The sequence below is a fragment of the Gossypium raimondii genome, chromosome 7, assembly GCF_025698545.1.
Source record: "Gossypium raimondii isolate GPD5lz chromosome 7, ASM2569854v1, whole genome shotgun sequence".
Taxonomy (NCBI): Eukaryota; Viridiplantae; Streptophyta; class Magnoliopsida; order Malvales; family Malvaceae; genus Gossypium; species Gossypium raimondii.
This window is the reverse complement of record NC_068571.1, coordinates 41,628,866-41,700,581: the sequence shown is the minus strand read 5'-3', so window position 1 is coordinate 41,700,581 and position 71,716 is coordinate 41,628,866. Positions and strand designations below refer to the sequence as shown.

At 31.9% G+C, this 71,716-nt stretch overlaps 5 protein-coding genes and 1 long non-coding RNA gene across 12 annotated transcripts; 4 read left to right on the top strand and 2 right to left on the bottom strand.

Annotated features, from left to right (window-relative positions):
• Positions 1-6,073: 6,073 nt before the first annotated feature.
• On the bottom strand, positions 6,074-7,852 carry LOC105761746 (uncharacterized). Its single transcript, XM_012579648.1, has 5 exons — positions 7,685-7,852; positions 7,099-7,641; positions 6,704-6,990; positions 6,394-6,619; positions 6,074-6,214 (listed from the first exon to the last, which is right to left on the bottom strand). The coding sequence occupies exons 1-5, from the start codon at positions 7,850-7,852 to the stop codon at positions 6,074-6,076; spliced, it is 1,365 nt and encodes a 454-aa protein (XP_012435102.1).
• A 20,661-nt stretch (positions 7,853-28,513) lies between these two features.
• On the top strand, positions 28,514-29,886 carry LOC128042388 (uncharacterized). The gene is made up of 2 exons (XR_008197713.1): positions 28,514-29,231; positions 29,314-29,886. It is a non-coding gene; the product is annotated as an uncharacterized LOC128042388 (long non-coding RNA).
• Positions 29,887-35,580: 5,694 nt separating this feature from the next.
• LOC105790785 (ethylene-responsive transcription factor-like protein At4g13040) lies at positions 35,581-39,623 on the top strand. Of its 3 annotated transcripts, none has more exons than XM_012618545.2 (7): positions 35,581-35,931; positions 36,783-36,899; positions 37,059-37,189; positions 37,781-37,859; positions 38,662-38,842; positions 39,028-39,149; positions 39,252-39,623. In XM_012618545.2, exons 2-7 carry the CDS (start codon positions 36,857-36,859, stop codon positions 39,377-39,379), a joined length of 684 nt encoding a protein of 227 aa, XP_012473999.1. In that variant the 5' UTR covers positions 35,581-35,931; positions 36,783-36,856; the 3' UTR covers positions 39,380-39,623. The 3 variants fall into 3 exon arrangements, with proteins under 3 accessions (XP_012473999.1, XP_012473993.1, XP_012474006.1); XM_012618539.2 differs by having other exon boundaries at positions 35,581-35,966; XM_012618552.2 differs by lacking the exon at positions 35,581-35,931 and adding an exon at positions 36,068-36,422.
• A 1,497-nt stretch (positions 39,624-41,120) lies between these two features.
• LOC105790798 (uncharacterized) lies at positions 41,121-43,057 on the top strand. The gene is made up of 4 exons (XM_012618564.2): positions 41,121-41,305; positions 41,409-41,522; positions 42,396-42,500; positions 42,606-43,057. The coding sequence occupies exons 1-4, from the start codon at positions 41,209-41,211 to the stop codon at positions 42,854-42,856; spliced, it is 567 nt and encodes a 188-aa protein (XP_012474018.1). The 5' UTR covers positions 41,121-41,208; the 3' UTR covers positions 42,857-43,057.
• An 8,192-nt stretch (positions 43,058-51,249) lies between these two features.
• On the top strand, positions 51,250-58,429 carry LOC105790805 (uncharacterized). Of its 4 annotated transcripts, none has more exons than XM_012618601.2 (13): positions 51,250-51,451; positions 52,013-52,111; positions 52,277-52,404; positions 52,497-52,650; positions 52,732-52,841; positions 53,045-53,128; positions 53,225-53,273; positions 54,068-54,159; positions 54,634-54,766; positions 55,031-55,113; positions 55,190-56,715; positions 57,101-57,211; positions 57,288-58,429. In XM_012618601.2, exons 2-13 carry the CDS (start codon positions 52,019-52,021, stop codon positions 57,857-57,859), a joined length of 3,135 nt encoding a protein of 1,044 aa, XP_012474055.1. In that variant the 5' UTR covers positions 51,250-51,451; positions 52,013-52,018; the 3' UTR covers positions 57,860-58,429. The 4 variants fall into 4 exon arrangements, with proteins under 4 accessions (XP_012474055.1, XP_012474032.1, XP_012474046.1 ...); XM_012618578.2 differs by having other exon boundaries at positions 57,098-57,211; XM_012618592.2 differs by having other exon boundaries at positions 52,006-52,111; positions 57,098-57,211.
• A 2,939-nt stretch (positions 58,430-61,368) lies between these two features.
• LOC105790826 (DNA repair protein RAD51 homolog 2) lies at positions 61,369-65,461 on the bottom strand. 2 transcript variants are annotated; one of them, XM_012618617.2, is made up of 13 exons: positions 65,307-65,461; positions 64,389-64,990; positions 64,189-64,302; positions 63,952-64,104; positions 63,684-63,787; positions 63,500-63,563; positions 63,349-63,404; positions 63,146-63,226; positions 62,961-63,020; positions 62,769-62,860; positions 62,579-62,698; positions 62,104-62,247; positions 61,369-61,854 (listed from the first exon to the last, which is right to left on the bottom strand). In XM_012618617.2, the coding sequence occupies exons 2-13, from the start codon at positions 64,470-64,472 to the stop codon at positions 61,811-61,813; spliced, it is 1,116 nt and encodes a 371-aa protein (XP_012474071.1). In that variant the 5' UTR covers positions 64,473-64,990; positions 65,307-65,461; the 3' UTR covers positions 61,369-61,810. The 2 variants fall into 2 exon arrangements, 1 of the variants encoding a protein (XP_012474071.1); XR_008197782.1 differs by lacking the exon at positions 61,369-61,854 and having other exon boundaries at positions 62,229-62,247; positions 62,579-62,693.
• Between the last annotated feature and the right edge of the window lie 6,255 nt (positions 65,462-71,716).

Below are 71,716 nucleotides of genomic sequence, written 5' to 3'. Positions count from 1 at the left end.
ACCTGATTAAGCAACAAGTAACAAAAATAGTGGAATAAATTTAAAAATTGAACACACAAATTTAACGTGGAAAAACCCCTCCAAAGAGGATAAAAAACCCACGGGCAAAGATAATTTTACTATAATGGCAAAAGAATGAAGAGTACAAAAGATGGAGATAAAAACTAAACCCCGAAAACCCGAAAACAAAAAACCCTCAAAACGTAAACACAAAATTCTCTGAATGTGTTATGAGTTCTAATTTCTAATGGATGTATTTTCTAAGGTTGTAAAAGAGCCTATTTATAGGTTAAATTCATATGTCAAATAATAATAAAATAATCTAAGCTAATCAGTGTTTGACTGAAATAAATAAACAGAGTTTAACTAAAAGATTATTTTTTAAATTTGACTAAAAATAGGAGTCATACTTAACAGTTGTTAATAACAACAATATGTGGTCAAAATAAGAAATTTTAAACTATTTTGTTGGAACATTTCAAGGAGATGTTCTACAATTTCTAAGAAGATGGGAAGAATCTGAAAAAGGTAAAAAAAAAAAACAAAAAGGGCAGCTAATCAACCAGATTGGAACTCCCAAAGATCTTTTAAAAGGATTAACTTTTATTCTAAAAACAAAATTTTGTGGCTATACTGATAAAGAATATCAGGATTGTCGGTCTAATTATATATTGCCAAAAATTAAATTATGTGACATTAAATATTTAGAAGAATTTTCTAAAAATTTCTTCATGAATATCAAAAACTAAAAATAAAAATATAGAAGTTTGAAAAAACCAATATTTTCATAAATTACCACCACCATGGGATGAGATTTGTATAAAAAGTACAATTCTTATTTATTGAAGCATAGTAAATTAGCTAGTGTGGAACCGAAAGTATATATTCTATAGGAAATAGATTTAATTTTGCAAAAGAAAGAATAACTTTATGTTGTTTACAAAGTAAGGCTTCTAAACAAGTTAAGCATAAATTAAGTAATAAGCATTGTACAAAAATTTTAGAAAATGAATGAGAATTTGGATGTAAACCGGTACATCCTAATACTTATAAAAATATAAAAAGAAAAATAGAAGATATAAGCTAGTTAGATGGAAACCAAGAAATAGAAAAATGTCTGGTTATAATAAAAGAAAAGATTTGTTAGAAGAAAACTTCTAAAAACCTAAAAAACAAATATGTAAGTGTCTTATATGTGATGAAGAAGGACATATAGCACCAAATTGTCATAATAAAGGAAAAATTGCAAGAAAATGATTAAATCACTTGAAGAACAAGATTTAGAAATATGTTCGAAGAGGAAATAAATCACGAGGAAATATTATACTAATTAATATCATAAATGATTACGATACAGATGAAGAAGAATATATATTTATGTTTAATATAGGAAGCGATTCTAATAATCAATTAGAAGAAATTCCTAAAATGAACAACAAGATATAAAATTAGGAAATATAATCGGAGAAGAAAAGACTTTTCGATGAAATGATAGAAAAATAAATAAAAATCATATTTCTAAAGAAGAAATTTATAAAATATCTAAATATAAAATATGGTGTCAAAGACATTTAGAAAGAAAAAGTGGTAATACAATAGCTAAAGGTACTAGAGGAGAATTAATGAAATCCCATTATTTACTAAAGATAAAATTAAGAGGATTAAAAGAAATATCTTCAAGTTAGATATATACATTTAGGAATAATAATGATAACTTGAGGTAACAAAAGGTCATATCCTGTAAGTTAGGATACGACATCTCGAGTCCTAAAAAATAAGCTTGCTTTTTATCTTAATTAAAATCTTATGTGTTTTAATTTTAAAAGGAATATTCAATTATCTTGATTCAAAGAGAAAGTCGAACCCCGTAAATTAGGGCACGGCTTTTCGAATCTCCGGATACGGAACATAGCCTTAATTTTAAAAATTTCTTTCTTTCGAGTAATAAAAAATGTGACACTTAAAACAATGTGTATTTATCTTTTTTGGGTATGGTACGATAATGGATAAATATCTAAACATGGTTCGGGACGTGATTGTAATGAAATGAAATGGTAATGTATAAAATAGATCGATGATATCTGAAAAATAAAAAATGTTGTGCTAGTGAATGACGATAATGTAACCCGACAATGATAAAATACCAATTTGTAATGAAAATTGCAATAATTGTATTATAATTATTATTCTAATAATAATGGAAATAATCGAAGAAGGGTAAGTAATAATAATAATAATAATAATAATAAGAACAATAAATGTATAAGTAAAAAAACATAAATAATCTAATTTTGAAAGTATAAAAGGGTAATAAATAAATAGATAAATAGATAATAATAAAATAGTAATAATAATAATGAAGGAAAAATAAAATAAATAATCGATGAACGAAAATAAAAATAATAAAATAATAAATGAAGGAATAATAAATAAATGAATGCAAGGATTAAAATAAAATAAATGAATAAAATAAAATGAATAATGAATAAATAAACAAGTAAATAAACAAATAAAGGAAATAAAATAAAATAAAAGCTTAATTGTAACTTAAATGAAATTAAAAGGACAAATTGAATAAAGTAAATAACAAAGGGGCCAAAATGTAATGCGCGAAAAAAAGAAGGGGTCGAACAGAAAATATTCCCAACCCCATTAGACGCGCCGTTTAAAGAGGGATCAAAATGAAAAAACAAAATTAAAGGGAAAAATTTTAAAAATAAAAAAAAGGAAATAGGACTAGATTGGAAACCACCTAAAAAGCGGAACGACCAAAGGCGCAATTAGACCTCCTATCAAAAACACGCAGATCCTATTAAAGGGTCAGGTCGGATTGGCATTTCAAGATGCCTTGAAACGTAGTCGTTTAGCGCCAACTATATAAGTAAAAAAAATAACCAAAAAAATCATTTTAAAACCTTTAAAAAAAACACTTAGCCTTTTTTTATTTTCTCTCCAGCCCTTTTGGTCCGGCCATCAGGTTCGGCTAGGCCCACGGTGGCCGTCGGTTTTTTACGACGGGCTCCGCCGTTCCTAGCGGCCGAAAAACGTAAAAAAATGGCCCTTTTTTAGCCTTTCGACCCTTCCAAACTAAAGGTGATCATGGGTTGGGCTACTCGGCCCAGCCCGACGGTCCACCCGAAAAATGGGAGAGTTCAGGTAAAAAATATAAGCCCGAAATATGGGTTTGGGCAAAAAAACAAGGCCTGTTTAGAAAACAGGCCGGGCCTCGGGTAAAACTTTTTTGGCCCGGGCCCGAATTATATATTAAATATATTTTTTTTATTTTTAATCAAATATACTTTTTAACTTTCATGTTTAACTTTTTTTTATGCTATTTTGGTGTTGTAAAATTTAATATGGGCCGGGCCAGGCTCGAGCTTAGAAATTTTCTTTTGGGCCGGGCTTGGACAAATTTTTCGGCCCATATTTCAAGCCAGGACAGGCCAGGGCCTAGAAAACGGGCCTAAAATTTTATCCGGGCCCGACTCGAACCCGGCCCGGGCCGACCCATGATCACCTTTACTCCAAACCCAGATTTAAGATTGCTTTTTTTAAAAAACCGTCAAAATAGCATAAATCTCTTGAGAACCTTTCGGTTTTCTGAGTTTTCGAAAACCCCTATGCCCGAAAGATGTCATCTTTCATCAGAGATGACTGTCTTCGGCCACTTACGGCGGCAAAACGCGAAGAGCCCGGTAGGTTTTCAACCCTTTTTTCATTTTTATTTTATGTTTTGTTTTTTTATGAAATAAATTCGTAAAAAATAAAAGAAAAAAATCACCTTTTGGATTTTTGAATTCTGTTTTGATTACTCTCTTGTCTGTAAAAATACATGTAGTTGTTATGGCTTTTATAGTCGAATTACAACACTGTATGTTACTATTTTTTTGTATATTCTTTACTTTTTCCACTGCTTTGCGTGTTTGTGCTTGCATCTGTCCTTGTTCTTCCCTTTTTTGCAGGTGTCCCTGGAGAGTCAATGGAGGTGGTGGCAGAAGGAGTGTCAGACGGCACACCTGCCGACGTGGCGAGGCTGCGGCGCGAAGAGGGACTAGGGTTTCTAATTTTTTTAAGTTTTTGGGCTTTTAGGGTTTTAATTCGGGCTTGTAATTTGGGTTGGTGTTTTCTTTGTAAATGGACTTTGGACTTTTTATTTATTATATTTGTGGTTTAATCCTTTTTGTTTTATTTGTAATTTGGGCCCTAGTTAAATTGGCCTATTAAAGTTGCCCCTCTTTGCTCATTGTCGTGTAACGAGAATAGAGCAAAGACTTTAAAAAAGCCAATTTTGCCTGATCTTACCGAATCTCGACTTCTTTGGTGCTCCTCTTTTTCAAGTAGCTTCATTTTAACCCACTTCAACTTCAAAGGTATAGGCTTTGTCACTTCAATCTGCTCCACTACAACTTCAGGGAGATAAGATTAGTAGCTTCAAACAGTTCCATTACAACTTCAGAGAGATTAGATTCATTATCTTCAATATTCTCCATTGCAACTTCAGGGAGATAAGATTCACTATCTTCAATCTGCTCCACTGCAACTTCAGGGAGATAAGACTCGCTATGGTAGATTTAATCTAACCTACTGCAACTTCAGAGGTATAGGATTTGTCACTTCAATCTACTCCACTGCTACTTAAGGGAGATAAGACTTGTAACTTCGATCTGCTCCACTGCAACTCCAGGGAGATAAGATTTGTAACTTGTAGCTTTAATCTATTCCACTACAACTTCAGGGAAATAAGATTTGCTATCTTCAATTTGCTCTACTGCAACTTCAGGAAGATAAGATTTGTTGTTTTAATCTGCTCCTCTACAACTTCAGGGAGATAAGATTTGTGGCTTTAATCTGCCCCACTGCATCTTCAGTGAGATAAGATTCACCACAATGACTTTAATCCGTCCCACTGCAACTTTAGGGGTATAAGATTTGTGGTTTCACTAATCTATTACACCGTTTTCTGAGAACACGACCTATAGAATCCATTTCGTGGGCAGATATTTATGCCAAGCGATTAGGATGTCATGACCAGAATGAATCAAATGCTCCTAACTGGATGTGTATGAATGATGTTTGCATGAATGCAGAATGTTATCTTTTTTAGAATGATCCCCTTTTAATGCTTAGGTTGACATTGCTCGTTGTTCATCAAGGTTTTATCACTGACACATTACCTTGTCTTCTTATTCAGCTGGTATCTTTGACAAAAAAAACCCAAGGAAATAATCACAATTTAAACTATTCGTTCTCAAACCTTTCCAACTCTTAGATTTGGTTAGTTTTGACTAGTGGTCCTATTCCAGGTCCTTGTACTATTTAGAAAACTTTCAGAGCAATATGCAAGAAATCCTTTTACTTAAATATTATTAGTCAATTAATCGTTATTTCAATGAAAAATGCTTTAAAAAGATTGTAACAATGGGCAAGGTTAAAATTTATTGGGAGCAAAGCCCGAAATGAATGGAATAATCAAAATAGAAAACATTGCTAAAATACCAAATGAATAAGATGAAACTAAGTGCCCTAGATATCATAGCATTAACTTCTCCGCACTAACTTCTCAAGGACCTTTTTGAGCCTGATATGTGTTTAGGAGATCCAGAGTACTTCGTTGATGCCCTAAGATGTAACGTTCTTCCTTTTGAGAAGACCTGACCGTCACATATTCAATCTAAATTTGAGCTGCCCTTTCTTGGGTTTTCAACTCAAAACCCTTTTAATCTCAAGGTTTCCTTTGCGAGTTTTCGCATTGGCCTCTCTTTTTTCCTTTTTTTCAGGTGAAGTATTTCTTGATTGAGTCTAACTTCACAGTATTAGGCAGATTTTAACCATCCATCTTAGTCAAAATCAACACTCCTCTAGAAAAAGCCTTATTTACCACATTAGGTCATTCCCAATTCGGCATCCATTTCCCTCTGAAATCTTTTTGTATGGGCATAATCTTTTTCAATACTAGGTACCCTTCATGGAATTCTCTAGGGTGAACATTTTTTTCATAAGCTCGCATCATTCACTTTTGGTACATTTGACCATGACGGATAGCTTTTACCCTCTTCTCATCAATCAAATTAAGCTAATCATATCGGGATTGAATCCATTCTGCTTCATCTAACTTCAACTCTACTGAAACTAGGAGAGAAGAAATCTCTACTTCAATGGGCAAAACTGTTTCCATTCCATAAACCAATGAGAAAAGCGTTGCCCCAGTGGGAGTCTTGATAGACGTTCAATAAGCGTAGAGGGCAAATGGTAATTTTTCATTGTAATCTTTATAAGTCTTAGTTATTTTCCCACAATCTTCTTAGTGTTCTTATTGGCTGCCTCCACTGCACCATTCATTTTTGGGCGATATGGTTACGAGTTGTGGTGTTTGATATTGAATCGACTACAGACCTCCACTATAGTGCTGTTGTTCAAGTTCAATGCATTATCAGATATAATTTTTTCTGGCATCCCATACCGACATATGATCTCTTTCTTCAAGAATTTGTTGACTACTGACTTCCTAACATTGGCGTAAGAAATGGCTTCTACCCACTTGGTGAAGTAACCAATGACTACGAAAACGAATCGATGCCCATTGGAAGCTTTTGGCGAGACCGGCCCAATGACATCCATGCTTCACATAGAGAAAGGTCATGGAGAAGTCATAACATGAAGAGGTGAATGAGGTACATGAATTTTGTCTTCATAAATTTCTCACTTATGGCATCTCTTGGCATAATTGATACAATCCCCTTCCATGGTGGACCAATAATACTGGAATCTCATGATTTTCCTGGCTATTGTAAAACCATTAGCATGCATTCCGCAAACGCCCTCATGGACTTCTTCTAAAATTCTTTTAACCTCAACAGCTTCCACACATCTTAGAAGAACCTGGTCATTTCTTCTTTTGTAAAGGATCTCCTCATATAAGACATAGTCACTACCCAGTCTTCTCATCGTCCTTTTATCATTCTCAGTTGTTTGGTCAAGGTATTCACGATTCTTCACATATCGTAGTATATCGTGGCACCAAGGATCATCATTTTATTCTTCTTCGATATTGTAACAATGAGCCCGATTCTCATAAATACTCATCTAGATAGGTTTTACATCTTTTTGTTTGTTCACTTTGACCATGGAAGCTAATGTAGCCAGGGCATCAGCCATTTGATTTTTATCTCGTGGGAGGTAGCAGAAGGTGATGTCATCAAACTCTTCAATTAGCTCAAGAACTAGCCTTCGATAATTGATTAATTTGGGGTCTCTCGTCTCCCATTCACCTTTGAGTTGGTAGATCACTAGTGCAGAATCCCCATATACCTCTAATACTTTGATCTTACGTTCTATGGCTACACGGATACCCATGAGGCATGCTTCGTATTCCGCCATATTGTTTGTACAGTCAAAATCCAATTTACTAGTAAAGGGATAATGATCTCTGTTTGGGGATACCAAGACTACCCTGATTCCATTACCTATAGCATTAGACATTCCTTTAAAATTTAGTTTCCAATGATGTCTTTCTTGAGCATATTCTTCAGTGGTCGCAACATACATCAGATCTTCGTCTGGAAAATCAAAGTTCAAAGGCTCGTAATCTTCTAGAGCTCTACTGGCTAGAAAATCTGCTATTGCACTCCGTTTTATTGTCTTCTAGTTTACATAAATTATATCAAATTCAGAAAGCAGAATTTACCATCAGGCCATTCTTCCATTCAGAGCCGTCGACTCCATCATGTACTTCAGAGGGTCCATTTTTTATATTAGCCAAGTTGTATGGTACAACATGTATTGTCTTAGTCTTCGGGTTGTCCAGATTAAAGCACAACACAACTTTTCGATCGGCGAATATCTTGTTACACATTCAGTGAACTTCTTGCTAATGTAGTATATCACTCTTTTTTCCTTCTTGACTCATCGTGTCGGCCAAGCACGCATCCCATCGAATTCCCAAATACTACTAAGTATGTAGTATATCACTCTTTTTTCCTTCCTGACTCATCGTGTTGGCCGAGCACGTATCCCATCAAATTCCCAAATACTGCCAAGTACAGTACCACTGGCTTATCTGGACTAGGTGGCATCAATATTGGGGCATTAGACAGGTAATGTTTGACCTTGTCAAAAATTTTCTGGCACTCTTCATCCCATACACCTGGATTATGTTTCTTAAGGAGACAGAATATGGGGTCGCATTTCTCAGTTATTTGTGAAATGAATCGAGCGATGTAATTTAGTCTTCCTAAGAAACATCGAACTTTTTTTTTAGTGCGTGGCAGAGGTAACTCCTGTATAGCCTTAAATTTATCTGGGTCGATTTTGATCCTTTTTACACTGACTACAAATCCTAGCAATTTTCCTAACCTAGCCCCAAAGGTACATTTTGCTAGATTGAGTTTTAGCTAAAATTTTCTAAATCTCAAGAACAATTTTCTCAAGACTTGTACATGCTTCTTTTCTATTCAAGACTTTGCAATCATATCATCGACATAAACCTCGATTGCTTTGTGCATCATACCATGGATCTTTAATATGCCGCTCCCGCATTTTTTCGTTCAAATGGCATAACTTCATAGCAAAATGTTCCCCACATGGTTACGATTGTGGTCTTTTCCATATCTTCAAGATGCATCTTGATCTGGTTGTACCCGGAGAAGTCGTCCATAAAAGAGAAAAGTGAATAACCTGTCATGTTGTCCACTAAGGTGTCGATGTGAGGTAGTGGGAAATTATCTTTTGGGCTAGCTTTGTTTAAATCCTTGTGGTCTACACATATTCGTACTTTCCCATCTTTTTTAGGGATGAAGACAATATTGGCTACCCATTCTGAGTAGTTAACTACTTGTAAGAAACTAGCGTCGAATTGCTTCTTGACATCTTCTTTTATTTTCAGCAAGACATTAAGCCTCATCCTTCGGAGCTTCTGTTGAACTGGCTTGCACTTTTCCTTTATGGGGAGACGGTGTACCACGATATCAGTACTTAGCCCAGACATATCTTAGTACGACCATGCGAAGATATCTTTAAATTTTTGGAGTAACTCAATGAGGTCTTGCTTTGACTCTACGGTGATGCAAGCTCCGATCTTCACCTTTTTCTCTTCTCCTAAGCTTATAATTTCTACTAACTCTTTGTAAGGTGGGATTTGTTTCTCATCTTGTTCTACCATCCTTAACAAATCAAGAGATAGGTTACAATTTTGATAATCTTCAAAGTCTTGAGGTTCCTCTAGACACATATCTTGCTCAAAAGGAGACTCTTAGTCAGTGACAGCGTCGCTCATATCATTGATATCTGGAGACTTGTTATAGGAACGAAGGAAGACCCAAAGAAAAAATGAATCTAAGAATAATTATTTGTGTGGTATGAGTATGAATGAAAACACAAAGATCTATTTTTTATTGAAATAAAAATATTAAACATATGCCTTTTTCACAAAAGAATTCTTATTGCTCCCAGGCTTAGAGTAATAAGTGTGTTTTGAACATTACTCTGAATTATCTCTAAAAATTACAGGAATCTCTTCCACAGTATTATTGTTAAGAACACTTCCAGGTATGTAAGGGCAAATGTCTGATAAATTCTCTTCCCCAATTCATTCTTCGGATATGGCGCTGATGCTCAAATTTCCCAGCATTTATTCAGTAGTTTCTTTTCTCGACATCTTCTATTCAGGGTAAATGGTTCCTCTTGACAAAATTTTTTGGATATATAGGGAAAGGTCATCAGTTCCCACTTGACCTCTCCCCCACTCAGTCGCGCTCTTCTCCTTTCTTGTTTCTTCTCCAGCTCTTTCTTCTTCAGCTCTTTCTTCTTTTGAATCGTATTTGGCTTGTATCCTAAGTAAAAGCGATCTTGTTTATCCATCAGAATTGGTGCCTTAACCCTTCCTTGTCAGTATTTTCTAAGTCCTTTCCCGAGTAAGTCTCATTCCTCAACTGTCAGCTGCAGGTCAATCATCGTAGTTTTGGATATTTTGGGCACTGGATCTTGTTCCCTTCAACAATAAAGGTTTCATTCACAAATTCAAATAATCGAAAGGAACTTTATATTGGCTCATCATCCACTCCTATGTATGGTGCGTCACTTGTTACGGATGCAATGATATCTTCTTTAGCGTTTATCGTCACCAGTCGACCCTCTGTTACCAACTTCAGCTTTTGGTGTAGTGATGACAACACTGCCCCAGCTAAGTGAATCCAAGGTCTACCCAACAAGAAATTATAAGAAGGTTTGATATCCATCACTAAGAAGACTACCTCATATGTGTTCGGGCTAATTAGGAGAGGTATTTCAATCCTTCCCCATCACCTTTCTTTCTGTACCATCAAATGCTCTCACTATATTTTGGCATGTCTTCGTGTGAGAGCTATCCACTGGTAATCTATTCAGTGTGGATAGAGGCAAGACGTTCAGCGCAGATCTCCTGGCAATGTATATCTTTTGCAGCGGGTAGTGATATGTAGGACCTTTATGGATCCCATGCCCCCTGGCGGTATTTCATCTTCATTGAAAAAGATAAAATTTTCGGCACTTATATTATTAATCAAACGGTCTAGCTTGTTCACAGAGATATCATCAGTGACATAAGTTTCATTTAACACTTTCATCAATGCGCTACGATGTATCTCTGAGCTGAAGAGCAAAGCTAGTACTGATATGCGAGCTGGTTGTTTGTGTAGTTGTTTTACAACACTATACTCACTATGCTTTTAGAACTTCAAGAATTCCTTAGCCTCTTTCTCAGTTACCGACTCATTAACCAATGACCCGAGTCTAACAGTCTTTTCTTTCTTATGTTTGACCGCCAAGGCTTTTCCCTTAATAGGCTTGGTTCTTGTATTTGCAAGATCATAATGCCTCCCACTGTGTATGCAGAAACCCATATATTGGTCTTTCTCTGAAGTGCTAACCGGGTTCTCATCTCCCAAGATCATCACATTGCAGTCATAATTACATGGAACCCTTTTCCTATCCTTGTGGGGAAAAGTCAAGGGTTTCTAAATTATGACCATCGGTGCAATTTGTGCTTTCACTTCATTGCTTCTTGGTCATGAAATAATCACCACTGAGTGGTTGATCTTATGGATCTTATCCGTGGATCTTTCCTCTAAGGTGCAGACATCTTCTCCTTCCGAGCTTTTGGCATATTCAAAGAATTTTAGCTCCTTGTTATCCATCAGACTTTGCACCAAAGCTCTGAATTCAGTGCATTCATGGATCGCATGACCTTCTTCAGCATAGAACTCACAATAGCTCCTCATCCCTTTGGATTTCTCCTCTGAATTTTGCATGATTAATCGTTCATCTATCTTCTTTTCCAAACCTATTTTAGTGGGGTTTTTACTTCCGCCACATCAATTTTGGTCCTCTTTCCTCCACTCTCAATTATCGCGTTTACCCCTTACTCTGAATGACTAGGTAACATATTTTCTACCACATTTGGTCTCAATGGATTATCAAACCTTACGATCCCTATCTTAATAAACATTTCAATCAGCTTCTTAAATACGGTGCAGTTCTCAATTGAGTGTCTCGTTATTCATGTATGGTACTCGCATTGAGCGTTCGCATCGTACCATTTTTGGAACGGAGGTTGCATGAGTTTTAAGTAAAATAGGGATACCACATGCACATCGAACAAGTTCTGATATAACTCCCTATATGTCATTGGGATGGGCGTGAACTGGAGTTTTTCAGTGTTTGCTCTTGAGTTAGATTCTTGCCTCGAATGGCCTTGGTGGCTGGTTGTCACGGTTCTTGGTTGGCCCACAGTGACCGGTTTTGAATAGCCTTTATTATACATGCTCGCAGTATTCACTTTATTTTTTTCTTCCTCGAGACTGATCTTTTGGCGATTTCCCCCGCGTCTATTTTCTCACTCCTTACTGCGTTTTCAATCATCTCGCCGGACATTACTATATTTGAGAAGCTCTTGGTAGTGTTTCCTAACATATGGTTAATGAACGGGGCTTTCAGAGTATTTATGAAAAGCATCGTCATTTCTTTCTCCAGAAGAGGTGGTTAAACTTGCGTTGCCACCTCCCTCCATCTCTGAACGTACTGCCTGAAGCTTTCACTCTATTTCTTTTTCATGTTTTACAGTGTAATCCTGTCAGGCGTCATATCGGTCACATGGCTGTATTGTTTCATAAAATCCTATGTCAAGTCTTTCCATAAGTTGATTTTGGCATGGCTTAACTGGTTGTACCACTTAGCAACTGACCAGACCAAACTATCCTGGAAGCAGTAAATTAACAATTGGTCGTTATTAATGTATCCCGTCATTCTTTTGAAGAACATTGTGATATGAGCTTCAGGACAACTAGTCTCATTGTATTTTTCAAATTTTAGAGTTTTAAATTTTGGTGGGAATACTAGATCTGGGACTAAGCTCAAATTCTTAGCATCGACCCCGCAAAGATAATCATCATTCTTCATAGCTCTGAATTTTTCTTCCAACTACTTACATCAATCTTCCAACTGTTTCGGCAACTCAACTCTTGCTCTATCCAAATCGGGCACAACTGGATTAGTCAGATTATCCTCAAGATTGAAACCTGAACCCATCGGGTAATTAATCGGTGCTGAGGTACTGGCTTGATATGGTTGAGGTCTTATGGTGACAGATACCCATCGTGGATATATATTTGGTTGGGCTTGGACATTTATCGGGGTAAAGCCTGGGAGGTACGTAGGGTTTTCATTATCATCCCCTGAGTTAACCACAGTGTTTTTTCCTTTTTCGATCTCTCCGGCCAGCAACTGTGTCAACTGGCTTATCATACTTCGTTGCGATTGCAATTGATCTTGCATGTCCTTTTGAATCTATTCTAATCTCTCTAATCTTTGATCCATTACTTTTATTTTTTCGATGGTACCGTAACGATATTCAGTTGGTAGATTATTGTTGGTTTCTAGGGTAACTGTCATAATTTTGATTAATTAGGGTCTTTTTGGGAAATTTAATGCAGATGATGAAATGTAATGCTGATGAATGAAATGAATGCAATAAGAGGCATTGATTCTGATTCAATTCTATTAGAACAACTTTATTAGAAAACAAATATCTTTACATAAAACGTATATTTTACATATATGACATTTCCTTAATACTCAAAGCTTTGACTTTCCTAAGAAGCCAAGCTAATTCTCGGCCCCAATTTGATTTGTATTTTAAGCTTACCATGTTAGCTTGAACCGCTAGGATTTGCAAATGATCATCCACTTCCCGTACTTGAGTCACAGCTTTGCCCATAATGTGATCTCTATCCCTAATCTAGCCTTGAGAGCGTTGGAGTTGCTCTTTCCAGTGTTCATTGTTCGTTTCAAAAAGTTCAACTCGAAGTTCACAATTTTGCAGTGCGGCTTTGAGCTCTTCTATCTTTCGCTTTAGCACTTCAATCTTGTTTAGACTTGCTTTTAACTCAATTGCTGAGTTGCGACTATGATACTGATGAAGTGACCTTTCTAATTCTACTACCCGAGCTTTTAATCCAACCTTTTAATTTCGGCTTTCTGACAAACTCCTTTCTAAAGCATCTTCTCGAACTTGAGCATCTTGAAATTTCTTTTCCTACTGATCAGCTCTAATATTTTCTTCTTTGATCTCTTGCCTCCATTACTCCAATGTTTTCCCCAACCTGGCAGTCCTTATCGACAAGCGCAGCTTCTTGTAATCTATTTTTAGACTGTCTAAGTCTTCTCCAGCCTTGTTCTTTCTTTTTCTCAATTTCTCGACTCTAGCTTCTAGACGTCGACGTTTAATCCTAGCTGCATCTCTTCTTCTTCTAATTGTTCTATCTTTTTTCCCAACTCCAAACTCTTCTTTCCAAAGTCTTGCTTTATGATTACCAACTCAGACGGGATCACTTGAAAGTGCTCTTCTATCGGTCGATTACTTTTTTTCTTGACACAAAGACATTGTTATTAACTCTTTTGCCCCCCACCAATCATATTCGGGAGTTATCATGGGATTTGCAGCAAATCTTTTCATTCTACGGGTTTGGTTCCAAGCGTTCGATATTTCACGAACCTTTTTCTTGTAGTTATCACCCTTGTATGCAAACTCGCACTAAGCTAACCCTTGCATTACCAGTATGAACTATCTTGATCTATACTGTCTCAAGACAATGAGAGGGGCATATCCAATAGCTCCCTGTATCCCGAGTAGAGGGACCTAATCGAAGTCTCCATATCGGTACAGAATCTCATCGGGGATCATCCAATAGGATCTCCATTCAACATCTTTATCTTGGAGACTTTGGAGAATTACAATCCATTTCTCCTCCGAAATATTGTTTCGTCTTGGCATAACCACGAATTCCTTCAACGGAGAGTAGTTCTCGGAGAATACTCGATAAAAAATCTTTTATACTTTCTAAAAATGGCTATGAAACCATGCTAATAGGAGTTAAACACCTGATAAACCTTCCTTCACCCGTTCTTCGACATGCATTCAAATATCTGAATGTTTTAGCCAAAACTACCGGGACGGCCATGACCCTTTTGTTAAGTCAGTCAAATAGGTCTGAAACTGCCTCATCTACATGTCCTAGTGCTTTGGGAAAGATGACCAACCCGTAAATGCACAAGGCAAAAACGTCGACTCTTTTCTTCGTATCCGGATGTACCAAGATCAAATCCCGAAAACTTTTCTAAGGTATGCATTTACTATCTCCCTTTTGCTTAATCTGGGCCATGACTCATTACTCAATTATCCCCGTGATGCTCATTAACTTCTTTAAGAAAGTTGGGACATTGGCAGCTCTAGAATAAGCTTTGTCGGCTTGAATCCTCGGGAAACGAAGCAAAGTTGTGTATTCCTCCACGGTGGGCACCAAATCTACCTTCCCAAAAGTGAAGCAGCTATATGCAAGATTCCAATATTGGGTCAGAGCTCAAAACAAGTGCTTATCCACTTTGACATCGAGTAGATAAGGTAAATCACCATAGTTGCAGTAGAATAACTGTTTGGTTTCGTCTTTCCATTGGTCTCATATTTCATTCAACTCTTAGAGATTGTTCTGAGTCACACTAATGCGAGCGAAATCTTACAATTCTGACACGTACCCCTCCATTAGACTATCACCCTTCTCTAGTTGTGTTTTCTCGGACCATATTCGAACAGCCACATTATCTTCCACTTTATCAAGAAATCCCTTTTCCATGACAAGCTCTCTGTTTAGCAATTGAACGTGAATCAACACCTTTTTTATGATGAAAATACCATGCAATCACAGTCAAAACAAAACAAAATAAGTCAGTACATTTCATACCAAGCTAGAATCTAAAGCAAACAATAAATAATAAATAAAGCACCTATTCGGGTGACCACTAGGGTTTGATATGGTCCAACCTAAGGTGGGCTTTTAGGGCTCATTATGTGCGATTCAGTTCTAAAGTAAGGGTACCTGAACCGACAGATTCCTCAATCCTCGCCCATTATAGACTCATACAAACCGAGTTCAGTTTAGGGGAATACATTTCCCTATGGCTATACAGATGAAGACATAGGTACGGATGTATCCCGAAAGCGATTCACTATCCTATATGAAGGTGAAGACCTCACGAAGGAACAGTTTCTCACTCCCACTTAAAAAGGGTAAAATCGAATAGTTATGCAATGTAATATGCGAAAACATATTAAGAGACTTGAACTAAAAAGAAAACATATTATTATGTACCAAAATGATGAAGACCACAAAAATGACGGAATAAAATGCAATGAAAGGATCGTAAATTTAAACCAAATTATCAATTTTTGACAAAAAGACCAAAAGTAATCAACTCACGGCTTGACTCTCTTATTGAATCCTCAGCGGAGTTGCCAAGCTGTCGAAACCATTTTTTTTGAAATTGACTCTTTATTTAAAAAAACGGGTATGATCGGGTCACCTCGTAATTTGATCGTTTTAATAAGAAGTTTGATTTACTAAAACAATATTTTTTTTGTCTACAAAAATCAGAAAATGGGTTTTGGAGTTGGTTACGCACGAGGAAAGATTAGCACCCTCGTTACGCTTAAAATCGGTACCTAATTGATTACTTGATGTCTTAGTATAGAAAATTAAAAATTTGAAGAGAATTTAAAATGAGAACCCACTTTACATAATGTTATTTTTAATTAAAATCACTTGAATAAATCAAAACATATGTTAAAGGCCCTTTTATCTCGAGGTAACAAAAGGTCATATCCCGTAAGTTAGGATACAACATCTCGAATCCTCGAAAATAAGCTTGCTCTTTACCTTAATTAAAATCTTATGTGTTTTGATTTTAAAAGGAATATTCAATTATCTTGATTCAAAGAGAAAATCGAACCCCGTAAGCTAGGGCACGACTTTTCGAATCTCTGAATACGGAACATAGCCTTAATTTTAAAATTTTCTTTCTTTCGAGTAATAACAAATGTGACACTTAAAACAATGTGTATTTATCTTTTTTGGGTATGGTACGGCAATGGATAAATATCTAAACATGGTTCAGGACGTGATTGTAATGAAATGAAATGGTAATGTATAAAAATGGATCGATGATATACAAAAAGTGAAAAAAAAATGTCGTGCTAGTGAATGACGATAATGTAACTTCGACAGTGATAAAATACCAATTTGTAATGAAAATTGCAATAATCGTATTATAATTATTATTCTAATAATAATGGAAATAATCAAGAAAGGTAAGTAAGAAGAAGAAGAAGAAGAAGAAGAACAATAAATTTATAAGTAAAAAAACATAAATAATCTAATTTTGAAATTATGAAAAGGGTAATAAATAAATAGATAAATAGATAATAATAAAATAGTAATAATAATAATAATAATGAAGGCATAAATAAAATAAATAATCGATGAAAGAAAATAAAATAATAATAAATGAAGGGATAATAAATAAATGAATACAAGGATTAAAATAAAAATAAAAAAATAAATCAATAATATATGAATAAATAAGTAAATGAACAAATAAATTAATAAAATCAAAGGAATAATGAATAAATAAACAAGTAAATAAGTAAATAAATAAATAAAAGAATTAAAATAAAAAAGGGATTAATTGTAACTTAAATGAAATTAAAAGGACAAATTGAATAAAGTAAATAAAAAAAGGGCCAAAATGTAATGCGCAGAAAAAAGAAGGGGCCGAATGGAAAATATTCCCAACCCCATTAGACGCACCGTTTAAAGAGGGACCAAAATGAAGAAAACAAAATTAAAGGAAAAATTTTTTAAAAAGAAAAAAAAGGAAATATGACCGAATTGGAAACCGCCTAAAAAGCAAATGGACCAAAGGCGCAATTAGACCCCCCATCAAAAACACGCGGATCCTATTAAAGGGTCAAGTCAGATTTCGGGTTTGGCCCCAAAATGACATCGTTTTGAGGCATTTCAGGACGCCTTGAAACGGTGTCATTTAGCGCCAGCTAGAGGTGATCATGACCCCGCCCGACGGACCGCACGAAAAATGAGAGGGTTCAGGTAAAAATATAGGCCCGAAATATAGGTTTCGATAAAAAAACGAGGTCCATTTAGAAAAAGGGCTAGGCTTCAGGTAAAACTTTTTTGGCCTGGGCATATATTAAATATATATTTTTTTATTTTTAATCAAATATATATATTTTTTATATATTTAATATGGGTCGGGCCGGGCTGGGTTTGGACAAATTTTGAGGCCTATATTTAAGGCCGGGCCTAGAAAACGGGCCTAAAAATTTGTCCAAGCCCGGCCCGAACCCAGCCCGGCCCGACCTATGATCACCTCTAACGCCAGCTATATAAGTAAAAAAATAACCAAAAAAATCATTTTAAAACCTTTTTTAAAAAAAACACTAGCCTTTTTTTTGTTTTCTCTCCAACCCATTTGGTACAGCCATCAGGTCCGGCGAGGCCTACGGTGGCCGCCTTTCTCTGACAATGGGCTCCACCATTCCCGACAGCCAAAAAACGTAAAAGAAAATAGCCGTTTTTTAGCCTTTCGACCCTCCCAACCCAGATCTGAGATTGCTTTTTAAAAAAAACCGTCAAAATAACATAAATCTCTAGAGAACCTTTCAGTTTTCTGAGTTTCGAAAACCCTTATGCCCAAAAGATGTCATCTTTCATCGAAGATGACTGTCTTCGGCCACTTAAGGCGACAAAACGCGAAGAGCCCGGTAGGTTTTCAACCCCTTGTTCATTTTTATTTTATTTTATGTTTTGTTTTTTTATGAATTAAATTTGTAAAAAATAAAAGAAAAAAATCACCTTTTGGATTTTTGAATTCTGTTTTGATTACTCTCTTGTCTGTAAAAATACATGTAGCTGTTATGGCTTTTATAGCCGAATTACAACACTGTATGTTACTATTTTTTTGTATTTTCTTTACTTTTTCCACTGCTTTGCGTGTTTGTGCTTGCATCTGTCCTTGTTCTTCCCTTTTTTGCAGGTGTCCCTGGAGAGTCAACGGAGGTAGTGGCAGAGGGAGTGTCAGATGGCATGTCTGCTGACGTGGCAAGGGTGTGGTGTGAAAAGGGGTTAGGGTTTCTAATTTTTTTAAGTTTTTGGGCTTTTAGGGTTTTTAATTCGAGCTTGTAATTTGAGTTGTTGTTTTCTTTGTAAATGGACTTTGGACTTTTTATTTATTATATTTTTGGTTTAATCCTTTTTGGTTTAATCCTTTTTGTTCTATTTGTAATTTGGGCCCGGGCAGAATTGACCTATTACATTGTCTGGGGATAAATTATATTTTAAAAATACTATTATAACAAATACAAATGACAATTTAGTTTTACCCTCAAATACTCAAATAGAGGAAGATGAGGAATGTAACACCCCCAACCCGGCCTGGACGTTATGGCCGAATCTAGCGGTATCACATGGTAGTGTTTTTCAAAAAAATGAGTTGTCGTCAAAAACCTCTTATCTTTACCACCTATTTACACTCTCTTATGCTTAATTCCAATATGTGTCGATCAATTTCAACGTGATTCGTATTCAAAAGTTATTCTCTTTCAAAATGTTATTAATTTTCAAAACGTCACTTATGCGGAAGCTTTTCAAAATAGTTTGCATGTTTGTGCGAATTTTGTTAAAATGTTTGGTCCGTTTTGAAAACTCGATTATCCTTACTACTAGCAGTTGTAAATCAAAACAATAAAAACCCCAAATTAAAAATAAAAATCCAAAGAGGCCATTATTACAGTAAAATACCCCAAAATAAAATCAAAATTATAATTAAATACTAAGTCGAACTAAATAGGTCGTGTGGCCATCGCTGAGTCCTCTGTCGCACCAATCCGCCTATGTTTGGGGATTACCTGTACAGTCAAATCAGAAGGGTGAGTTTACGAAAACTCAGTGTGTAATCCCATATAAAGCAAACAGTAAGAAGGCAATCGCAATCTGGGCCTAAGCCTATTTCAGTACAGTTTCAGTTTTAATTAGGGCCTTAGCCCATTACAATACAGAAGCAGTCATCCACTTGGGCCTTGGCCCATTATAGTATCAATATTCAGTACAGTAACAGATATACAGTATCAAATTCTACCCAGCCAGCCTCTACACTCCAACTCTGTCCAACCCTACACTCCATGTGGGGATATAATCAACCCACCCATCCCTACACTTCAAAAAGTACCGAATGCGACACTAAATAGTAGTTCGCAGCAGAGCAGCCAGTAACTTAGGCTCGAGGCCTTTTAGTTCACTTCCTTCGAACATTATAATTCTCCAACTAAATGAAATGCAATATACAGATATAACATGTTGTAACATAATATCATGCATGTAAATAGAGCATACAGTATCAAATCATTGGGACATCATCAGGCTGAATCATATCAGTCATACAGTCATTTCAGTCAATTAGGGGTCTAGGTAAACTTATTGTCCCTATAGTAGGTTCACAGTCGACTTGGGCGACCCGTGCAACCTTATCAGTCAAACAGTGAAAATGGGCCTACAAGCCCATGAAGTTCACTCGTGTGGCCCACATGGCCCAAATTGGCCTTGGCCTCGTGATCCATTTTAGTGTAACCCATGCTAGATAACTATTCATATGTGTTTCCACTTTTTACTTATATAATCCTTCAAAGTTGTCTACTTGAGTCATTGTTACTAAATTATTTGTATCTTAAGCTACAGAATTCTGAATTAAGATCTACAAATTTTCCCTGAAACTAGACTCACATATCTTCTTACCATAAAATTTTTAGAATTTTTGGTTTAGCCAGTAAGTACAATTTATTCTTTAAAGTTTCCTCTACTCTGTTGTCTGGCAGTTTCGACCTTTCTGCACTAAAAATTAATTTTCTTCTTGTACAGATTTTGACAATGTTCCTGTTTGCATATCTTGAAAATAGACTCATTCAGGATTTTAAAAATATAAAATATAACCCATAATTGTTTTTATACAATTTTTAATAATTTTTAGAAGTCGGGACAGGGGATTCCGAAATCATTTTAACCCAGTCTCACTAAAATTTCATTATCTCACAATATGAAATTCTTTTGCTTACTTCGTTTCTTCTATGAGAAACTAGACTCAAATATCATTAATCCCGTATTTTTTCACCCTCTAACTCGATTCCCACAATTTATGGTGATTTTTTTAAAATTAGCCTACTGCTACTGTCCAAACAACAAGCAATATCAGCTTTTCGCTGAATCCCTTATTTTTATATTTCGGGTACACACCTGGTATCGATTGATGCTACAACGATCCCCAAGAACTCCAGAACCTATAATTGACCAATTCCACTCAATTTATCACCTAATCGATCGAACTAAAACTAAATCCGAAACAAGAAACGCATCCCTTAAGCAATGAAAAGCTTACCCCAGCACCTCGAAACAGTTGGTTACATAATAGCACGATGAGACCCTTAATCCACGTGAGATGCTGTTGCCAAATGTCACAAACCCCCGAATCAAAGTTGGAAAAAAAATTGTAAGTTAAAGAGAGCAAAAACTCTACTTACCAGAACGTGCAACGAAGAATAATGGGAAGAAAAAATTTGGGTTTGACAACAGAAAAAACAAAAGGTGAAAAAGAAAAGGAGAAGAGATGGCGTCAGAAAGGTGGGGAGTTTTAGGAAAATCAAAATTTTACAAAAAGGAAATGATAATGCTCAGAAAATTTGATAACCCCAAAATCCACTCCCTAAATTCTCTCTACCAAACTGCCACTACTCAGATTTCCAATACAACTCAAACTCTCCAACTGACAAGCAAATAAAAATATATTTGTCCTTACACAGGGATTCAAACTCCTGACCCTCTGCCAACCAACATTCCCCTTAACCACCAAACCAGCAGGCCCATTCAGGTAAGTACTTATAGACTTTTAATGAAAAGCCTACCAGCCAGAAATAGGTGTTAAGTTAGGAAAATACTAGAATTTGCCAAAGTCAGGGCTTGAACTCAAGACCTTCCAGACTCACCCAGAGCACTTAACCACAAATGCCGATACACAATTATGTCACATTTTCACAATAACAAAAATAAGAATTTTGGGGCGTTACAAGGAAAATACAAATACAAGTTCTATACCTTCAACACCAATAGGAATGAAAACAGTTCATATTCTTATTTTTCCTACAGAACTAAATAGAAATTCTAGAAAGACTAGAATGGAAGAAATACAAACTTCAATAATTATCCAACAAATGAAACTTGGAACAAGAGATGTAATTACATTTTCAAATTTCCAATCCAGAAATATTACACCTATATTGAAATTACATTTCAATTTAAAGAATATAAAATATATTCTTTGAAGGCTTTATTAGATCTTGGAGCTACAACTAGTAGTTGCGAAAGAATGTCATTCCTTTAGAAAATGGGAATCTATGAAACATCCAATAAAAGGCATAGGAATAGATGGTAATGAAACCATATTACAATATAAAGCTAGAAATGTACCAATCTACATAGATAATATAAGATTTGTGATACCTAAAATATTATGCTTTCTCGCAATGCATGGAGATATATTATTAGTTAATAATTTTATATACCAACATTTACCATTTTCTATTGATAAAATTTAATTATGTTATCTCAGAAAAAAACTTTTATAGAAAACCATTAGTAGAAAATCATATATTTATTTGTGATAAAAATTTTACACCACCAAGAAAAGAACAAATTAAACAACTTGAAACAAGTCATTGGTTGTTTAAAATATTAGAAAATAATTATAGTAAAGAACCATTAAAATTATGACAAAATAGCCCTAGATATTGTGAAATTAAATTGGAAAATCCCAATAAAATTATTAGAGTTAAACCAATGATCTATACTAAACAAGATATAGATGAATTTGATATACAAATTAAAGAATTATTAGAAAAGGATTAATAGAAACAACTAATAGTCCACATTCTAGTCTAACTTTATAGTTAGGAATCATGCCAAAATAAAAGAGGAAAAGCTAGAATGGTTATTAATTATAAAAGATTAAATCAAAATATTATTTTTTATGGCTATTTTATTCCAAGAAATGATGTTTTAATTAATCAAGCTAAACAAGCAAAATATTTTAGTAAATTTGACTGTAAATTGGGATTCTGGCAAATCATGCTAACAGAAGAATCTAGGCCTTTGACAGCTTTTAATGCACCTAATGGACATTATCAATGGAAAGCAATACCATTTGGATTATGTAATGCACCACAAATCTTTCAAAGATGGATGGATTCTATATTTAATAAATATAAAAAATTTGTGTAGTCTATATAGATGATATTTTAATATTTTCAGATACACTAGAAAAACATTGAAAACATTTAAATATCATTTCTCAAGAATTCATAAAACATGGAATCATACTAAGTCCTAATAAAATAGAACTAGAAAAAATGAAATAGAATTCTTAGGATTAAAATTATCTTCGATGGTCTTAAACTACAAGATCATATTATAGTAAAAATAAAAGAATTTCTGAAAACATTGAAGATAAAAAGTAGCTTCAACAATTTTTAGAATTATTAATTATGGAAGAAACTTCTTTCCTAACTTATCTGAAAAAATAGGTAAGTTATATGAAAAGCTAAAAAGGATAAACCCTTTATTTGGTCTAAAATAGAATCGAAAATCATAAAAATTTAAAATCTAAAATAAATCATATTCCAAAAGTTTATTTACCTAAACAAGGTGATAAATTAATTTTAGAAACAAATGTCTCACAAAATTATTGGAGTTGTATTTTAAAAGCTAAAACACTAAATAATGAAGAATTAATATGTGGATATAGTTCGGAAAATTTAAACCAAATGAAATTAATTATGTTATATATGAAATGTAATTATTAGCAATAAAGAAAGGAATAAAAATTTTCTCATATATTTAGCACTTAAAATTTTATTATAAAAGCGATAATTAGGCAGTTAAACATTTCCTTACTAATAAAACTTTGGAAACGGCACCTAGAAGAATTAGGTGGTATAACAAATTATGTACTTTTAATTTTGAAGTCTTATATGTAAAAGGAACTAACAATATTATTGTTGGTTATCTTAGCAGGCCATATGGATAGAGGTAAAAAAAACCTCTAGAAAAAGTCGGTGAATGGACTACTGTCCATAAAAAAAACCCAACAAAAGGAAAACAACAAATTTTAATGAAGGATTTGTGACGATACCTGCTTAAGCATCCTTTTATCCTAATCAAGGATATTATATTTCATATCCAATGGTAAGACAACCTGTTGGAACTCATTTATCATTTACACCAAACACGATAAGTCAATTCCCTTGGTCCCAAGATCCAAATTCAATATACCAAGCAAGTTATGTTGAAATAATAAAAGGAGCAGAAAAGTTTTGTTCATCAGAACATTTGTTGAAACAACAACAAATTCGGAAATAAAATATTTTTATAATCTAGACTTACCACGTAATTATATAATTTTATTAATGAAGTATGGAAAACTCATATTTCGAACAAAAGCTAATTTCATAAGAGCTCTTACTAAGCTTTCACAATTTTTAGTTGAAAAACAACTAAAGAAAATGAAGCTCATGATTTATTACTAAAATCCATTTTATATAGAAATTGAGAAGAATTAGAAATCGATATTAAGGAGATAAATAATCTTCTAAATATATTTCAGTATTTTATTAATAAAGGAACAAATAGCCCTATTATAAATAAAATGTTTAGGTTATGTTTATATAATAAGGCTAGAAATATTTTACTGTTGAAATATTTATAAAAATAAATGGGGTTATTTGCAAACAGCAAGCTCAATTTCAAACAGTTTTTCCAGAATATTTTTTACAAGCTATGTTTTTACAAATGATTTAAATGAAAAATTCTCTATTGTAAAATTTAGACTTGATCGTGAACCATTTGATATAAGCAGTTTTGAATGGGGTTTTGCTAAAGAAATAACAGTTCAAAATTTCTCTTTTCATTTATTAAAAGATTTTTCTGTATTTATCAAAACTATATTCTTACGTATGGTATACTGAAGATGATTTTATTATTATTTTCATCTTGACATTAGTAGTATTATTGGTATAGTTGAAAAAATAAAAAATCTATCAGCCATATCAAATTTGGATTCTTCAAAAAATGATTGGAGGACCCAAAACTTTCTGTAACTAGAGAAGAAAAATGACACTTGACAAAAAACATTGACAAGTGTTATAATAATCTTAGTTATTATCAAATCCAAGCAGGAATAGATTTAATGACTAAAGCTCAATATTACTTCAACAAAAAACTTATAATCTCTGGATCGATGGAAGAAGAATGTTGGCATACAATACTGGAAACACCCAGGAAGATAGAGACAAAAAATTCGTGCAACTATTAAAAATGATAACTAACATGGAGATTGATGATTTTCCACCACTTATAATAGAAGAAATCAAGAACACGTGGGAGAATTGGAACTCACCAAGACTGTCAATAGATTCATTACATCTAGATAAAATAGAGGAAATGAATCTAGATAATATTCAAGAAAGATAAAGCCAAAAAAGGAAGCCACGTGGGAAAATGACATCCAAGAAAGCAACTTGAGAAAACAAACATTCATGTGTGGACAAAAAAGGAGGCAACTTGAAGAAAACGGCATCCAGATGCAAACAAAAAAGAATGTAACGTGGAAGCAACCATGTCAATGATGAGACATTATCCTTATCAGAAAAACTGTGCGGGATTCAAAGAAAATTAAATAGAATTCAAGAATTATCCTATAAAAGGGAAATGAAGGAAGCCTAATAGAAGCATTGAAAAAAGTTTAGAAAATCTTTCTTTATTCACTTCTCACTTACCATCCTCTCTATCTTTGTATAAAAAATTGATATATAAAATACAAATTTCATTTTTTAGTTTTTGATACCAATTTCATTATTAGAATGACAATATATAATTTTGCATCTGGATGCCATTTTCTTCAAGTTGCCTCCTTTTTTGTCCACACTTGAATGTTTGTTTTCTCAAGTTGCTTTCTTGGATGTCATTTTCCCATGTGGCTTCCTTTTTTGGCGTTATCTTTTTTGAATATTATCTAGATTCATTTCCTCTATTTCATCTAGATGTAATGAATCTATTAACAGTCTTGGTGAGTTCCAATTATCCCACGTATTCTTGATTTCTTCTATTATATGTGGTGGAAAATCATCAATCTCCATGTCATCTATCATTTTTAATAGTTGTACGGATTCTTTGTCTCTACCTTCCTAGGTGTTTCCAGTATCGTATGCCAATATTCTTCTTCCATCGGTTCAGAGATTATAAGTTTTTTGTTGAAGTAATATTGGGCTTTAGTCATTAAATCTATTCCTGCTTGGATTTGATAATAACTAGGATTATTATAACACTTGTCAATATTTTTTGTCAAGTGTCTTTTTTCTTCTCTAGTTGCAGAAAGTTTGAGTCCTCTAATCATGCTTTAAAGAATTCAAATTTGATATGGCTGATAGAATTTTCTTTTCAACTATACCAATAAGTCTACTAATGTCAAAATGAAAATAATAATAAAATCATCTTCAGATACCATCGTAATAACATAGTTTTGATAAATGCGTAAAAATCTTTTAATAAATGAAAAAATTTGAACTGTTATTTCTTTAACAAAACCCCATTCAATATTACTTATATCAAATGGTTCATGGTCAATTCTAAATTTTATAGTAGGAATTTTTCATTTAAATCATTTGTAAAAACATAGGCTTGTAAAATATATTCTAAAAAGTCGTTTGAATTCTATTTTCACAATTTTAGTTGAAAAGTAACTAAAGAAAATGAAGCTCATGATTTATTACTAAAATCCATTTTATATAGAAATTGGGAAGAATTAGAAATCAACTATTTAGATATTAAGGAGATAAATAATTTTCTTAATATATTTCAGATTTTATTAATAAAGGAACAAATAACCCTTTGATATAAGCAAGATTGAATGGGATTTTGTTAAAGAAATAACAGTTCAAAATTTCTCTTTTCATTTATTAAAAGATTTTTCTGCATTTATCAAAACTATATTCTTACGTATGGTATACGAAGATGATTTTTATTATTATTTTCATCTTGACATTAGTAGTCTTATTGGTATAGTTGAAAAATAAAAATCTATCACCATATCAAATTTGGATTCTTCAAAAAATGATTGGAGGACACAAAACTTTCTGTAACTAGAGAAGAAAAATGACACTTGACAAAAAACATTGACAAGTGTTATAATAATCTCAATTATTATCAAATCCAAGCAGGAATAGATTTAATGACTAAAGCTCAATATTACTTCAACAAAAAACTTATAATCTCTGGACCAATGGAAGAAGAATGTTGGCATACAATACTGGAAACACCCAGGAAGATAGAGACAAAAAATTCGTGCAACTATTAAAAATGATAACTAACATGGAGATTGATGATTTTCTGCCACATACAATAGAAGAAATCAAGAACACGTGGGAGAATTGGAACTCACCAAGACTGTCAATAGATTCATTACATCTAGATGAAATAGAGGAAATGAATCTAGATAATATTCAAGAAAGATAAAGCCAAAAAAGGAAGCCACGTGGAAAAATGACATCCAAGAAAGCAACTTGAGAAAACAAACATTCAAGTCTGGACAAAAAAGGAGGCAACTTGAAGAAAACGGCATTAGATGCAAACAAAAAAGAATGTAACGTGGAAGCAACCATGATGTGACAAGACAAAAAAAGAGAAAGGAATGTGGAAGCAACAATATTAATGATGAGATATTATCCTTATCAGAAAAACTGTGCGTGATTCAAAGAAAATTAAATAGAATTCAAGAATTCTCCTTTAAAAGGGGAATGAAGGAAGCGTAATGGGGGCATTGAAAAAAAAAGTTTAGAGAATTTTTCTTTAACCATTTCTCACTTACCATCCTCTCTATCTTTGTAAAAACTTTTTCTTTACTTCTACTTTTGTAAAAACTTTTTCTATATATTTGTAATTGGTAATTTATGATAATATTAGTTTTTCCAAAATTCTATATTTTCATTTATAAGTTTTGATATTCATGAAGAATTTTTAGAAAATTCTTCTAAATATCTAATGTCACATAATTTAATTTTGACACTATATAATTAGACCGACAATCCCGATCTTTTTATCAAGATAGCCACAAAATTCTATTTTTAGAATAAAAGTTAATCCTTTTAAAAGATCTTTGAGAGTTCCAATCTGATTGACTAATTGCCCTTGTTGTTCTTTACCTTTTCCAGATTCTTCTCATCTTCTTAGAAATTGTAGAACATCTCCTTGAAATGTTCCAACAAAATAGTTTAAAAATTTTCTTTTGACCACATATTGTTGTTGTTATTAACAACAATAGTCATAGATTGTGTCCAATAATATATAGTTTTTCATAATCGCTATAGGATTAGGAATATTAGTTAGATCTAAATATATTTTTTATTAAGCAACATTTTTTATTTAAATAATCTATTCTATGTGGTACAGGTTAAGTAGATGCCTAAATTTCAGATTTTATTTTATTTTCAGTTTGATTACCAAAATTCTAGTTGTATTTTTAACTTTTTCATAATCTTTATAAATAATAGTGTGTCTGGTGGGGATTTTGGTGTTTAATTAAGAACCGCCATTATTTTAGGCCGAACTCTTCACAATGATGGGCCTCGCGCCCTCACCCACCAGTCCACTTTACCGGATCATCTAAAAGCTTTATGGGCTAATTCTGGTTTTAATCCCTCTGTTATATTGAAATTTAAAATCTAATCTTTTACTTTAATTCAATATAATTTAATTTTTATTTTATTAATTTTATTTGTAGGTTGAATGTGATAACACCTCAGTTGGTTTTTTGCCTTTAAAGCCACTTGTTCAGTAACAAAAGACTTAATTGTTATTAGGTTAAATGTTTAGACTGCCCTATCCCTCCTTTTCTAAAAATTTTTAAAATCATTATATATAGTAGGGTGTATCAAATATAAATCTATTAAACTATACAAGCTAGTAATTTCTCATATATCCAAATTGAATGTAAAAGTATTATGAAGGTCCATATATTAAGAGATGATTTTATTTTACCCTTTATTAAAAATGGGTAAATTAGTCTTTGTACGTTAAATCAAAGAGCAAACTGGTCATTCTGTTAAAAATTTCATCTATTTCTTCTATTAAAATTGACCTTTGTACATAAGCATGAGGTATATATGACATGCCACATGTCACTTTCTAGTTATTTTATCAACTACGTTAGTTTTTAACAATATAAATGAATGAAATTTTTAACAGAAAGGACCAATTTACTCTTTAATTTAATATAAAAAGACTAATTTACTAATTTTTTAGTAGAGAGAAAAAAATACGATCTGACTCTAAGTACATAGGCCTCCACGATGCTCCCAAATTAAACTATTTTTAAATTGACGAAATTATTGGAATCAAAAGTAAAAGGATTAAATTTAAAAATCCAAAGAGCACAGGAACTGAGGATAAAATTAGACCATATATAAAATTCAAAGAATCTCAAACATCGTCAACGGAAATAGAGCATCTTCTTCCTTGATTGCCAAGAAAAAAACATGGTCTCATGAACAATATATATACATACAAGTCCCCCAATTGCTCTTTGAAACCAGTACCAGTACTCAGTTGCAAATTTTGACTCAGTTTTGATGTCGTCAAGCACTGAAATCTTCTCTTCCTCACGCGAAAAGCTGAAAGCAAAATCCTCAAACATGAGGATTCATAAAAGAAAGCTTCATGACCACCAAGTTCAGAACAACAGTCCGATGAAGAAACAGAAAGGTGTAGTAATCGACGAGTTACCAATCCCTAACCCCATTACTGATGTGCTACCCAGCGGTTCATCTAACCCTTTGTTTTGCAGACTTTGCGGTGATCAAAACCCTACTTCGAATATCTTCAACGAGACGCATTGCGGTCATCGGTTCTGCTCCGATTGCATTCGACGTCACATCGTAACGAAATTGAAAGACGAAAACACGATCGCGGTTGGTTGTCCGGAACCCAATTGTGATACCTCGATAACGCCTGAACAATGTGAATCGATATTACCGGGAGAAGTGATTTATAGAAGGGATGATGCGTTGCTTTACTCTGTAATATTGCCGCTTCTGGTATTTGAATGCCCTTACGAGGATTGTAAAGCTAAGTTAATAGATGAAGTGATGGGAGGGACAGAATGTGAGTGCCCTAATTGTCTGACTATAATTTGTGGCGAATGTAGGGATTTCAAGCATGAAGGTATGGGATGTGAGAAATTTAAGGAATTTGGGAATTTGCAGTGAATTTTGCTGGAAAAGACTGATAAAAGTTGAATGATGGTGAGTTTCTTCGTTAAATTGTTAAATGATTATATTATATGTTAGGAAACTAATAAAATTTAAATATGAAATTAAATTGTATATTTTTATAATGGTAAAAAAAGTAATTTTATTAATTTAATAGTTTATATTTTTATAACTTTTAAAGATTAATTAAATTTTTATTATTTTAAAAGTTTTACTATTATTAATTTAAAATTTAATGATTTTCTGCAATATTGACTGAAAAAAGGGGCAAGCAACTCAGTTGATACTTGTTAAACCAGAGATTTGCTTATCTGAATAATGTTAAAGGTGAATAAAGAACAAATGAAACGAAAGGAAATGTTAGGTGTTAGTTTACCAAGGGCATGGGAGGTTGGAGTGGGGAAAAAATGGCAGGCGTAAAAAAATATATGAATATATTAGAAGTTGAATAATTTACTCAAAATTTTAGGTATTTAAAGATTATTTTTTTACAACTCAGAAATAAACACTCACCAATAACGCATAATTGAGAGTTTAAGATGTTTGAAAGTTATATTCCTATATCATTGGTATTGGACACGAGTGTTCAACATTGAGTTGAGTGCAAATATATTCCGATGTGAAGGTGGACTAATGCTCTATTATGCAAAAATGTAATTCTCCTTCCTTTTAGAATGATTGTCTCGTTATAAGTTCTGATTATATTTTTTTTTACATAATATTTAGAATTATTCATAACCCCTTTCCAATCATTAAATTAGAGGATAATTGTGACACCTTATACCCGACCCAGTTGTTGGATCCAAATATAAAAGGCTACATTTCGTTGTCGAAACAACTCACTTTTTCATTTTTATTTTGAAAAGGAAATGTATTGGTAAAATTTTTTTATAAAAATTTCGACAACATTTCTACCTATTTTCCGTAAAACCCCCTGCAAAATAATTTAGATTTTCACAAAATATTCACATTCAAATTATCTCCCAAATCAATCTTAATACTACGATTTCTCAAAACATATAAATAAATTAGATTTTTACGCTTTACTATTTTAATTAAAACATTAGTTATAAAATACTAGCTAAGAAAACATAATGGAATTATTTAAATTCAGTTTACGACATAATATTATATATAGAAGCCTAGGTACATGCTATTTACATCAACTATAAAGTAAACTCTTCACCAACATTATTTGAGCTGAACTTTGGTTCTTCGGATGCTGCTGGAATGATCTGACGAATCTAACTACCTGCACAAAAAAAATAGACAAACCATACGCTGAGCAATTTTTATGCTCAGTGTTGCTAATATCATATAAATCATTACATAAGTATTGGACACAAATTAATTGATAGAAATAAACTAAAACATGATTAAAAATATCATTAATAACATCACAATAAAAGAAAATTCTAATATTAATAAACTTTAATATTTTGATATTAACAAATTGAATAAAGAAAATAAGCTTTTTTAATTAAATTCAAAATCACATAATTAATTTATTTTGCACAATATGGAAATTCAAATAAATTCAAGTTTTGTTTTTGTTTTTCTTTCATTTTAGACCTCGTACTAAAGTTTAGACTCATAACCAGATACATGAATCCACCACCCCGAGTTGTTCGACAACGATGGCTATCAAAGTAGTCCACAACCCTCTGGGAATTGGGACTGCCCACGACCCTCTGGGAACTGGGGCTAACAATAATAACAACTGACCGACTTGGCCTTTTCTCCCTCGACCCTCTGAGAATTGGGGAGATCTAAATTCTCTAACATAAAGACTCTATGGCATGCCAATTATATCTGATTTAGTCTAACTTAGTGAAACGAGGTAAAAACTAAATTTCATGATCTATTTCAATTCTATTTTCATATAATTCTCATTTCAATTCTGTTTCATATTCAAATCACATATCGCCTAATGTAAAATAGGCTTCCAATTTGAAACATATTAAATATTTTCTTACTCAATGATCTAAAATCATAATACTCAAATCGAAATCATAACCATGAATTCACTAATTTAGTCTTAAGAAAACATAGAATTCATCTCAAAACATAATTTTATAAATATTAACTAAATTATTCAAGCTCATCCCAAACTCATAAAAATAAAATAAATATAATTAGTCATATTAAATTAAATATATTAAAGTTTTATATAATGAAAATAAGATATTAACACAAACCAAAGTTTTAATCACTTTACTCCTTTTCTTCACCTTTCTCCTTCAAGATGTTCGCTTCGTTGTTAGCGACAAAATGAGCAATTCAATACAAAACAACATCATTTATCCATTCTAAAACTAAAACTAATAAAAAAAAACTTAAATATGCATTATTATTCATATTGACAACTTAAGTTTTCTAGTCCGAAATTCGCATATCTTTCGACTCGATTATCCATTTTCATTCCGTCTTCACCAAAGTACTCATTGCTTCACAAGCTATCATTTAGCACAAATATTACACAAAGTGGTCGATGTTCTCTAGTTCCCCTTTAACATGGCCAAATATACCAAATAATCTTTTTATCCATTTTTGTTTCTTTTTCACACTTCTAAAAGCTAAAACTCATCTTATAAAAATTTCCTATCCAAATATCTATTTCACTTAAGTTTTTAAGTTTCTATCAATGTTCTTTAATGATAATTTCTAAAATACTTGGTAAAATAAAAAACTATTGGTATGTATATGTAAAGCAAGCTTCAAACATTTAAAATCTATAAAAAAATTATAGAAAAATAATGCATTAAACTTAAAATTGAAGGAAAATGATGAAAGGGATTTTCTTTTTCCTTTTCCCAAACTTTCCTGAGAAAGATGAGAAAGAACTTATATTTCTCTCTTTATTTATATATATATATATATATATAATATTTAATATTTAATAAATTACTATTATTTTAAATAAAATGTTAAATAATAATTATTTAATGAAAATATCATTTAAAGCCATCATGAAACTTTTGATTTTTTTAAGTAATAGTAAAATTGCAATTAAATTCTTTCCGTCAAAATAAAATAGGATAATTGCACTTTAGTCTCTATAATTTTCTAACTTATTCAATTTAATCCCTAAACTCGATACGAATTTTTATCTTAACCACGCACTCCTACTAATAATCCTTTGTGTTTTCATTTTGACGATTTTCTCTAAAAACGATCACAATTTCTTATACAACTATTTATTTTTAGATCACTTATTCAAGGACTTCTACCATAAATATTATTCTTCTCTTTTTTTAAAAAAAAAATAGGGATGTTATAATAATGCGCTCCAGTGCACTTAAGCCTATATCTTCCTATACTAACAATAATACCCATGCCAATCAAACTAAAACTCAATCGATTTATAATTCATTATTTAAATATTCATGTATAATAATTATTTTTATAAATTTTAATGAAATAAGGTAATACATATTCAAACCTTATGTTCTACCATAAATTATTTATATTAAAATAATTGTATGCATATAAAATTAAATTATAGTTCATTCAAAAAATTATATAAAAACATTTATTAAAATTTATATAAAAATTAAATGAAATTTTAGTTCAAATGATCAAATTAAAGGTTTAATTATTATATGAACATTTTGATTTTTTATGCGATTGACTTAAAAGAATTAATTATTTACTGAAAATGACCAAAATAAAAATTTATGTATGTAAATGATTTGTTTTTCGTCGGTGTCGCCTAACATATTACAGCACCATCCTCTCATCATTAGTCAATCATTGTTTTTTTTTAAATAATTTTTTTGGGTGCCGTCACTATGTCAAGCGACATTATTATGTATTTTTTAAAATCTTCGTTAAAATTTATGAGTTTTCAAGGAAAGAAAAAATAAAAAATATATATTATTTTTGTAAAAACTGAATCATTTACATATATAAATTTTGATTTGGATATTTTTGTAAAATTCCTTTAGATCAATTGCGTAAAAATCGATTTTTGACATTAGAGGATCGTAGATCGAGATTGAAGTTATGAGTTGAGATAGCAACAGGGCGGGTGAGTGGGTGGATTTTTGCTGGCCTCAATTTCACCCGATATACTATAAATTCCATCCTTGAAAATAAATAGTGTACATGACCCCACTAATTCGATATGCAAAATTTTCATATTTTTAATTCAATTTGTTTTGACAAATTTCATATTTTTATCTAATATAATGCTGTTGTGCATAAAATATATTTTTTATTATTTTTCTATCTAGTTTCATTTATTTACCACTTTCAAACCGTGGGTTAATTAAGAAAGAAGAAGAAATTATAGAAAGAAAAATAAGAAAATTGGTGAGCGGGGTAGAAGTGTTCATAGGCCGGGTCGGGCTCAATCAAAATTTCAAATCCATTTCTTAGGTCTAGGTCTGAAAAATTGGCCTAAAATTTTATCCAAATCCGGCCCGAATAAAAATGTTAAAATCCGAGCCCGACTTGTCCCGTCCGTATTATTACTTTTTTAAATATCATTTTTATATAATTTTTTAAAACATATATAATACATCAAAAATACTAAAAATATTAAAAATAAATGTTTCCCAACAAATTGAAAATAAATTAAAAAAATATGTATACTTAAATAACACAAGATAGATGCAACTTAATAAGCAAATGCCGCTAAAATAGTAACAAAATTAATAATAAAATAAGAATTATACAACATCCAAACAATAACAATAAAATAATAGCAACATAATAGTGAGATGGTAGCAAAATAGTGAAAAAAAAACAAGAAAATATCAACAAAACAATTAAAAAAATAACAATTTTATTTTGCATATTCGGGTTAGGTAGGGCTCGAGCCAAAAAGCCTTTACTCGAGGCCCTGCCCGTTTTCTAAATATGCCTTACTTTTTGCCGAAGCCCATTTTTTGGGCCTATATTTTTACCCAAACTCTCTTACTTTTCGGGCGAGCCTTCGGGTCGGGCCATGGGAGTAATAACATAAATGGGATCTAGTATTAATATATTATATATGGGGTAATTTTGTAATTATATTGGATGGTCAGGTTTTCTCTAAATTTTACCCTAACATGATCACTATTAAAAATATATCCACTCGATCCATCCTAAACTTGATCTCAGATTAAGAACATCCAATCCTATCAAGTCGGGTCGGAACTAGCCAAAGATGAGTTTTTTTACCATCCCTAGTTATGATAAATAGAAAAAAAATCTACTATTAGTTTTTATACTATGCATAAGTTGTGAATTTCGTTTCTTTACTTGAATTGATAATTTTTTTCAATGTACTTTTGGATTTTGAAATTTAATCATGACTAAAAGGTAACTCGATAAATTCGTTAAATTATGTTATTTTCAAAATATTATGCAAAAAGAATATTATCGTATGTTTAATATCATGTCAACTTGTTATTTCTATATGTTATTAACAAAAAAGCCAATTAATGGATTTATTACAATAATAATTTGTATCAAGATTGAAAATTCAAAATCTAAAACATATTTCTCAAAAAATCTAAAACATATAATTGTTGAGAGGTAAAATTTTATAATAAGATTAAATTGACACAATATATAAAAGTTAAGGGTTAAAATTGTTATTATATAAAATTTAAAAGATTCCACATCATCTTCCTGTTAGAGACCAAAAAAAGACAAAATCGAATAGTCAGTTAAGCGACCATTTTGTAACTTTTTATAATTAAGTGACCAAAAAAAGAATTTACGGATAGTTGGGTGACTACCGGTATAGTTTACCCGTACATAAATTATACATAGTATAGGGACTAACAGTAAAATTTAACTAGAAAAAAAATACTCAACCTTTGGTCATTGGACATTGGTCATTGCTTTGCTTTGACTTTTATTTTTCTCTCTCCATATACCGGCAGCTATCCTCCGCCACCCTTTGATAAAAGAAAAAGGGCTCATATAATTTTAACAAAAGGTGGTAAAAAGATAAATAGATGCATGAGCCACCACCACCGCCGCCGCCGCCACCATCACCACCACCACCAACTTGTTAAAAACACTCTCCTTCATTCTTTTCTTCCTTCATCATCTTTCCCTTTAGAAGCAAAACACTGAATATTTTATGCAACCCCCTTTATTTTTCTTTCTATTTTTACCTGATTATTTTTAGCTTTAACCTTAAAAAAAGAACCTGTCTTTCTATCCCTTTGCTCTCATCGGTTTCTCAGTGTCTTTGTGTAAGCTACTACCTTTTTTTCTTTCTCTTTCTCAGGTACCAAACAGCTGAAAATGAAACAATGGCTATTTATGATTTTATCTTCTTCTTTGTAATGGCTGATGGTTTTTGAAGTTCCTGGGCATGGAATCATCTTCATTTTTTTGCTTTGATGGGTTTAGGCCTTTTGGCTTTCTGGGTTTTCCTTTTCCTTTTATTTATTTATTTATTTTTGTGTGTGTGTGTGTGTGTTTTTACTGTCTCTGTTTCCATGGAAGGTGGTAGGTTGGTGGGGTTGACTTACTTTCCACAGACAGAAAATTGGGATTTTTTTTTCTTAAGGCAGACTTATTAGACTTTCAAATGATGGATGTTTTGGCTTTTGATTAATTTATATTATCTTTTATTTTATACATTAAAAGAAATTACTGCATAGTCACCTTGCTCCCTTATCCGGAGCCTGGTGAACTTTGAGAACTGACTCACTGAGTACACTGAGAAACATTTGCATTGGTTTGTTCATATCGTTCTTTGATTTCATTTATGAGTAGTTTCTCTTTTACCAGAAAATCAACTTTGTTGTTTGTTTATGTAAAGCATTAATGAAATCAAATGTAGCTGATGATGAGAAAATAGTTGATTAATATCTGGGAATTTCACTGGCAATTCCAGTTTTCCTTGAAGTTCTTTGTCTAAATTACTTGCATTGATTCATATTTCTTATGACCTTCCTTGTTTATTTTGACCCTTTTTCTCCTTTAGCTGTATATAAATATGATTGTTGATATTTGTTTATTTATGTTGTTGTTTTCCTATTGTGTTATTCTTTAATCCACTTCTAAGTTCTAACTAGCTCATTTTTGGTAATCTTAGGAGCACATATATAAGGATTAATGCAAAGGACGGCCGATTAAACCGTTGTTCATTGATTAAAACGGGTTGCGAACATGGTGAGCTTACGGAGACGGAAGCTTCTTGGACTCTGCTCTGGTAAACTTTTAATTGAGATGTGCTTTATATTGCATAATCAATATGCTTCTATTGATAGCAATGAATATGAACTTTCACTATGTATTGTGTATTTAGGGTCGGTTTGTTTGAGCGAATTAGAAATACTTTTAATCAAACAAGTTTAGTGACCTTTTGTAGGGAAGAGTTCGTTTCTCAGTCCACTTTCTAGATTCTTTTGTAACGGAAATCCACCGGAAAGTTCGAGTCAAAATGCAAAATCAATCAGTGTGCATCCCATGCCCTCAGATTCTGTCAACCATATTCATGGGGTAAGAATGCATCACAGTTTCACCGTTTACTTTGACCTCTTGGTTGCATTTATGCAAGTTTGTTGTTTACTATTTCTTTTACCATTTCGTATGAACTTATCACTTGCAGAGATTCTGTTATCGTTCTTCCCTTGGTTAGGGATGCTTTTGCCTCACTTATGTCATCTTATTGTACACTTTGACATATTTATGAACATATTTTAGTGTTCATGGTTGGTACATGCTACTTGTTTGGACCCCCTTTATCTGATCTCGATGAGAACCATCGAATACGAAGGTTTATGTCTTCATCTGTAATGCCAATGGTAATGATTGTATCCTTGTTCTATGTATGCTATGTCTGTGATCATGAGATTCCTCGGCTCCTCTGCCGATTTGGAGGAACATAAGGAATGTTTGGTCATTCCATTGCATCCTGGGGTACCCTTAGTTGTTGATTAAAATTGTATTTTAAGTGCCTCCGTATATAGCATACTGGAAATGTACTTTGTATTAGTATCATGATAGGTAAAATACTGAATGGCACGTACTATTCAATTTCCATTTCTATTACACTGTTCTGTATTATAACTATTCGGTGCTGATTACCAGAAAAGCATTGTTAAGGTTGAGTCTGGATCACCAAATGTTTCTGGTTCATCAAAAGAGCCTCATTATCAACCTTTTTCAGGTTTGTCTCTTAAGAAACTTCCGGTTTTGCATATTTTTTAAATCAATCAAGCTGGAAAACTTTTACATTGTTTACGGCCTTTTTTTTTCTATGTTATCCTTAGTAAGATAGAAAATGAACCAAAATATAGCGCCTTTCTTTCAGGTACTCTGCCTTTTGATGCATGTACAAAATACATAAATTAGGTCATTTTCATGAAATAGAGATATTGTATACTAGAAGGAACTTAGGCATGACGGACCTTAGGCCATTTATGTTGGTTTTATGCTGTGGTCGTTTACTTCCTCTTTGGTAGTGCATCTGTTATTGCAATGGCTTGTAGTTTATGTTCCCCCAGGTTATGCTAAAACTCTCTGAAAGCTTTTTCCCTCGTGCCCTTTACTCTCTTGTATAGTAGTACAAAGTTATTGCACAATTCATTCATCAAAAATTCATAGTTTTGAACCCATTAGTTCAAGCACGGCAGTAAGGTAAATTACTGACCGAGAATGATTTTGCCAAATGATGTTATGGAAATGGTTTTATCTTCAGATACTTAAAGGCACAAAACCTGGACTGTTTTAACTATTAGAATCCTGTTGGCGTGGTTGACGTAAATACATAAGCAATTCGAGGAAGATATAGTATTTGACCCATGTTTGTAGGTTAGAATGAAGAGGAAATAATGTGTCGCTGTCCCGGTTCACACCATGTTGCTTCTAGATAAAGCATGTCAGTACTCATAGCATCAAGACTTGATGCTTCAAGCCATTTTAGCTTCTACATTTTGACTGATGCCAATGTACGATTTTATTGTTTATAGGGCAAACGATTAAGCGGAGGAAAAGGCATAGGAGGAAGCATGTTCAAAACCAAGAACCGTGTCTCATGAGGGGTGTATACTTCAAAAATATGAAATGGCAGGCTGCAATAAAAGTTGACAAGAAGCAGATTCACTTAGGGACTGTTGGTTCGCAAGAAGAAGCTGCTCGTTTATATGATAGGTGATAATAAGTTAGGCTTTTTATGTTGTTCGTAATGATTGTTAATGAATTTCTTCGAAAATGTTCATGTAAGTCTATGATAAATACATACGGGATGGTACGTATGAAAAATCTATAAAGGTATATGTGTTTCCTAGCCTATTGTAAAGGATTCGGAACTCATTGGTTGATATTTTTATCTGTAGAGCTGCATTCATGTGCGGAAGGGAACCGAACTTTGAGCTTCCTGAGGAGGAAAAGCGAGAGCTTAGTAGATTCAAGTGGGATGAGTTCTTGGCATACACTCGTCGTTCGATTACCAACAAAAGTAAACCCTTTCTTCACGGTTTTAAACCTTATTATCTTGACTTTTTATGATCTAATCAAACACTTAAACGTGTTTATTTTATAATTGAATATGATATTACAGAATACAAGCAAAGACTCGGGGTCGAACCCCAGAAGAGGTCCGAACCTGTAATAGAGAACAGCGACCAGGACAGCAAACGAGGAGCCGATAGCTCCTCGGCTTCTGAAGAGGTAGGGCCAGATACTTAAGCTTCATGAAGAAAAAAAAGATGAATGGTTTGTGAGGCTGAATAATCTGAGTTTTTAAGGTAATTTAATTGAATCCTAGTTGAAAGGTGTCCATTTTTTAGTGCATTAAAGGCTTCTATTAGAGCCAGTCAATATATATATATATAGATCTCATTATCTATAGTGCTTTAGCCCTTGTAATAAGTGGTAAAAAATATTATGTTAAGATTGATGAAAGCCATGCAAATGCTAAGATTTGCTTTAATTTTAGTTTTTTAAACCCCCAAAGCAGAACCTAGACACTGAAACTTGTTTTGATGTCATTTTCTGCGGTCCCTTTTTACTGCAAAAGATGCTTGAATGCTCCAACATGCCTTAAAATTCTAATGGACTTAAACAGTCTGTTCTTTTATCTAATTATATTTATGATTTCATCTTCACATGAACTCCAGATATATTTACAAAAACTTTTATACACGAAGCTCTAAACCAATCCCAAAATCTTATAAATCAAATCCAAAATTCCCAAATCAAATAAACAAAGTTAACCAAAACATAACTATGCAGACTAAATAAATAAACTTAATATTCAATTAAGCTATAACAAAATAATTTTTATGCCTAAAATTATGTAAAATGTTATCCACATTTGGATTATGTTTGAATTTTAAAGTCATTGGAATTTTTGTACTTAAATACTACTGAGGTTCAAATCATAAAATAGATGATAACACCTTTGATTAAAAAAAAACAATTCAACTGAATTTTGCAAGATTCATCCAGGATTTCAATTTTTTAATATTTTTTATATATCTTGGAATAATTTCACCAATTGGTACCTCTAGATAAAATCAATATTCAAATATGTCAAATTTTATGCCATATGCAGATCATCGGTCTATTAAACACAAATGAAAACCTAACCATTGGAATAGTGATAAATGCTTGCCAAATGCTTAATATGATATGAGTAAAATCTTTTTCCATCTCTACCCTTTACTAATATTTTATTGATAAAAATTAATAGGGTAAATTACACCATTAGTCATTAAACTATGGATAAATTTTTATTTTAGTCACTTAACTAAAAAAGTTACAACTTGGTCATTGAACTATTCAAAAGTTTTCATTTAAATCACTAGGCTATTAAAACCGATGTTATATGGCTTTCTTTGTTTGCACTGTCTGCACCAATCAAAAGCTCTCTATCCCCATCCCTTCTACAGTTCAGTTTTTTTTTCATGAAACAACTTTTGATGTTACAAATCTACGAACCAAAATCCAAACAGCTTTTTCTTCGATCTCCAACAATGATAGTCAGATCGACTTGGATCTAAAGTATGTTCTTCTACTTGTCGGTAGGTGTTATTCCACTGTACCAATCGTCGAATCGTCACTTGGAGCTTTCTGGCGAAACTTTAAAAAAAAAAACTTAACAACCTAATGACTCAAATAAAAACTTTTGAATAATTTAGTGACTTAAATAAAAACTTTCGAATAGTTCAATGACCAAATTGTAACTTTTTTAGTTAAGCGACCGAAACGAAAACTTACTTATAGTTTAGTGACTAATGGTGTAGTTTACCCTTCCTTTTAATAGAACAAAGACTAAAGTGATCTATTTAATAATGTAGGAACTAATTTGACCTAGTCTCTATAATAGAGGGACTTAACAGCTACTTTCGCCCAAAAAAAACTTGACAAAAACTCTGGGTTTTGGCCTTTGGGCCTTTCCTTGCAAGTATAACAACATGTCGGGACCCGACCCAACATAACTCTCTTGCCTAAGTCCCTGTCCACAGTGTGTCTGTAGTTCGTTGAACCCAGAAAAAGGTTTCCGAACTGAAACTATGGCATCCCCAAACCAACAAGGAGACTCCCCATCACCATCATCATCAACCTCCGTGGACTGGCGGCGTCGGATATTGATCCCGACGATCCTTGCAGGTCTTTTGTCTTTTGCCCTCTCTCTCACACTTTTAGTACTGTTTGTTCATTGAAACACCAGGATTCATGAATGTCAGGCGTGGTTCTCTTTGTTTTTAAACAGGAGTTGCCGGTGGAGGCGTTGGGTTGGTGTCAAAGCATCGGAAAGTGTACGGCCTCGCTAATATTTCAGCTACTTACGCCACTAATTTCGCTATTGTCACCGGCTGCTATTGTGGTATTCTTTCTTTATTTACTATTAATTTCAGTATTTGTTAAACCCAAATCCCCCCCCCCCAAATCGTAAATTAGTTAAGAAAATGTTGAATTGTGTGCAATTTTAAGAGCAATCGAAAAGGTACTTAAATGAATTCCTGCTCCTAATTTTATGCCATTGGTTGTGATGGTAGATCATATTTTCTTTGGCTGCCTTCGTTTGTACTCGTATATAAATGCAAGTCATGATAAAGTTTTGCTTTGATCTTTCGAAATAAACGAGTTGCTTGTAATGAATTCGCTTTGCGCGGAATATATTTCCGTGACATAGTCGTTAACGGGAGTGATGTTGGTGGAAAAATTTAAGTAAATTGTGGGATTAGCTTTCTTAACTTGGATAACTATTTGGTTGTTTGACACCACGGATTGGTGAGTTCGGAAGGAAATGAACGAGGGTAGAATGTCGTATTAGTTTTATTAGGGAGTTTATTCGTTTTTCGTCTTGTCGTCATAAGAATCTGGAAAGCATTCTCTTTCTCATAACATAATCTGGTACCATACTCGTGGTCATGTGTGAGTTAGCATCATAGTGTTTAATGCAGACTCCTCCATTCGAGATTTAGCCTATAGCAGAGATACAGAAAGAAAACTACTCTCTCGTTTTTCGGTTTTGTTCTGTAGTAGTATTATTGGATAAAAATATGTTACTTTGAGGCTGATATGACTTTGCTTATACGAAAATTATAGGTTTAGTATTAGTAGATCAACCTAGGTTGATGATGTCGTGTATTCCACATTGGGAAATGCATTAAACTTGTAACAGGCCTCGAATGCTATTAACAGTAAATCGGGATGTTGCTTCCTTGAACCTTTTTCTTCTCCTTAATTCGTGCAGGAGCACGGGAGTTTGTAACAGCTACTCGTAAAACCGGACCTGATGATCTACTGAATTCTGCAATAGCTGGATTTGGTACCGGTGCTATACTGGGTCGTCTTCAAGGTAAATTTCATCAGTCCCTCTCGCTTTCTCTCCATGTGCTTGTGTGATTCTGTGCCAGTGCTATTTTTAAAAGGGTTTTTTTTTTTTTTTCCTGTGGCATTTTAGGTGGTCAATTCGGTGCTTATCGCTATTCACTCATCTTTGCTGTTGTTGGGACAGCAGTCGATTTTGCTGCACTTAAGTTAAGACCTAAATTACACGACTTCAGTGAATCTATGTTTGACAAGAGCAGTTCGTTGAAATTGCCCGAATGGTCTCCTATACAAGTGCTAGATGAAGAAGCACTTGCTGCAAAACGAGCTCGAGAAGAAAAACTGTATGGACAAAGAAAAGCTCTAAACAAAGAAGAATCGTGAAAGCGGGCTATGATTCGTGTATTTTTGTCTTTAGTTTCTTACATATGATTATTGGCAATAATGTTTTTCTGATGGTGCTAGTTCAGCTGCTTGGCAGCTTGCTTTCAGAATATTGTAATAACATTCTTTGTTAACATTAGCCATAATTTCAGATTCCGAACATCTTTCAATGATTCCTCAAATTCTACAATATTTGATATATCTGAACATTTCTAGCAGGTCTCTTGATTCTTGAGCATCTCTAGGTCTTTCTTATTATTGGTTTGTAATGCGTCCTCCGAGGGCTCTAATCTGTTTGGACTTAGAGCCAATAATTGGGCCTTGAGGAAAGCTAAATCCATCACGTCCATTTGCTTGAAATTGGGCCTTGATGCTCGCATCAGATTTAATGTATCGTTTTTGTTTGTGTTGAAAAAAATCTGCTAAAGAGAATTAGGAGACGCATGTTAGTTAGGTATTTAAAACGACATCATTGATTCAATTCCTTCCTCCACTATTGATGTCGCTATTGACTTTGGTTGGAAAATAAATAATGGGAAAACATGGATGATTACGGTGCATTTGAAAAACCGGTGCAACTATTTAGTTGGAAAATAAATAAAGGTGAATACATGGGTAATTAAGAAATTTACTTCAATGTCCAGATCGGAGGAGGAAACGAATGAGATAGTGGGGCAATACAGCAGCGGAAGCATATTGGAGGCTAGATCCAGCATTTTTTTTATGTTATTTAATATGGGTTTTTTTTATGGAGATTTAAGGGATTAATTTAAAATTTTTGTAATTTTTAGAGGGACTAAAAGAATGATTTTTTCCTTTTTTTGCTGGTCCAATCAGCACTTTATTAAAGGCTTAACAATTGAGTGACCATTTTGGTCAATTTTTCTAATGATGGTGACGAATTTGACAAAAAAATTAGAACTATCAAAATAGGAACAACGCTATTTTAGGGTGACCTCCGGTGTAGTTTACTTTTTTTATTTAGAACATTTTTAAATAATTACTATTGTAATAAGTTATATTTATTTATTAAAAATGTTTTAAAATTAATTTAATGCTATTGGCATAAGTGACAAATTTTATACTTATACCAATAGTAAATACCAATTAAAATATAAAAATAACAAAAATATTTTTACCGGTGGAAATCATTACTAAATCTGTCACTATATATAGTAATTATGTGACCTTATCACCCATAAGGAACTGCTTGTTGGAATACTAAATAACAAAACAATTTTTATTAACGGAATCATCGTCGGTATAGTCTAAAAGGCATATACCAACAAATTTTGTTCGTTGCTAAAATGTTATACCGAAGCATTCCCTATAGCAACAATTTAAGTTTTGTCGAGGTATACTATTTGTTTCCTTATAGCAACAACAGAATCACTGCTTTCCCATTTTCCTTTCCTAATTTGGCCTAAACCCAACAATGTTTCCCCTACATGCATTACATGCATTTCATTGATGCAATATTGTGGAATCATAACTAATTCATGCACATTGAACTAGAATGGCGAATACTCATAAACCTATGCGACCTTACAACATCCTTAGCTTTTCAAGGGTTGAGTGCAAAAACTCACCTGATACTTCTTCGCCTTGTTCGCTTAGCTTTTCGGATGCTGAAGCTTTATTTCTCCTAGCAGCTAAGTAAGACAACCAATTCATGGTTTAAGCTTAGTAATCTCGGTTTAAAAACTTAATTTTCCATAAACATGCAGAATCTTTAAAATGGGTTATGGAAGTCCCTAACTTTGGTTCCTAAATCTTATGTATTCTAAAGGACTTAGAATCTTACTAGCTTACTGGATCCTTTATTTTCCCGACCCAAAATTCATGATCACCACTCCATGCAAAGCTTCCCGTAATCATCCCGTCTTCGGAACAATGAAGAAGATGAATAAAGAGAAGAAAATAAAACATAATTGAGATGAATCCTCTCCTGGAAGTCACATCTCGGCTATTATAGCCCTTTTCTCTCGGTCTTCAACCGTTTAGGAGCCATCCATTAAAAATCATTATGTATCTCAGTAAGAGACAAGCTAGTTCTAACCCAAACGAACTAGACTTGGTTCTCAACCCTGTCCAAAAAATAAATAGACTAAAATCTTAAATTTAAAAGTACATAGACCAAATTTCAAATTTAAAAAAGTACAAATGATTTTAAAAATTAAATATAAATTTGTCAATAAATAAAAAATATTTAAAAGTAATATTGTAACATGAAATAGATAAAAAAAATATAATTTACATAAATAAAGGAAATGTTATTTGTATCCCAATTATTAAAAATTTGATTAATTCATAGTTTAATTAAAGTAAATATGAAAAGAAATTAAAAATCATATATAGATTCATTCAATTAGATCAATGATTGTACAATTAATGTCATAACTCATTCAATTACATTAGTATTAGAGAAATATACAATTGTTCAATACTCTTCAAATTAGTTCTACACCATAATGGAAATATATTCATATACAGACCCAATTCAATTGGTTCAATGTCATAAGCATTCAATTAAGTTTATAATTAGAGGAATGCACAATTGATAAATACTCTTAATTTGATAAAATATTTAAAATTAAACATTGGTGGTCCTAAGTTTTGATACATTTCACTATATGGTATTGAATTCTAAACATATATATTCAATGTTGTGTTTACATTGACCAGTTTAATTGGATCAATGGTTGTATGAATAATTATACAATTCATTCAGTTGGATCATTGGTTATACGGTTAATGTCACAATTTATTCGATTGCAGTAGTAATTAGAAGAATGTACAATTGATCAAGATACTTTTAAAAATACATATGCACTAAAATGTCATTACCTTCACAATTAGATCAATAGTTGTATAATGAATGTCATAACTCATTGAATTACATTTGTAATTAGATTAATATACGATTGATCAATACTCTTCAAGTTACTAGACTACAATGTTAATACATTCATATATAGATTCGATTCATTTGGTTCAATGTCATAATCATTCAATTACATTAATAGTTAAAGGAATATTGCATAGTTGATAAATACTCTTAAATTGATAAAAATTTAAAATTAAACCTCGGTGGTTCAAAGCTTTGATACATTTCACTATAGGATATTGAATTCCAAAAGTTGTAGTCAAGGACAAAATTGAGTGAATTTAAAAATTAAACAAGTTCAAAACCAATTAAGAATCATAATATAAATATATAAATAGAGAAACACTAAATCATAAACTTTTAAATTGAAATTACTCCAAAATAATAATAAAAAGTGTGAAAGGTTTGACCTTTATTTTTATATTTAATATATATTAAATACTTTTATTTACATTTTCCAAAATTTTATTATACTTTTCTCAAAAATCCAATATGGCAATCTGACATTTAATTCCAATAATTAATTATTTTTGGATTAAAAAAAATCCCATCTTAAACGTTACCCTTTTTTTCCTCTGATATTGTTTGATTTATGTTAAACAATGCCAATAATTGTGCAACTTATCACTAACCAATAAAGTGCCACCAAATTTACATTACTATATTTTTGCCGACAATTTTCCTAAGTCATTAACCCTTCTATCAAATCAGTGGGCAAGGACTTGCCTACTTCTAATCGAAACGCACATGACATGATTCATTTTTTGTGATAAAATTTAGACATTTCCCTTTTCTTTTCTTTTTCCATCCAATTCTAATAACAATTTACGCTTAAATAATTATTTAAAATTTAGGGCACTTTTTATAAAAATAATATTAATTACAAAAACAAATATAGAAACAAATTAAGTATAAAAATGAGGTATTTACTGTAATAGTTTTTGATGTCGCTTGACACATTGGCGGCACCAATAATTTTTTTAAAAAAAATTCAAGAGATCAATAGAAAAAGCTAAAAAAGTTTTGAAAAAATTTGTGCTGCCGCTTAACACGTTAACGGAAAAAAATTCTAATAGGAAGAGAAAAAAGGGAAGCTAAAAAAGTGAAAGAAAAACTAGTTTATGGTTCCAACACCAAACAATAGAATTTTCCCAACATTTAATGTCTTACGGGTCTTTCCATACATTTAATGCTTTAATACATTTTTCCTACATTTGATGATTTTCTCTATATTTAATCCTTAAAACAATAGGTTTTTTTTTCTATTTAATTAAGGGTGTTGCTTGACACATTGATGCACTAATTATTATTATTTTTCAATTTTTTCCTTGTTATATTTATTTTTAAAAGAAGTTCGTTGGTACCGTCATATGTGAGGGACACCCAAAATTATTATAGTAAATATCTTATTTTCGTAATTAATTTTTTTACTTTATTTTATAATCAATTTATTTTTAATATCATTTTATAAAAAACCCATATTTAAATATTTGAATTTGCTATTAATTGATTTAAGGAATCATAACATCACAGGAAAATGACACACGCCCAATAATCAAAGACCTTTCATCTAAAACAAAATAGAATAAACAATAAAAGTATATTTAATTTATGTTTGTAGTATACTTTTTCACATTATAATGCGTTTCTTGATATATATTAAAAGGTGGTTTCTAACTTTGGCTTTTTTTCACATTATAACGCGTTTATTGAAAGAAAGTTAGAATTCATTTTTTCCATTAAAAATGGGTTGAATTTTATTTTGGCATAATAATATTATAATTGTTTTCTGATAATTAAAAAATATAAAATTACTTGAGATTAAAATCAAATTGTTATACTTATAATATAATATTTTGTGATTTGAAGAAGAAATTATGTTGATATTAAATTTGATGAATGTTGGAATGTTAAGATTAGAGTATGATTGGCAAATTTAGAAAGGATGATATTTTGTCTTCAAGCTTTTATTACAGAAGGTAGGAAGAAAAAATCGTTTACGATGGTTGGCTACAAGTCGCAGTCAAAGGTTGCAGTTATAGAAGGAATAAAACAAATTAACGTTACATGAGATAAACAAAAAAGATTGTAGATAAATAATGATGATATGAATCTAAACTGATTATTGTGTGAAACCATTTTTGTTCCCACTATATTTGTTTACATGTTATTATCTAATTTTTGAATCACGTTGATGTTATCACAAAATTATTTTAACGCAATGTTCTTTTATAAAATTACCTTTTAAATAAAAATAATATTAATGAATATTAATATTTTTCAATTATTTTACTATTAATAAATATTTAAATTATTCCAAAAGTTATGAATTTTTACATGTTGATCAAATTCGATGCATGAATATGTTAAAAGCCAACTTACATATTAAGTTAAAGATTGTGAAAATGTACAAATGTACTTATAAATTAAATTATATTAGTAAACCACTTGAACCATTTCTAATGTTAACAAAAATATGTTTCTAATGTTATATAATTTTTATATATAATAAACCACGTAATCAATTGTGAATCAATTATCAAAAAATATCTTCATCTTCTTAGAATAGTAAACACATAAAACCAGTTGTGTATAAATTATTTTTCAACGCTTTAAAAAAGTTGAAGTTATAAAAAATATTGATTTATAATCAAATTCTAGGTTTATCAATAACTATTTTTTTAAAAAAAATTCAAGGTTTTCACATATTATATGATTAGCTTGAGTTTGAATATACTGTCTATGACCGGGTCGAAAACCCGTCTAAAAAGTGAGAGGATTTTGGTAAAAATATAGGTCTGAAAAATGAGTTTGGGTAAAAAATAAGGTGCATTTAGAAAATGGGTCGGGTCTCGGGTAAAGCTTTTCAGCTCGGTCCTGGCCTAACTTGAATTTGCAAAAAAGAAAGAAACTGTTGTTTTCTCACTGTTTTGTTGCCATTTCACTATTATATTGTATTATTTTATTGTTATTGTTAATTTTGTTACTATTTTAGAGGTATTTACTTGTTAAATTGTACGTTATTTAAGTATAAAGATTTTTTTTAAAATTTATTTTCAATTTGTTAGGAAGATGCATTATATATATTTACAATATAAAAAAAAAATTAATATAGGCTGGATCAGACTCGAGTTTTAGCGTTTTTACTTGGGTCAAGCTTGAGTAAAATTTTAGGCCTATTTTTCGAGACAAACCTATCAAATAGGCTTAAAACTTTGTCAGGACCCGACCTGACCCGACCCATGAACAAATTTAAATTTAAATAATCATTGTACCAAAAAATATATATTTAAAAAGTTTGTCAAAGTTTTCATTATTGAAAGCTTAAGGTTGGAGCTATGTTTTTTTCTACAAAAAATGATCAAAAAGCAATTAATTGAAGTCGTAAAGATCGGGAAACAAAAGAATAGGTAGTAGCTAATTTTTTAGATGAATAAGTTAATACGTTAAATTCAAATAAAAGAATGAGTAATTTTTCAGTTTCCATCTACACGGGAAAATAATATAGAAAAGTAATTCCCGATAAAATATTTATGTTACCAGGAAGCTAAACTAATTTTTCGTACAAAAGTTGGAATCCTTAGAAAATGAGATTTTTTTATCATACATTTAAATGATGTCATTTTTAAAAATGTAAAAATGAAAAACCTCAAAACCTTATAATTTCATTCAAAACTCATTTACGTAAATAACAGTCGCATGAATAAATATCAAACACCAATTACCAAAAAAATTAAAACTCTAAATTTTATCATAAAAAGTTATGGATAAATGTCAAATATAAATATTTTTTAATACAATATTAGAATAGAGGATAGGGCAATACGATTTAAATTCAGATTAAACATATATCGACAACAATTTTAACTATCACTTCAGTCAAATAAAAATATAAATTTTTGGACTATTAATATTCGATGCACTAACAACATGTAATTTTATACATAATTAATGAATCAGATAATGTCACATGATTAGTAATAGAGGCAACGTTAGAGAAGACAGGCAAAGGCCTTAGCCTTCTCTAAAATATACATTAGTCTTTAGTTTTTTTCCCCATAAATTACTAAATTAAATTTAATGCTAAAATTATATTTTAACTCTTTAAAATTAAATTTTAGTTTTGACCTAAAAAATAAAAATTTATATTTTAGTCTTATAAATATTATAATTTTTATTTTAATACAATAATAAAATTATATTTTATTTCTCTAAAACAATTTATAATTCAAATCCACCTTTTCAAAAATATTTTTAACTTCATCTCTTATTAGGAATAAAATTTAATGAATTTAATTTTGACATTTATGATGTAACATGATTTGATATATTGGTGGCGTATTATAGTATCAAATATTAACTCAAAATAGTATGAACATTAAATATTAATTGTTATAGAGAATTTATACTTTTATTATTTAAGTGTTTAACTAAGTTGGTGTCACTTTCAACTGAGTCATCAACTCGAGTTGTTAAATTATGGAAATGACATTTCGTAATTAAAGTATGTTATATTATTCAAGGTATTCTTGTATTTTTATTTTAAAAAATAGTAAAATATGCCTATGATAAAATTTAAACTCGAACAAATTATATTAATAAAACCTTTATTTTACCACTTAACTATTTTTTTACATTCTTATACACTTTAATTTTGTACTCAAAAAGAAACAAAGCCTATGTGGCACTGCTTATATGCTACAATCTGGTGCACTAATATGAAAACAAATGTAGTTAATAGGTTTCATTAAAAAAATCTTGTAAGTTACCATAAAAGACAGATTTACATATGGAAACAAAAGATTTAGTTAAAAGTAATCAAATATTAAAATATTTTTTAAAAATAAAAGATAAAATATTAAAAAATTCAGCCCAAGATAATAAAAGATAAAAAAACGAATTTTTATGTAAATTTTGACATTGACCCAATTGAATCGGGTCTATATACGAATGCATTAACATTGTAGTTTCATATTATTTTTGAATAATCCCAACCCAACCTATAAATAAGAGGATAATTTACTTCAGCACACTTGAACCCACGTCTTCCTACATTGACAACAATGTTTATGATAATTGAATTAAGACTATGATATGCTATTTTTAAATATAAATTATTGTGTTTTATATTTGTGATTTTGATAAAATTTTTAATAATTTATAATTTCCTTCATTTTTATAGGTTTATTGATATTTTCTTTTAATATTTTAATATTCTAGCTTTAAAAATGGTCAGTGGGACCGTGGGTTCAGATTGATAATCCAAGGATTAATCGGGACCATTAATTTGGAAGGGAATATCAACGTGGCGGACATCGGAAACATCACGACCAAACCCAAGAGAGGGGCCCTTCTAAACAGAGCCGGGTTGCAGAAAATAAAGGTAATGAACTTGACAAAACCGGAAAAGGCAAGGGCAAAATCCCGTAATAAGAAGAAAATCCAAGGGTAAAAGTAGGAAGTTCACAATATTTAAATGACAAAGAAAGGAAGAGAAAAAAATAATTAAAAATAAAAAAAATAAAAGCCAGCAACAGAGAAATCAAACCAGAAATCCAAAAGAACCCTTCTCGTCTCTTTCGCTCGCTCTATCTCTAAATTTCTTTGGTGGATTTCTCTTGGCGTGGCGGTGTTGTTGTTGTTGGTGTTCTCTTTGTGAACAATCTCGTCTTCACAGATTCATTATCTTATCGATCTGCATCTAACTTGTAAGTCATTTATCTCTCAATCTGAAACCCTAAAATATCAATTCTGCCCTTCGATCTTTCTTAGATCCATAATTTATCTCATCCAGTTTTAATTATACAAATTTGATGATATATTGGGAACGTTCTCTTTACGATTATTTTTTAAAAAAAAAAATTTGTGTTGTTTTATTGATTTATGTATTGCATGTAGGCAGTTATTGATTAGATATTGGATTGAGGATTTTTTTTTGAGATTTGTTTAGGTGGCTTTGGTTTTTTTTTTTGATCTGCTAATTGGTCGAGGCTTATTTTGGTGATTAGTGTTTTCTTTCTTTCTTTTTTTTTTTCTGGAAATTAGGGGTTCAGATTATGGAAGTCTGAAATAGAAATTTCTAGTATTTGGTTTGCGTTTATCAAAATAGTGTAAGGTTTTGGTTGTGGTTTTTTTTATAAATCGATTGAGATTTTGGGGGGTTTAGGTAAATATTTTGGTAAATTCAATTGAGGTTTCAGTGACTCTGTTTCTAGAGTATAATAGTAATCATATCTTTATGTAGTTATTTATTTGTTTCGAGGGTTCAGAAAATCATGAGTGACGAGGGAGAAAAGACCTGCCCCCTTTGCGCGGAAGAGATGGATTTGACCGATCAGCAACTCAAGCCCTGCAGATGTGGCTATGAGGTTTGAATTATATTAATTTTTTTTTCATATCAAAAGTTTCCTACAATTGTTGGCCCATTCTAGATATCAGAGAAAGAAGTAAAAAGAGATAAAATAAAGTGACAGTACGGAAAACGGAGTGTTAATTTGTGTTGTAGGCCTTATTTCTATTGATCTTTGAAGCAGATATGTGTTTGGTGTTGGCATCACATAATGGATATGGCTGAGAAGGATGATACAGAGGGGAGGTGTCCAGCATGTCGTAGTGCTTATGATAAAGAAAGGATAGTAGGGACGGCTGCTAAATGTGAGAGGTTGTCAAGCTTCCAATGCTTCTTATTCTCATTAAACATATTGCAATATTTACCTGCCGTCGTCTCATGTATATAGTTGTTTCAATAAGCAGAATGGTTGCTGAAATTAATATGGAAAGAAAAATGAAGTCACACAAGGCAAAGACTAAATCATCTGAAGGAAGGAAGCAACTGAGTAGTGTGCGAGTTATTCAAAGGAATCTTGTTTACATAGTTGGGTTGCCACTTAATCTGGCAGATGAAGATGTACTCCATTCTCATTGTGTATATCTGAAAGCTTACTATAATACTGGTATCTTTACCTAATGATTTATCTCTTTTGTGCAGCTTCTCCAACGTAGAGATTATTTTGGACAATATGGGAAAGTTCTAAAAGTATCTATGTCTCGGACTGCAGCCGGTGTCATTCAGCAATTTCCAAACAATACATGTAGTGTGTAAGTGCGGAATCAAATTTGTTTGGTCTTAAATCTTCCAGTCATTAAGACTTGTTTTATGTATTGGATCTTTAATAGAAGCATATTATATCATGTAGAGGAAAGTTCATCTTACTATTTTGAAGGTTCTTTTGGGTCTTTTTCTGTTCCTCTGTAATGTAGCGTTTTCTTTTCTCAACTACATTTGTTCACCTCATGAACAGATATATTACGTACTCAAAAGAGGAGGAAGCGGTTCGGTGTATCCAGTCTGTACATGGGTTTGTCTTGGATGGTAGACCATTAAAGTATGAGAATGTGTTTGTGGTGTTATTTCATTTGTTAGTGGTTGGATGATACATGGTCTTGGTTAACATATCTAATAGTTGAAATATTCATTTCAGGGCATGCTTTGGTACAACAAAGTATTGTCATGCATGGCTGAGAAATGTGGTATGTTTAGAAGTAATTTTTGTTTAATTTATTTTGTGAATTGAAGAGTTAATTTTTTATGTTCTTGCTGCTAAAATTAATATAAAAATTAGTTATGAGAAACAACACACTAATTGAGACTGCAAAATTGTGCAAAATCAGGTAATATAATTATAAAAAACATTGTCCCGTGTAGATTGATGTCAAATATCTGCCAACTTTTGAAATTATATCAACTCTAAGCCCATCTAGCAACCAAAAATTAAATAACAAGCTTAAAACAAATAGAAAATTATCAATGATAAAAGTTGTAGGTTGTACCAATTTCACTGATCTATCATGATCAGTGGTTGTTTAACAAATACTGCATAAATTATCCATGCATATTCTTAATTCCAACAATTTATGACATTTTACTTGAGGGCAATAATTGTATTCTCTTCGAATTTGCTGAGTCCTAATTCATTTAATTAATGGCCAAAATAGTTGGAAGGAATTAGATACAGAAAATATTGAACATATTGGAATTAAAATTAAAAGAAAACATAGTGTCATGATAAAGGATCCCAATCCATGGACACTATAGAAAATAAATTTAGACCATAACGATGATAAAATTAATATTGAAGTCAATAACCATCATGGTCAAAACAAAATAATAATATCTAGAATAGAAGGGCTAAATATGAAAAGGTTGTGAAATGCCAGATTTGAAATTGCCAAATGGCAAGAAAAATGATGAAAAATTAGAAGTAAAACATGACATTTATTATTGTAATAGAAAAATAATTGAGAAGTTGTTTTGGGGGTTTCAGCCTTGCAGCAATCCTGATTGTCTATATTTGCATGAGATTGGTTCTCAAGAGGATAGTTTCACAAAAGATGAAATTATATCAGCATACACAAGGTATATTCATTTGGCTGTTTTCTGTACTTCATCTTCTTTCTTTACTTCTAGTGAGATTGCATGCAACTTTGTTTTTGGAACCTCCATTTGTTTGCAATGTTGGTCTGCTGTATCATTTGATAATGCTTCCAAAGTGTCTGTCTTTCTATTGGTGCTTCCTGGATCGTCACCGTTTCTTTTTGCAAGTACCAGCTATCAAGAAGGTTTTTCCTTCAATAAAATGGGTTTTCTATTGTAATCTTTCACTTTCCAAATAGGAGTTCCAAAAAAAAAATTGGATTTGTTTGCTCTTTTTTTTTGAGTTTTTTATTGCAACATTTCATGTCTAAGCATGTGTTCTAGGTTCTCCCTTAATTTTGAGTGATGTCATTCTTGCATGATTTATTAACTTGGGTTTTTAAAGAAGTAAGCTTCAACGAATAACTGGTTCAAAATCTTGTATGATTTGTAAGCTTACTTAGTTTTTTAAAGTAGGGTTCAACAAATAACTGGTGCAACAAACAATATGCAACGGCGTCCTGGAAATATGCTACCTCCGCCGGCAGATGATTATTGCCCCAACAGTTCTGCATCTGCAGCAAAACTGATTACTAAAAGTTCTCCAAATGTAAGTTCATGTTGTTTACTCCCAAACAAGAATTCCTAGGGTAATATTAGATGCGGAATTTAGGAAAATAGTGAAATTCTACTCTGCTTGCAAGCACACCTTCGCCAAACTTCTTAATAGCTTGTTTGTTTTTAACTTGAGTCATTGCAAATGAATTTGTCAAATAGTATCACAGATGGGATGAGGTGGCAATGGTCTAAGCACCACGCATTCTTGATTTTGGCTCACGCACCTAACTTGGTTGTAAACTTATATATTGCACAGAATACAATAGTGACTGTTCCTAAAAGTTCTCCCCCAAATGGAAGCTCTGGTAGATCTATTGCTCTTCCCGCTGGGGCATCATGGTATGTCCTTTGATTTGTTCTCTGACAAACTTTTATGTTAATTTCTGGTACTAAAAATTCTGCATCATTCTGCCAGGGGAATGCGAGCTTTAAACCAACCACAACCGGTCAGTTTAGCATGTACAAATGGACCTCCTAAGCAGAATTCTGACACAGTCAGCAGCACATTACCATTTTCATCTGCTGTAACAAACACCAATCTAGCTTGTTCGTTACATACTGATGTTATAAAGAAGCCATCTGAGGAGATTCATCCTATGCATACAAAGGGTAAACCTGATTTGTTAAAACCTTTGAAACAGAGTGCTGGTTTAGATTGTCGAATTGCCACACTAGAGAAACCTACTTCACCTGAACGAGTAACTGTTTCCAAATCATTGAGCAACCAGTTATCTTGTACAGCAGCAGCCAATCATGATGACCAGGGCACTAATATACCATCAACTATTACAAGCACCACTTTTGGTAATGGTGGGCAGACTCTTATTTCCTCTGGTGAGAAAGCGGTGATAATTTCCAATACTGACGGGGACACACAGAGGTTGTGCTCTGATATGTCGACATTGACCTTGGAAGGGAACGTCTTGAATGGACATTCTGATGAAGTTAGACCGAGCAGTTCCTCTTCTGAACATGGATGTAGCAGTTCACCCAGTAATCAGGGGTTACGACAATCTCATATTGATTACTATCGAGAACCATTAAATACAGCAGCTGCTGGGAGTTCTGTGACATCTCCCAATGGGGTGTGCGTCTCAAAAGAGCAGTCTGTTTGGAAAACTGATGCACGTATTCAAGCTGAGAAAAATACAAGTTCTGAAGTAGAGGAAGACGTATTGTCTTTTGATAATCAAAGACTCAAGGATCCAGAAGTCATTACTCGTTCAAGTTATGTGCCAAATTCACCAATTTCGCTCCATTTATCAAATCATTCTAGGTCCCATTCTTTGCAACATAATGAAGCTTTTGGTGCCGTTAATTTGAATGCTGATACTCTCTTGGTAGATGATAAAGCAGGTGACAATTCATGTCTTCAGGGAGCTAATGTTTCTTCTTTGTCTAATGGATGCCTTGACAAGTACATAAGCAGTAGTATTGGTTCTGATATTACAATAGAAGGTCCCCCTCTGCTTTCAAATGAAGAGAAAGGGAAGCAGCTAGGAAGAATCCTTGCCAATTCTCAGAGCAACGATGCTAATGATACTGGAGAGAGCAACATAATTTCAAACATATTGTCACTAGATTTTGATACATGGGATGAGTCCTTGACTTCTCCTCAGAACTTGGCAAAATTGTTGGGAGACAATGACAAGCAGGCCAATCCTCTCAAACTATCTAGTTCGTGGAAAGCACCAAATCACAATCAATCCAGATTCTCATTTGCCAGACAGGAGGATTCTAAATATCGTCTCGCTGATGTTGAGTCCCCTTTTAATATTTATGGGCAAATGCCACAGAACCATCCTTCTGGCCAAGATTTTACAGACAACAGGGATTCCTATCTAAGCAAATTTGGAGTTTCTAATGGTTTATATTCCTGTAACTTTGAGGAATCTGACAATTTTTCTAGTAGTCCTTCAGTTTTTTCCAATAAGCTTTCTGGTAAGTGTCATGGAATTTACTCTGCTCCTGCTATCTTATCTTAGTTCAGTGCTAATTTTCTTATTGAACTTTATTCGTGCTTTCTGAATATTGACTTCAGTGGCATCTGTTTTTCTTTTTATTTATAAATTTCAATCATGCAACAACGATGCTCATAACGTGTTCTGCAACATCATTAACAGATTAAATTATAAGTAGGTTTTTAAAATTGTACGTGATGCTCCATCTTTGCCCAAAATTTATTTATTTTGACTTCAATGTGCTAGTGACTTGTTTTTATTTCTTTTATGTTTACACTGAGCATTGTTTCTTCATGTCATTTCGTTTAGTTTCATATGCAAGTGCGTGTTTAGTTCTTACTGATAAATTATGCAATGTTTAGCAGCTTCAAGAGCTCAAATTCCAGTCCCTCCTGGATTCTCTGTTCCTAGCAGGGCGCCACCTCCAGGCTTTTCTTCAATTGAGAGAGTAAACCATGCTTTTGACGCCACATCAGGTAATTGTATTTTTTTGGGTTTTGATTTTGGGAGTTTGTTGCCTGCAAAATTAATGTTGACTGCCTTTTGGTATAGGTAATCATTTGATGGACTCTCAATCCCTATTAAGAAATTCTTATCAGGCTCCTCAAAGTGGCGGTATTAGTGGCCCTGGGGATATAGAGTTTATAGATCCCGCAATTTTGGCAGTTGGTAAGGGTAGAATTCAGGGAGGTCTCAACAATTCAGGCTTAGACATGAGATCAAATTTTCTTCAACAGTTAGGTCCATATGAAAACGAGGCCAGATTCCAACTATTGATGCAGAGATCGCTTTCTCCTCATCAGAACTTAAGATATGATGTTGGGGATAGCTTTTCATCTCTGAATGACTCTTATGGAATTCCTTCTAGGCTAATGGATCAATCACAAGTTAACAATATGTCAGCATTTGCACAGTTGAATCTCCAACAGTCGAGAAATACACATAACATGTCAAATGGACAGTGGGACGGATGGAATGAGGTCCAGGGTGGTAATGGCCTTGGTGTGGCAGAGCTCCTAAGAAATGAAAGACTGGGATTTAATAAGTTCTATTCCGGGTATGAAGATTCAAAGTATAGGATGGCTGCATCAGGGGATCTATATAACAGAACATTTGGATTGTGATAGTTGTTGGAACCATGTTTGTTGCTTCTTTGCCAATATTATTGCATTATGCTAAGAAGTAGAATGAATGCTTTTGCGCAATCTTGGTTGGCACGTTGTTGAGGATGGGCATGTTGACTTGTAACTGGTCTCGTTGGCATTGGGCTTGGCACCCCCTCAACCGTGATAGCTTGCCCTAAAAGGATAGGCGGTGTGTGTGGAACGAGCATGAGCTGGTAAATAAGGAAATATTTTAGTAATATTAGTTCTATACTGTGCCTGCTTAATTGTGTGTGGAGCTGCTCGTTTGGGCGGAAAAGCTGGTGGAACCTATCAAAATCCAAGGGGTAGGCTTTGGAGGTTCGAGTTTGGGTAAAAAAAATAGAGGCCGCTGAAATGGTTACAGCTATAATTTAAAATGTACATTTTACTCTGCATTGCGTGTGTTTAGGGGATTTGGGATTATAGGGGAATATGAAAACATTTTTCTTTCTTTAATTTATTTCTTGTATTTCTGTCTGCTACCCATTTGTCTTTGTGCATTTTCTCCGTATCATATAATTAAGTTATTATTTATTGCTTTTTTTTAAATCAACCTTATTTGTTGACTCTTTTTCTTTATTTAATGATAATTATTTTTTAATAATAAAATATCTTGCTATTCGAACTCAAGTTATACAAACCCTAGGCAGCATTATTGATGGAAAAAAAGATTAGTGGAGGTTATTGAACGAAAAAATCGATTAAAAAGTGGCAGGTGAACTTTCGATTCTTCAGCGGTAGTAGTTAAAAAAGAAGCATTTTGGTGCGTCCAATGTGCTTAATTCTGAGAGTATTACTCACAAAGTGTTATTACACATTGCGGAATAGTCGCAAGTTAAATTTATAGAACATAATTTGAATTTAATCAAATTAATCGATTTAATTGAATTATTTCAGTAATCGATCTAATTGAATTATTTCCGTCAGCCATCAAAGCTAATTTGATCGGGATTGGTTAAAGTTTTTTGAATTTTTAGTTAACGATTAATTCGGTTCAAGATCAAATAATTAACCGATTACTTAAAATTATTATTTTTAGTTAACGATTAATTCGGTTCAAAATCAAATAATTAACCGATTATTTAAAATTATTAATAATAAAATATTATAGGCCAAATATATTAAATAAGCCCAATATATTGTATAAGCCTAAAATATAAAAATTAAAGAATGAACTTAAAACTAATTTGATTTATATAAATTGTTATAATGGGCTTAAAATCATAATATATTTATATATACTCCTAAACTAAAAAAATAAATAAAAGAAAGAAGCCTTAATTTTTTTTCCCTTTCTCTCTCAAACTCAAAACAAAGTCTAGGTAGAGATGGTAATTTTTCGGATAATAAAAATACTATCCGTTGCGGATGCGTATTTAACCCCATGAATAATGGATAGTAAAAACAAAGTTTAGGTAGAGATGACAATTTTTCGAATAGTAAAAATATTATTTGATGCGGATGCGGATTTAACCCCTTGAATATCTCCATTATTTGAATCTACATCCAATATTCGAATAAAAGGTACAGATATTCGACTGTGAAATCCACCTTCAAATCCGTCAAAGGGTCACAAAATGTTCAATTTTTGGATTTTAGGCTCAAACATTGCCCTTTTACAAATTTAATCACCAAAACTAACATGTATAAAAAATAATATAAATATTTTTTAAAGTTAAAAATAATATTAATTATAAATATAATAATTATAAATATGTTTAATTTTTATAAAAATATATCTTTTTAATATTTTATTCAATTATTCATTTATTTTTATCCTAAACTTAACTAAATAATGATATAAAAATCAAATTTTTAGATTTGTAATTACTCCTTTTATTATTTGATCAACTCAATTAATTGAATTATTTTAAAAAATAATTAATATTTATATAATTAAAATGAATATTATAATATGAAATTATTTTATAATGTGACATAATTAAATTCAGTACATATTATATTATAAAAAAATAGTATACATAACATACACATTTAAGGACATAAAATACATCAATAGTTATATAAGTAAATTATGAATGTATAAATTAATTATTATACAATTATGATATTACAATGTGCATTCTTTTATTAATGATATGCGACCTAAACCTTAAAACATGTTACTATGACTGAGAATGAAAACCGAACATCAACCCAAACCAAAACTAAAGTATTTGGATGGTTTATGGAATGCAAGTAGGAGTGTTCAAATTTCGGTTAAAACCAAATTAACATACCTAACCGATCTAATTCAGTTAACCGGTCTAATTTGGTGAAAGGCCGGTGAATGATTTTTTGAAAGTTCGGTTATTGGTTAATTCGGTTCGAAATCTGATAATTAATCGAATTAACTGAACTTAATAATTAATAATACAAATTATATGTAGTTTTAATTCGGTTAATTCAGTCAAATGAATATTACCAATTTGTTTATTTTGATATGTTTTAACCAAAAATAAAAACATATAAATTTCGGTTAATTCAGTATTTAAAAACTTTATTTTAACATGTTTTGTACATTTCAATTTTATTATACACACTTTATTACCTCAATAATTCTATATATTAATAATGTTATTGATTAAGTTCGTGTCATAAGTTAATCCTATATCAACTCAAGATTGGTGATAGTACCGTGATAAACAGTTATAGTGTAGTTAATGTTTTTAATATGGTGTAGTTATGTGTTTAAATTTGTGTTACTTACAATTTAATCTATTTTTTCCATTATAATATCGTGCATATTTCACGTTTTAATTAATTAGTTTTAAATCATACGTTTAATTATTTGTTGTATGCTACTTTTAAAAACATCTTTGTGTTCTAAATACGTAGTTTCCACTCAAGGTGTTCATGGGCCGAGTCTATATTATTAACACACTTTATGCTAGCACAAGCTCGGTCTGACTTGAAATATGAACCTAAAATTTTGTTTAAACTCGTACATTTTTGTAAATGGCTAATCAAACTCATTTTAGACCTGTCCATATTATTTTTTAAAATTTTAAAAAAATATATATTTATATTATTTTTAATTTAATAATTTAATATATTTTTATTTATTAAAATTTTATATATAGAGTCACCTCAATAATTTTTAATATCTACATCATGGTAGTAGTATTATATATTACTATAGATTTAATTTTTAAGTGCTCTAAATTACATAATATATAAAAATAACATAACATTAACTTAAAAAAAGGTTGGGCTAGGTCGGAGTCAAGCTTAATTTTTTACCCAAGCTCATTTTTGCTCAAAACTCTTCAAAATTTCGGACGAATAATTCGACTCATAAACCTGCCTAATTTCCATATACATGATAGAATTTCTAATTTCTATATAAAGGTTTAGTTTTTGATTTGTTATATAGATTTTGATATTTTTGAATGTTTGGCTATTTCGAAGTACCTTTTTTTTATATATAATTCCACACTGAAAAAATATTAATATTGACACAACATTAAAACATAAATAACAGATAATAAATAGAATATAAAATCTTTTATATGAATAAAAAAGTATTCTGAATAGAGGTCTGGAATGGGAATCATTTCCTGTTCATGGATTGGTGTTGATCTCATCTCACCACCCCTCTAATACTGCAATTATTACCATAAAAAAGACGGGAAATTTTCATTTTGTACATATTACAAATAAAGGGAGGGATAACCCAACAAAGGACTTAACTATTGTTCCCTTTCCCTTATACCGTTTTACTGTAAAGACAGACATTAGCATACTTTTTGAGTTGATCTTGCAGGATTTACAAAGTTGAAAGGAAAAGGAAGAGAAGCCTCATCTTGAACAAGATTCACAGAAATTCAAGAAAAAAACAATTCCTAGATTGACCTGTAAAGTGGATTAACAATGAATTCTGTTGATTTATTTTCCGAAATGAATTCATTCATGCCTGAAAAGGATACATCAATGCAAGCCTTCCATTCCAAAATTGATTATTTCATTGTGCCCTGCATTTTTTGCCATTGCAACACAAGTTCCAGTAACTATTTACTACAAAAACCAAATGGTTAGACTACTATTATCCTGTAAACTTAAACCAAGTGTGTTTTGAATATTTTAGCAGATTGTTTTCCGCGAGAATTTGCATACGTGAAATCATAAAAAAAAGGAGCTTCATCGCTGGAACCATGCCAGTGATAGTCTTGATAATATATTCAGAATATTGAACGGATTAACTAAAGTTTGTGGGAACGAACCTTGACAGTGAATTGCGTTTATCTCAGGTCCCATCACTTCTTTTCCATCATCACTTAGCAATGAAATACCTGATGAAGTAATGTGAAAAGGAAAAGCTAGAGGGGGAGATATGGGAGATTTTGCCACCTTTATAAACCTCTCACCTGCAATAGAAATAAATTGTTCAAAGTGCGATCGCAAACAGGTAGATGAGATTTAGCTCTTTCTAAAAACTGGAAATCGGGTTTTACTTTCAGGAAAGTTTCTCCAATAAAAGCAACATTAGATACATACACATAGTTCATTGCTTTTATTTCAAAACAAAGAAGGGAAGACCGAAAATAAGCAACTGAATCTTTAAATAAACATGAAATCGATGCAATATTTACATTTCTTCGATATTGCACAAACCATCTAACAAAAGCATTCCATTCTAACATGCAGAAGAAAAACACGTCACTAAAGGAGGATCCAGCAACAATGTATTGTAGCAACCTGATTTAGCTTCAAGCACTAAACGAGTGGTTACAGCATGGGCCCATTGAATCCCCAGAGCAGCAACAAGATGAGAATCATATTGCATGGGAGTCTCTATAGCTCCATCCCTACTCTGAACTGCACAAGTTATATTCTATTGTGAGAATACGTCTGGAAAATATTTTACAATCAGAGTATGCGACTTTACCTTGGAAAGAATACCGAGAGGCATCGTCATGGTTTCGAGATCTTACTTGGTTCGTCACTACAACTGGAATTCGTGAAAATTCAGCTAGCGACCTACATGTATTTCAAATAAGCAACATATATAAGTCGAACTAAAGAGATGATTAACTCAAGCAATAACAACAAATTAGAGGGTTTGAGTTTTTTCTTTTACTTAATGAAGGAGATATGCCAACTCAATGTTTGTTGTCTACGAGCACCCTGCTCATGTTCCCTGTATCAAATAAAACCGTCATTTCTTGAATAAAAGAAAAACAAATTCTGCAAATTTTCCAATTAATGATGAAGAGAGTTAGTGATAAACATCATGACAACTCATTTATCCGAATCAAAGCTTACCCTGAAACAAGTGCAGCCATGCTATCAATCACTAGCATCTTCACTTGGTTTTGGAGGAGTAAAACTTTGATTTGTTCCAAACTGAGTAATAAGTAACATACCAAAGAATTTTAATAATGTTAGTTGAGTATCGTTAAATTAGCGCATTAAGGTAATAACAAGAAGTAATAAGTGTCGCTGAGAAATCTCATTCAGTGACAAACCTTTGTGTAAACTCTGCAAGTGATGTTGGCCTCAAAACAAGGATCCTGCCAGCCATCTGCAATACAAATGAATATGCCATTCTTTTCGTTCTTAGCTAATATTATAACGAAAAGAAACTTGAAAAATCGAGAAAGATATGATTCCGCATACCTCTTGCGCCATCTCTTTCATCTGAAATATTTCAGGAAAACTTCTCAATCCAATTTCTAACAATCTGGAAAGGGGCAGATTTATAACTTAAAAAGTTCGATATTTTCCTCCTGAAAGAAAAGGGTGCAAAGAAACTAGAAACCCGAAACAGAGACGGGTATTGAATAAAAGCCGATTTAGCTACCTTCTTGAACTGAATTTAGATTCAACATCAATATATATCACTCTACCATCCAAGCCTCCATAATTTGTAGGCAATGAAGCCAATAGCGAAAGCTTCAAGCAAAACTGGAATTTAACCAAACAAAATACGAAAAAAATTATTAACTACTTATTTCCCTGATTCAATTATAGTTTACAAATAAAAAGCAAAGGATTCTCCAAAGTTATAATTTTTAAGAGACTTCTAAAATCCATTAATGAAAGTAAATGAAAATTTTCAAACTTCTTACTTGGGTTTTGCCAATTCCAGCTGGACCAACTAATTCAGTTAAAACCCCAAAAGGAATTCCCCCACATAAAGCTGCATCCAGTCCTTTCAAGCCTGTTGGAAAATGACCTCCCAAGTGCTCGTTTTGAAACCTTTGTTCCATTAAAGAAAGTGCCTGGGTATCAATCCAAATCCCTAAATCTGTTAGAAATTAAAAAGAAAAAAAAACCCCAATTAATTGAGGAAAAAAATCACTTACAGTTTGATATGGTGGAGCAACGATCTCACTGATCTGCGATAATGCTGATCTTACTTCCGTTAATCCCACATCTAACAACTCCATTAACTCAAATTCCGTTAAAGATAAAGCGTCCTTCAAAAAAAAGTTTTACTACAAAATATCACTGAATTTGAAGAGCTTAAAACAAAAATAAAAGAAGAAAAGGAAGAAGAAAAAACCTTGGCAGTAGAAATATTACGGGCGGAGAACACATTGGCGATGGATTTGGGGAGTGGGATTTCGCTGATCAGCTTGTTCGCCATTACCCTTTCTGCTGATCTTTCCCGCCAATTATGGTCTACTACTAACCGTTATTGCTTTTATTTGGGCTTTATTTTTGTGAGTCGGCCCATTATTTTTTGTCAGAGACCGTTGTTTGGGCCCATTGCCAGTGAAGTGAAATCCTTGAAACCCAAAATGGTTATTTTGGATAGCCTTTATAATAGGCCCAATTTGCCCGGGCCCAAAATCACAAATAAATAAACCAAATAAAAAAATTAAAAGTCCAAATGTCCAGATTACAAACCAAAATAAATTAAGCCCCAACCCGATTACAAAATCCAAATATCCACTAAACCCAATTAACCTAGCCCAAACACTAAGCCCAATTAGCCTAAACCTAAGCCCAATACCCTGGCCCAACACCATAACACACGGCATCAAGAAACCCTAGCAACAACCCCCCTCCCAGCGCCGCAGCAGCCTCACAACACATCACCTTCGGCTCTCCCCTCGCACGTGCTGGCCTCCTCACACACACCGCCACATCAGCGCCTTGTACCTGCAATGTCACAAACAAACAACAGAAGGCCAAGAAACAGAAAAAGGACACAGCAAACAAGCAGAAATGAGCAGAAAATAGCAGCAAATAAAAAAGGAAAAATATGTATTTTGTTGTAATTTTGGCAATATAAGGCCAGATATTAGAAATTGTAAAGGGGGCACGAACATTGTAAAAAAAAAATCAGAAAGCAATAAAAAATCAAAAAGTTCAAAGAGGTGATTTTCTTCGTTTTTTTCCTTTTATTTTTTGGATTCTTTGTTTTCTTCTTTGGCACCAAACGAAAATAAAAGAGGAGGAGAAAGGAGGTTCTTACCTTCGCGAAGTCGCGCCGTCGGAGCCCTGTTGATTCCGTCCGAAATGGAGTTGAATGAGGTTCGGGTTGTGCAGCGGCGGAGAGAAAAGGAGTTTTTTTTCTGTTTGTTTTAAAATCGTTTAGGGGTTAAATTTTTTAGGGTTTGTGGTGATTTCATAGGGGGTTGAAACGACACGTTTAGTGCCCGTTTCAGTGGCTCTAAAACGGTGCCGTATTGGCACTGACCCGATGACCCGACCCGAGCACGACCATATCCGCGCGCTTTGGTCTCGGAGGGAATATTTGTGCCATTAATCCTCATGATTTATTTCATTGTTTTAATCCAGTTTTCCTTTATTTTCTAAATTTGCCCTTCATTTTTGATGTTGTCCCAGTTTGGCCTATATTGCTGCGATGCGTTTTGAGGGATAGGGAATATTTCCCATTTAGTCCCCTGTGAAATGCGCATGCTTCATTTGGCCCTTCAACTTTATTTTACTTTCGTTTTTTTCCTGATTTTGTTTTAAATTCAATTTAATCCCTACTTACCCAATCAAATTATTTAAGCTTTATTGATCTATTTTCCTATAATTTTTATTGAATTCTAAATATTAAATATTGTTTTTCATAGTTTTTCTTATATACATATTACTTTGTTTAAACCATTTATTTTATATGTTATTTTAAAATTAGTTATTGTTGATTTATTTTATTTAAAATTTCTCTTATATATATATATATATTATATTAAACTTATATATGATTACTTTAACTTGCTTTTTAGATTATTTACATCAAGTTGTTTTGTATATTATTTTATTTTAAGTTATTTTATATATATTTATTCTAAAATTAATCTATACTATTTGCATTAAAATTGATTTATATTAACTATTTAAAACATGTTTACATACTGTTTATTTAGTTTTATCATTTATTTTAATTGTTCTGCATGTCTGTTTTAAACTTTTATTTTATTATATACTTAGTTTATTTCAACTCTTTTTATACATATATTATTATTTATATTAAGTTTTTCATCCCATATGTATTACTTATTTAAATTAATATATGTATATTATGTATTGATTTTCTTTTATATGATATTTATTTAAAAATTTTGGATACTATTATTTTATGTAGTATTTATTTTTAACCATATTTTTAATTTATTTCAAATTTTCATATGTATATTATTTATTTTAAATTCATTAATTATAATTTCTCTTTTTCATATTTCTTAAGTTATTTTAAAACTTGTACAATTTCATATGTGTTAATTTGTTTGGTGCTTTGATTGACCTTTAATTCATTAGCCTTTGAATGTTAGCATAATATACGATATTGTGAGATTATTACTCTTATGTGCATTGCATTAATTATTTGTGTTGATTGATTATTTGTGTTCATTAGTGTATATTTTGTCTTATGAATTATTATTTCGCATTGTACATTGAAATTCCATCGCACTTTATTCGCTCAAAAAGTCGTGTTTAATATGGTTTAAGTATCAAAAACAATTCATTCAAAAACTTTCGAGATAACGCAAAGTTCGGTATTTGGAATCTTCGAAAGAATTGAGCCCTAACGTATTGGGTTCCAATTTTTCTCGTCGAATCTAAATAATCGAGAACATTCCTTTTAATTAAAACACAAATAAAAAGCTCATTCTCGGGAATTCGACACGTTGTGTCCTAACGCATTGGATATGACATGTTGTTTTCTTGAGACGAGGATTTTTCTAATAAATGAAAATAAATGCAATATTCGATATTTAGGAATTTTGTGAAATCGAGCCCTAACTTACTGGGCTTTGATTTTCTCATTTGACCCAAATAATCAAATATCCTTCTCAAAAGGCATAGGTTTTAAAAGTCAAGAGGTAAACTTAATTTTGAGGATTTAAAATGTTGCACTCTAACTTACTGAGTGTGACAATTTATTTCTTTGAAATAAGTGAGCTTCATCATCCAATTTATTTCATTCAAATTTTCTTTTAAAATCATTTCAAATTCTTGACACTAAGACCTTAAACAATCAATTCGATACCAATTTCGGACGTTACGTGGGTGCTGACCCTTCCTCGTACGTAACCGACTCCCGAACCTATTTTCTCAAAATTCGTAGACCTAAAATCGTTTTCAAGGCGATCCGATCACACCTCATTAAAGATCGGTGGCGACTCCCATTTTATTTTTGAAGTCGATCCCCTTTTTTTAATATAATTAAAAATGGTTTCGACAGCCTTAATCCACAAATTGGTATTTAAATTATAACATTTTTCTCATTTTGATATTTTTTTGTGGGTACCTAAATAATTTTTCTCAAGTTGGTACATTCATTTAAGTCCATTAAAAAAGGATTAACCCCAAAATTAGTACTTATACATTTTTTTTCAAATTGATATCTCCATTAGTTCAATTGTTAATCAAACTGTTAAGTCTATTTAAAAAAAAAGATAATCAATTGAAAATTGGCATGTGTAAAAAAGACAAATTATATATATATATATATATATATTTCTTTCTTCAAAACCAAATTGATGGTCGAACTGTTTAGGCCATAGTTCCCGGTTTGATCAGTTCGTTTGATTCTATCAAATAAATTATTAAAAATTTATAAAAATTTAAAATTAAAATAATTGAGAAAACCAATTCATTCGGTCCGTAGGTCAATCGGTTCAAACCTTATTTTTATATTAGTACCCCGGTTGATTCTCGATTCAACCGATCGATTTGGTCTGTCCAATTTTGAAAATAGTGGTTTTGATCGATGGAATAACGTTTTTAATCCTGTCAGGTTGAGCAATCATGCGGTAAAGTTCAAAAACAGAATTAACCACTAACATCTCGACCTCGAGAGGATAAATTTTGAGCATTGTTGGTATTACTAGACATTAAAAAAAGAAGAAGAAAGAAAAAAGAAACGACAAAATAGAAAAAAATAAAGAGAGAAATAAAAGAATTAAAAAAAGTATATTTTAAGTTAATATGACGTGGTAGTTTATTATTTGGTTGAAAACATATATAGCATTTTAGTGTAAAATGAGTAATAAAAGAATGATTTATGTACCATTTGTGACAAAAAAAAAGCATAAGCTTGGGAAAAAGAGTATAGTTTAGGTACTAATTTATGGCCTAAATTAAAAAAAAAAACTTAGCGGTTTGACTAAGGAAATATCAACTTGAGAAAAAGTAGTTTTGATGCCATTTACAATGAAAAAAGTTTAAATACTAAGATAAAAAACGAATAATTTAAATACCAATTTATAGATTACACCATTTAGATAAGTATAACTTATGCAACTCTTTCCTCTATCCTCAAGTAACATTATAAAACAACTCTTTAATCCATCGGTTTCATGGATTGATTTTTATTTTGAATTTTAAAATTGTTTATTATAATTTAATTTTTGTTATGAATATCTTATTAAGTGGATGTCCATCATGATTAAGATAAAGTTTTAATGTACTTTAAATTCTAATAGTTATTAGAATTAGATTTCTAGTTCTTTTCTACTTCTTATGCCTATAAATAGAGACTCTGATGAAGTATTGTAATCACCCCTTTTGATCAATAAAGTACATTCTCTATTGCTTTCATATTTTCTTTGTTCTTTATTCTCTCCATCTCTTTTTATTTTATAACACGTTATCAGCACGGTGATTCTCTATTTTTTCAAAATCTTTCAAAATTGTCCCACAAATCAAATTCCTTTTCACCTTAAACTTTCTCCCTTACAACTTCATCTTCAGGATGTTTAAGGATTCAATTTCAGAATGAATTGTGGTTCTTATTCCCGATCTTTGATTTATAATTGTACAAGGATGCGTAAAGAATAGATTTGTCAAGGTGATGACGATAATGTTAAAGATCTTTAGGCATATTTTACTATATTTTATTTATTATATCATGTTCATTATAATTGGAGACTAATCATGACAACATGAATAGATAGATTCTAATTTAAAATCCATGCATGTTTGCGATGGTGATTATGAAATAAAGAATCTATTGGGACGTTTATAAGTTTGTCTTAGTAAATCTATTGAGTGAATGTAAACATAAAGAAAATAAAATATATACTCATGGACCACTAAAAGTGGGAACATGGTAATAAATAGGAGAACAATGAAAGTTCTCAAGATAACTTTTCAAAGGGTAAAGATAACTTATGTTATCAATGTGATATGAAAGATTATTGGCCACATATATGGCATATGCCCAAATATTTTGTTTCTGCTAATATTCTTTGAGGAATGATATGAAAATGTAGTAATGAATTCTATTATTACAGATAGAAAATATTTATCTTATTTGGTGCTGAAACAAACAAATATTATTCCAATATTTGATAGTACAAAATTAGTTTAAAGCTCCGAAGAGCTAATATATTACTATCTAAAAAGCACAAAATTTGTGATGGTTAATGCATTACTTTTAAAAGATATTTGTAATGGATCTCATATTGAGATAGTGAATGAGGAAAATATCATATTTCATATAAATAAAAAGGGATTGAATTATTAATTTATATTTATTTTATAATATTTGTGATCTTCTTTTGTCATCATCCCCATTAAAGGGTTGAAAGTAAAATATTTGATTATGAAAGATTTACTTATGAGTAATAGAATATGATAATTCTATTTAAAACTTATTATGGTTGGATGCACCTAAAGTTGCTAGTTTTTTAAAAACTGTGAGTATAACTCTACAGTATTCAGAATAAGTCTCAGTTAAAATTACATGGTAAAATATTACTGATGAGAACTTGCAAGAGAGAAAACTTATATATGAAAAGTCATTGGTTATGTACTTGTTGTACACCTGGAAAATAAGACCCACTCTTAAAGTTTGATATTAATAGATTTTTGGGCATTTGAAGATTTTGGCATATTTCCTGAAGCGAATACTGCATATAATTATTTGGAAATTATATTTATTGACTTAGTGGCATTATAGACTTCACATTGATTTAGACATTTCCAGTAGTAAATGTCACAATAGTACTTATATGTTGATACAAATTAAAAGGAATGATAATAAAATTATCAATTTGTTACAATTTAGTACAATTGAAAAACATGTTAAAGTAAACCAGAAGTTTACTAAAACAAATGCATTTACTACCTGGCGTGACTAGTTAGACCATCCTGGATCATATATGATGCGAAAATTAATTGAGAATTCATATGGACATTCAGTAAAGAACTAGAAGATTCTTTAATTTAAAAAATTCTCATTTGTTGCTTATTCTCAATGAAAATTGATTCTTAGAAACTCACTAGCTAAATTTGAGACTTAATGTCTTACATTTCTGAAATAAATATGGGCCCATTTATCCACCATGTGGATGATTTTGATATTATATGATTTTGGTAGATGCATCCACAAAATAATCACATGCGTTATCAACTCGCAACCTGTCGTTTGCGAGATTTCTTGTTTAAATGATTAATTTCAGATTATGCAATTAAAGCAATTCATCTTGCTAATGTTGGTGAGTTTACATCCCAAGTTTTCAATGATTATTGCATGTCAATTGGGATAAAATTTGAACATCCTGTAACTCATGTTCACACACAAAATGATTTAGCTGAATTGTTTATCAAATGCGTCCAACTAATAGCTAAATCACTGCTTATGAGAACAAAATTTCTATTTCAGCATAAGATTGTATTGATTTACATGTTGTACGCATCAAGCTAATAAATTATAAATACTCCCAATTACAATTGAGTTTTGGTCAAGAACCAAATTTTCCCATCTTACAATTTTTGGATGTGCGGTATATGTTCCAACTACTCCACCACAACCCACAAAGATGGATCATCATAAGAGATTGAGAATCTATATTTATATGAGTCTCCTTATAATATTTTTGAGCTATTAATTCAATATTTAGTTATGACATGAGTTGTCAGTTTTCCCAACATTAGGGGGAGAGATTAAAAAGCTAGATTAATAAAGTATTTGAAATGAATTATTAATGTCTAAGATCCTCGTACAAAGCAATGTGAACTAGAAGTTCAATAGTTGATTCATTTTACAAATCAACTGCCAGATTCATTAAATCTCACATAACAACTGAAAATGCTTCAATACGAATTGATGTCCTAATAGGGCAAACTGTTAGTGTAAAAGAAAGTAATCCATGCTTGAAGCGTGGAAGACCAGTCAGTTCCAAAAATAAAAATCATTGTAAAAGTAAAGGAGCAAACATTCAAGATGGTCAAATAGTGGAGGCGGGGGTTCCAGAAGAAACCCAAGACATAATTAAGAAGTAGAACTCCATAAGAGATTCAGGTACCTGAAACTGAATTTTAAAATAATGAAAATAAGAGATCTCGATAAGTTATGTCAATTCGAGAAAATGTGGAACAGAATAATAAAAGTGGTCAAAAATGATTTTGCATACAATATTATTA

Coding starts and splice junctions, on each gene's coding strand:
- LOC105761746 (XM_012579648.1), bottom strand. CDS start 7,852: ATGTGTAACAAGATATTCGCCGATCGAAAAGTTGTGTTGTGCTTTAAT. Junction 6,991..7,098: donor AAGTGAACAAACAAAAAGAT/GTAAAACCTATC, acceptor CGATATGTGAAG/AATCGTGAATACCTTGACCA. Junction 6,620..6,703: donor TATGCCAAGAGATGCCATAA/GTGAGAAATTTA, acceptor CTCTATGTGAAG/CATGGATGTCATTGGGCCGG.
- LOC105790785 (XM_012618545.2), top strand. CDS start 36,857: ATGGTGAGCTTACGGAGACGGAAGCTTCTTGGACTCTGCTCTG. Junction 36,900..37,058: donor GCTTCTTGGACTCTGCTCTG/GTAAACTTTTAA, acceptor GACCTTTTGTAG/GGAAGAGTTCGTTTCTCAGT. Junction 38,843..39,027: donor GCTGCTCGTTTATATGATAG/GTGATAATAAGT, acceptor TTTTATCTGTAG/AGCTGCATTCATGTGCGGAA.
- LOC105790798 (XM_012618564.2), top strand. CDS start 41,209: ATGGCATCCCCAAACCAACAAGGAGACTCCCCATCACCATCATCATCA. Junction 41,523..42,395: donor TGTCACCGGCTGCTATTGTG/GTATTCTTTCTT, acceptor TAATTCGTGCAG/GAGCACGGGAGTTTGTAACA. Junction 42,501..42,605: donor TATACTGGGTCGTCTTCAAG/GTAAATTTCATC, acceptor GTGGCATTTTAG/GTGGTCAATTCGGTGCTTAT.
- LOC105790805 (XM_012618578.2), top strand. CDS start 52,019: ATGAGTGACGAGGGAGAAAAGACCTGCCCCCTTTGCGCGGAAGAGATG. Junction 52,112..52,276: donor CCTGCAGATGTGGCTATGAG/GTTTGAATTATA, acceptor TCTTTGAAGCAG/ATATGTGTTTGGTGTTGGCA. Junction 55,114..55,189: donor CTTCCCGCTGGGGCATCATG/GTATGTCCTTTG, acceptor TCATTCTGCCAG/GGGAATGCGAGCTTTAAACC.
- LOC105790826 (XM_012618617.2), bottom strand. CDS start 64,472: ATGGCGAACAAGCTGATCAGCGAAATCCCACTCCCCAAATCCATCGCC. Junction 63,405..63,499: donor TGAAAGAGATGGCGCAAGAG/GTATGCGGAATC, acceptor TTTGTATTGCAG/ATGGCTGGCAGGATCCTTGT. Junction 63,227..63,348: donor CTTGCAGAGTTTACACAAAG/GTTTGTCACTGA, acceptor CTTATTACTCAG/TTTGGAACAAATCAAAGTTT.